Raw genomic sequence first — 72,089 nt, forward strand, 5'->3', positions numbered from 1 at the left:
GACCGATTAGCTGTACTACGGAGATATCATCACGAGTACTTCGCGAGGTGTCACCCACGGTACCTGATAGTATCTCTATAGCGTCGCACAACTAAGGGGGTGTAAGTGTTGTGTCGGTTTTGGCTCGTCGATCACGGATCGAGACTCGACAATAAAGCGAGGCAACTTGACTAAGGGGTCAGAGGGGATGACTACTCCACCTATGCGAAGCAGATTAAAAGTACAGTACTGAAAGTAGCAGTTCATCAAAAATTGGCTATGCATCAGAAATAGGAGCTAACTACAATAGTAGCAAAATTCTAATGCAAGCAGCAGGAAGAAAGACATAGGCGATATAGGAATGATCAAGGGGGGTTTGCTTGCCTTGTTGCTCTGCGGCAAAGGGTTGGTGGACAGGAGGGTATATGTACCCGGCAGCAGCGTCAGTCTCGGGGTCTACTGGAAGAAGAGGGGGGAGAAACAGTAAATAATAGCAACAGGTGCAACACTAAGCATGACATGGCAATACGCAGGCTAGGCATGAGCTAACGCAGTAACATCTATCATAGACGGGTCGGGAGAATATCAGATGATATTTCCCGGGTCTCTCGCTACTACCGGTCAGACGAAAAACGATGGAAAAGTTCCATGTTTGCTATGCTAGGGACGCGTGACACACGAATGAACCACGTATCCGGGTTCGTCTCATTTTGCTGATCAACTTTCATGTTGAAAATATTTTGATCTGACTTACGGTTTGTTTTATATTAATTTTTAAAGTTTTATCAATATTTAGGAAATAAAAAGAGATTTAATTAATTATTAAATACTATTATGACATCAGCATGATGTCATGCTGACATCAACAGTTGACTGGTCAACTGACCAGTGGGTCCTACGTGTCATTGACACAATTTATTAATTAAGGTTAAATATTAATTAATCAGATTAATTAAATAGGGGACCCACGTGTCATACTCTAATAGGATAATTTCATTATTTAATTAACAAATTTACTTAACTATACTAATTATTCATAATCATATATTAACTAATAAATTCATTAATTAATTAATTCTCCAATTAATTATTTAATTAATTAAAATATTATTAAATATATTTTTATTTCCATTTTTTTAACAGTTTAGAGGGGGGTTCCTGGGCCCCCTCTGTCATTGGGAGTGGGGGGTTGGTCCCACTTGACACACGCCCACCGGTCATACACACACACAAACACATCTCACAAACTCGCCTCTACACAAAAAGACACATATGCATATCTGCGCATACATATCCATTATATTCACATATAGAGCATATACACACACATCTGCAACTATACATACATACATACATATCCATCTTCTATCTTTTTTTATTCCTCTCTATTAACTCTCTCTCTTAACAGGAGGCAACTCCTCCTGGACCAACAGCCCGAAGGGGGCGCGATGGAGATTGCCGGAGGCCGCGGGGCAGGGCGTCGGAACGGAACCGAAACGGGGGAACGGAGAAGGAGGTGTTCTCATCCACGGTTGTAGTTGAGCTGAGGCTCGATGAAGGTCCGGCGGAGAGGAGGTTGAGGAGGAGGATGCCGGCGGATCCGGCGAGGAGGCGCACGGGCGTCGAATCCGGTGCGGGACGACTCTGGTGCGGCCCCGGGAGGCGCGAGACGCCGCGGGGGCGGCGGCCCAAGACGGCGGGGCGTAGGGAGCGCGGGGTGAGGGTGCCAGTGGGGGGGCTCGGGTCGGCCGGAGTCTGAGGCGACGCGGGACAAGCGCGAGGAAGCGGAGGCGCGGTGGCGCCGGGGTTTCGGGCAAGGAGAGAGTACCTCCTGGCGCTGGGGATGGGGAGGGCCGGTGCGGCCGCTGGGGGAGGAGCTACGGGCCGAGCGGGGGCGACTGGAGGGCCTCGCGATGAGGGAGTCACGAGGGAGAGACACTCGGGCGACGGGAGCCAGAGAGAGGGAGGGTAGCGACGGGTCCAGGGGAAAAGCCATGAGGCGCATGCGCTCGCGAGGGGGCTTGGGGATCGAGCGGGAGGTGGGGCTCGAGCGGGATTGGGAGACCCTCGCGGCGGGTTGGGGGGAGAGTGAGGGAGGGAGGCGCTTAGGGTTTCCGTGGGGGTATAACCCCAGGTGGAGTGGGTCGGTTGGGTTCAGCCCAGTGGGGTGGGAATGTTTTGATTTTCTCTTCTTCTTTTTTAATTTCAGATTCATTTTTATTTTACCCTTTTGTTTATTTCATTTTTTTAATATATTTTCTGCATTTTAGTTTTAGAAAATACTAACCATTATTTATCTACTACAACTCAAACATTTTTACTTTTACATTTGAAAATTATATTCATTTGACTTTATTCTAAACTTGAATTTGAATCATTTTGAACTAACGCGAGATTAACAATAGAAATCAAGGTGACGTGGCACCATCAGCATAGGTTTACTTCGTTTAATTACGGAGGTTACTATAGCAACAGCTGAGGATGTCACATGGACCTGCTTGCACCTGCAACTAGCAATTCTGTAACATGGAGCAATCACTAACTTAGCCAAACAATATTTCCTAGGAGGTGAATAGTTAGAGGTTTCATGATAATATTTGGAGGCTTAATGATGGAAATGATTAAACTAGGCATACCAAAGCTAAAAACGGTGTCAAGGTCACGATCATCTTGCCCGTGAGATCTTCAAATTGGAAGTGCTCTTGATCTTCCTGAACGTACTCAACAGAATCCTCGAACTCGTCCTCAGCACCCAATGTCATTCAAAAGAAATAAACATCCAATAAACACCAGAAAGTGATAATGCAACAAACAATATGATGCAAGTGTGGCACAAACTTCAAAGCATGCACATAAATAATCCTACACAACTCACAAAATGCCACCTCATCACAAAATGGCAGTTTTGCAAACTTGCTCAAAAGTAAAATCTAATGCCACCATTGGATTCCTTGGGATTTTATACCCCAAATCCATATATCACACTCACAAACTTGCATGCATAAAACTACTACAAAACAGAAAAGAGAAACTACTCTAAATCCTAATTCACTTATATGTCAAATCAGTGCCAGATTTGGCATATGCCAGATTTGGCATATTTCAATTCTGGATATATACCAAATAGGAAATACCACACAACCAACAACAACATGAACATAGATTAATATGATAGGGGGGTCCCACTAGTCATAGACACCACGAGACCCCTTGTGCATGACAGGTGGGCCCTGTGGCGCACTATTATTGGCACACTACGACAAACAACAATATGCAAGAGACAATAAAAATGGGAGAAGTGGGGGTCGAACCCACCACCTCCTGCTGTAACCATAGTGCCCCCACCACCTAGCTAGAATAGTGTAGTTGCACTAACAGGGGATGTAAACTACCTATACTCGCCATGCACGCAGCGCAACACAGGAAAAACCAAAATAAAAGGGGCATGTGAGGGGCTCGAACCCGCGACCTACTAGCGCTGATGTGGCTCGGTTGCCACTGCAGTAGTGAAGTGCTACTGCTTGAATAGGGGCATCAAACAAGGTAAACAGGTAATACAACACTCGCACACCGAAGGAAAATGCAGAGAAATAAAAAGGGGCGCTAGGTTTCGAACCCGTGTGCAGAGAACAAACTAGTCGGGCTAGGTGTGGTGGATCTTCCCAAGGAGGGGATCCACCCTAGCTGACTTGAATAACGGGGGCGCCTTCCCTGCTTAGCAGAGAGGCGCCGGCGACGAACTCACCAATGCAACCATTCGCACACAACGGCGCTACGGGCTCTACCACTATGCAACGCGCGGCTACGATGCAGAGCAACTGCAAGGCCGTGCATGCATACATGTGACCGTGCATGCGCGTGCAAACGAGCGCTGCGCTCTGCTCACCAGTTCAACCACGGCGGTGCTACGCCTAGCGCGGGACAACTAGCAGAGAGACGAAGGGGAAGTGGGGCGTTGCTCACCCAAGGGCGAAGAAGAGAGGGGCTTTAGTGAAGGAGGGGTACGACGGCGACGACGTCGTGGTACTGTTGCGGAAGAGGTTGTAACGTGGATCCCTGTTGGCGTACGATCTCTTCGGGAATTGATTTCTGTTGGCGTCCGCGTCCTCCAGTGCAGCTGGGGAGGAAGAGGCGTCGATTTCCGCCGACGTCGAGCTGTTGTAGGAGCCAGCCATGGCGCGGTGGTGCTGGGGGGATGTCCCGACGGCGCTAGGAGGGATAGGAGGAGGGAAACAGCGAGGGTTAGGGTTATAGAGGCTGGGGTGGAGCTAAATAGGTCTAGCACGATCTCTTGGCCATTTGATACGAGCTGGAGAGCGATCGGTGGTGGTGCTAGCGTTCGTACACTGCTCACGCACACGATATGGAAGAAGGGCGTTGCCAGCTAGGCCTTGGGCTGAAAGCAACGGTAGTTGGTCCGGCTAAGCTCCCTTTCTGCATCAAACGTTTTACAAAATAAAAATTAAAGGGATTTTCAATAATTTGAGAGGCTAGAAGGAAAATGTTTTGAAGAAATAAAAATACATTTGGTCTCCTAAGAACATGCCACAATTTATATAAATACATTGGCATTTTTACGAGAGCAAAAAATAAATCCATTCTGTTTTAAATAAGCTTTGTTTTAATTAAAACCAAAGGGGAAAATAAAACCAAACGAGAGGGGGTTGCACTCCACAAATAATAAGAAGATTTTTGAAGGGGAGGGACATTTTATTGGGACCAAAGAGGAACTTTTAAACCTGCCTCTAAATGAAATGAAAAGAAGGGGTTGTAGGGCTATGGTGCAACAAGGGGTTTTTGAGAGGTATCTTGTTGCACCCAAATCACAACAACAATCACATGCCACTATCACACATTGCACTCACACTACCAAACATCAAGGTGCAAGACAAGCAAAAGATGAATGATGATATGCATGATGCCATGATGCAACAGAAATGAAATCAAGATCCAACTAATTCCACTTAACATTAACATAGCAAGGTTGCCATACAAGGAAAGATATACAAAAGGGGGAAGGTATTGCATTGAGGCTATTACAACTCTCCCACACTACAAGAGGATCTCGACCCGAGATCTATGAGTGGAAGAACTCTGGGTACTCGAAACAAAGGAGGTCCTCGCATTCCCAAGTGCCTTCTTTGTCGGAATGATAAGACAACTGAACTTTGAGGAACTTGATGGACTTAATGCGGGTCTTGCGCTCAATCTCTTCAAGAATTGTTATAGGATGCTCATGGTAGGATAGGTAGGGTTGGAGATCAATATCATGCAGATCAACTGTGCGCTCGGGAGTCTTGAAGAATCTCCAGAGCTGAGAGAGTTGAAACACATCATGCACATTGGAGAAATTGGATGGAAGCTGCAACTGATATGCATAATCACCTCTCTTGCCAACAACTTTGAAAGGGCGAACAAAGCGAGGAGAAAGCTTTCCTTTGATGCCGAAGCGCTGAGTGCCCTTCATAGGAAACACTTTGAGATACATTAAATCATCGAGCTGAAACGTCATGTCATGATGCTTGCTATAGTATTAGCTCTTCTGACGGGACTGGCTTCTATGAGATTATCCGGAATGACACAGCCAATTTCTTCTACTTGAGCGATCCTGTCATTCCCAAGAATCTGACGCTCACCAGTCTCAGACCAATTGAGCAAGGTACGACACTTCCTGCCATATAGAATCTCGAATGGAGCCTTGCCTCAGCTTGCTTGAAAGTTGTTGTTGTATGAGAACTCGGCAAACGAGAGGCAATCTTCCCACTTCATGCCAAAAGAAATCACACAAGCTCTTAGCATATCTTCAAGGATTTGATTGACTCTCTCCACTTGACCACTTGTCCGAGGATGGAAAGTTGTACTGAAACCGATCTTAGTACCCATCGCAGTATGAAAGGAATGCGAGAACTTGCAAGTGAAGATGTTTCCACGGTCTGAAGAAATGAGCATAGGAACACTGTGCAAAGAGACTATCCTTGATGTATACAACTCTGCAAGCTGAGCTGTCGAGATAGATTCTTTGACCGGAAGGAAATGAGCAACTTTGGTCAACTTGTCGATGACGACGAAGATGGCATCGTTCCCTCTCTTGGACTTTGGAAACCTAGTGACAAAATCTGTCTCCACATGATCAAATTTCCACTCGGGTATGGGCAAAGGATGAAAGAGGCCTACTGGACTTTGATGCTCCGCCTTCACTCTGTGACACACATCACACTCGTTCACGAACTGAGCAATTTCATGTTTCATGCGAGTCCAGCAGAAGGTCTGCTTTAGATCTTGATACATTTTGGAGCTACATGGATGTATCAAGAGGAGGGAATTATGGGCTTCATCCATGATGACTTTCCTCAGGTATCCTTTCAGAACGACAAGGAGGTCCTCGAAGAACAGGGTATCTCTGTCATCAACGTGGAAGCACTTATATTTCGGAATGCTCTTTGCCAAGCCAATCTTCATATTCTTCACCATAGAATCAAGAAGTTGAGTTTGGCGGACTTGGTCTTCCAAGGTAGGAGAAATCTGGAGATTAGGAAGAAATCCCTGAGGTACTATCTGAAGGTTGAGTTTCCGAAAGATTCACAAATATCAGGCCGAAGAGGCTTCAGAATGAGACTGTTCTAGTAAGCTTTTCCGCTCAAAGCATTTGCAATCACATTTGCTTTGCCCGGAGTAAAGTTAATGCTTGGATTATAATCTTGGATAATTTCCACCCAACGAGTTTGACGAAGATTGAGATTAGGTTAGGTGAAGATGTATTTGAGACTCTTGTGATCGGTGTAGACTTCAACCTGTCTTTCCACCTAGAGGTGTCTCCAAGTAAACAAATCATGGACCACTGCCGCCAACTCGATATCATGAGTGGGGTAGTTTGTCTCACCCGGCTTCAACTGCCTCGAGGTATAAGCAACCACTTTCTTCTCTTGCATCACGACTACACCAAGACCTTGGAGAGAGGCATCATAGCACACTTGGAAAGGCTTGGAGTCATCAGGAGGAGTCAAGACTGGAGTTGAAGTGAGCTTCTCCTTGAGTGTATCGAAAGCCAATTGACACTTGGAGACCAGACACACTTCACACTCTTCTGAAGAAGGTTGGAAAGAGGCTTGGAAATCTTGGACAAGTTCCCAATGAACCTTCTGTAATAACTTGCAAGTCCAAGAAAGTTTCGAAGCTGCTTCACATTCTGAGGAGGCTCCCACTGAATAATGGCCTTGACTTTCTCACGGTCAACCTTATTTCCCTCGGCGGAGATGATTTTCCCAAGGTACACAACTTCCTTCAACCAGAATTCACATTTGGAACACTTAGCATAGAACTTATGCTCTCTTAGCTTATCAAGCACAAGCCGGAGATGTTCTTCACGCTCTTCCTCGATTTCAGAAAAGACCATAATGTCATCTGGATACATGATGACGAGTTGATGGATATACTTCTCGCCCCTCGTTGGTTACCCCAAGTGGAAGGTGGAGATGTAGTCAGCAGCAGATTTCCCTTACACGGGGACTATAAGGTTTATCGAACCAGGAGAACTCCGAGGATAACAAGTAGGTGTCCGCTACTCTGGCGCTAGCAGAAGACATGGACCTGCACACACAACAAATAACTTTACTCCCAACGAGTACAGAGAGGTTGTCAATCTCTCCGGCCTTGTAGTTTGCAAAGCATCAAAACACAAGCGGGAATAGTGATAGTGATTGCAACGGAAATGTAAATGAAAGCAGTAAATGATGGAGGTGTAAGCAACGGTGGTAATATGGACCTGAGTCACATGATGTTCACTAGTGATGTCCCTCTCCGAAAATACGATAAATAACTATGCATGGGTAAACAAATTACAGCTGGGCAATTGACAGAATTATAAACGCACCACAATGCTAATTATGCTACTTGAAAGTTAGAGGATCAATAGTAATGGGCAGTACGCCAAGACAAGTAGACCGTTTATTTATCAGCATCTACTGACTAATCATCCACCTTGAGATATCTATCCAGAACATCTCGCTGGTACTAAGTTGCAAACCCCACCCAAAGTGTAAACTCAAAGCAACGGACAACTGCATTAACGAACTTTGCATAAGGTAAACAATCCTTGCAACCGCGGTCACAAGCACCGTTGTTTTCTCCCTGGTGGCAACAGCTCATCCCCTAGTCTCAATTTTCTGTCACTCAAGCTAGACATCAGGGGGCATGAACCCACAATCATGCATAACGCTCCCTCTTGGATTTACAATCTACTACTCGGACAAAGCAATAAAGAGCAACGGAGAACATGCATGAATCACTAAATAACATAATATAAAACGAAAATCAACTATATAACTCATCACAATCTGAACATAATCTCATAATCCATCGGATCCCAACAAACCAAGCATAGCAATAGCAGGAAAATTACATAGGTGCCTTGATCATGTAGGGCAGCTCACAAGGGCTAATCATTGAAGCACAAGATTGGAGAGAAGACATCACATAGCTACTGCTCCTGGACTCCTGGTCCAAGGAGGACTACTCACCGCACGTCCGAGAAGCGTCCATGGAGGTGGAGGAGCTCCCGAAGGTCAATCCTCCCTCCGACAGTGTGCCGGGAAGAGGTCTCCTGACGTTCCCGATCTCGGAAGCGCTGCGGAAGTGGAACGATGTAGAAATTCGCGATTCTGGATATGATGGAAGGGCTTCCTATCAGAGGGGTAAATATAGGCCAAAGGAGGGCGTCAGAGGAGGTGGGCCCCACCCAGTCGACCTGTGGGCACGACCAGGGGCCAGGTTGCGCAGGGAGGCCGCATAGGCAGCCCCTGGCTCCCCTCTGGCTCATCTTTGGTGCTCCGTAAGCTTCCATCACGCTGATTTTTATATATTTTTCTCGGGATTTTGGGGACTCTGGAAATTTGGGTAAAAGTCCCTGCAAAAAAGACATAAGCAGACAGAAATTGTAACTGGGTGCACTGAGTTAGTAGGTTAGACCAAATATGTGTAAAAAGATATAAAAGTGTAGCAAAACATATAACAATGTCACCCAAAAGATCATGGAACAAGCAGAAATTGTATATACGTTTCGGACGTATCAACATCCCCAAGCTTAATTCCTGCTCGTCCTCGAGTAGGTAAATGATAACACAAATAATTTTTGTGGTGACGTGCTAACACACATATAAGAACTTCAAAGTAAAGCAAGTAAGATATGCAATTCAAGTCAAGACAAATAAAAAGCCAGAGTCTATATTTAGTATTGAAATTAGCAAAGTAAGAACATAAAGGTGCAAGAGCTCTCGCTGTCCGTGACTCGAATGTCTCCAAATGGTGTTTGCGTGCAAGAAGTGGGAGATGGGTTTAGAGAATAAAAATATTTTTTTCAATTGAGAACTCAATCTACTAAACTTCACACTTGGTCTCCTTCAGAGTCTTATTTTGACTCATCCCCACACCACTAGTCAGGCACAAGTCAAAATGATCCTCTCCCTTTCGAATTTGAGCACTCATGCAATGGATGAGCGCAAGCAAGATATGTTGGCACTTAGGATGGAAAAAATAATGACGGGGAAGGAAGACAAAAAAGGTGTGAAAGGCTCACGTCAATGAGGACAGCTATAGGTGAGAGAAAGCCAAATGATAGATATGATGTGAGGAGTAGGGATTGCCATGCAACAGATGCACATATGAGCTAAGGTAAGCCCTCCAATGGAACTAGTGGGGGTGCATCCAACTTGCTTGCTCATGAATACCTAGAGCTCATCATAGGAATATACAAGCCAAGTTCTATAGTGTAAGGTTCCCCACATAGTTATGCATGAATGATAATCTCTATGTAGTACAAATATAACAATGGAGTATGAGTGTGGATCTTTCAAAAGGAATAGAAGTGTTGCCCTTCTCTCTTTTTCTTTCTTTATTTCTATTTTTTGGTGGAACTCCGCCTATGTTGTCTTAGCATAGCCGGTCCCAAGCCCGGGTAAAGGAGGAGGGTTGTGATAGGCGTGGCGAGCCAACGTGAAAAACCCAGCCACTCTTATGGAGATGAAACCCAAAGGAAACTCGTTGGGGCGTAACCCTCTTAGCGACGCGCCACATCGGAACCCGGGTGTGGTGTCAAATGGGCAAGGGCCGGGCCGTCACCCCCTTGGTGGTGCGCCGTATCTTGATCAGGATACGGTGATAAGTGAGCAAGGGTCGGGTCGCCGCATCCTTAGTGGCGCGCTGCACCGACGCCCCGGTGTAGTGAAAAATGAGCAAGGGTCTTTGCATTTGACTCGACGAGTGCGGAAGGTAAGGAAGTTAGCCGAGCCTAGGAGGATACGCTTAGGTAGCTGGAACGTAGGGTCCCTGACGGGTAAGTTACGAGAGCTAGTTGATACGGCGGTGAGGAGGCGTGTTGATGTCCTATGTGTCCAAGAGACCAAATGGAAGGGACAAAAGGCGAAGGAGGTGGAGGATGCCGGCTTCAAGTTGTGGTACACGGGGACAACTTCAAACAAGAATGGAGTAGGCATCTTGGTCAACAAGAGCCTTAGGGATGGAGTTGTGGACGTTAAGAGGCAAGGGGACCGGATGATCCTTGTCAAGTTGGTAGTTGGGGACTTAGTCCTCAATGTTATCAGCGCGTATGCCCCGCAAGTAGGCCACAATGAGAGCACCAAGAGGGAGTTCTGGGAAGGCCTGGAGGACTTAGTTAGGAGGGTACTTATTGGTGAGAAGCTCTTCATAGGAGGAGACCTCAATGGCCATGTGGGTACATCTAACACAGGTTTTGAAAAGGTGCATGGGGGCTTTGGCTATGGCATCAGGAACCAAGAAGGAGAAGATGTCCTGAGCTTCGCTCTAGCCTACGACATGGTTGTAGCTAACACCCTCTTTAGAAAGAGAGAATCCCATCTAGTGACGTTCAGTAGTGGTCTACACTCTAGCCAGATTGATTTTGTCCTCTCTAGAAGAGAAGACAGACGTGCGTGCATTGATTGTAAAGCGATACCTGGAGAGAGTGTTGTCCCTCAACATAAGCTTGTGGTTGCTGACTTCCGCTTTAGGATTCGTGTCCAACGGGATAAGCGTGCCAAAGTCGCTAGAACGAAGTGGTGGAAGCTCAAGGGGGAGGCATCCCAGGCTTTCAGGGAGAGGGTCATTAAGGAGGGCCCTTGGGAGGAAGGAGGCGATGCAAACTTGATGTGGACGAGTATGGCGACCTTCTTGCGGAAGGTCGCTGTAGAGGAGTTTGGAGTGACCAAGGGAAGTAGAAGGGAAGCTAAGGATACCTGGTGGTGGAACGATGAGGTCCAGAAGGTTATTAGGGAGAAGAAGGACTGTTTCAGATGCCTATATCTGGACAGGAGTGCAGCTAACATGGAGAAGTATAAGGTGGCAAAGAAGGCAGCAAAGCGGGCGGTGAGTGAAGCGAGAGGTCGGGCGTATGAGGACCTCTACCAACGTTTAAACACTAAGGAAGGCGAAAGGGACATCTATAAGATGGCCAAGATTAGGGAGAGGAAGACGAGGGATGTCGGCGAAGTCAAATGCATCAAGGATGGAGATGATCAGCTTCTTGTGAAGGATGAGGCGATCAAGCGTAGATGGCGGGAGTACGTTGACAACCTTTACAATGGAGAGGTTGATAGCTCTACCATTGAGCTAGATGACTCCTTTGATGATACCAGCATGTGTTTTGTGCGACGTATCCAGGAGTGTGAGGTTAAGGAGGCGTTAAAAAGGATGAAAGTAGGCAAAGCGATGGGTCCTGATGGTATCCCCATCGAGGTGTGGAGAGGCCTTGGAGACATAGCGATAGTATGGCTAACTAGGCTTTTCAACCTCATTTTTCGGTCAAACAAGATGCCCGAAGAATGGAGGCGGAGTATTTTAGTACCAATCTTTAAGAACAAGGGGGATGTTCAAAGTTGTACTAATTACCGTGGAATCAAGATGATGAGCCATACTATGAAGCTATGGAAGAGAGTCATTGAACACCGCTTAAGAAGGTTAACAAGCGTGACCAAAAACCAATTTGGTTTCATGCCTGGGAGGTCTACCATGGAAGCCATCTTCTTGGTACGACAGCTGATGGAGAGATACATGGAGCAAAAGAAGGACCTTCATATGGTGTTCATTGATTTGGAGAAGGCCTATGATAAGATACCTCAGAATGTCATGTGGTGGGCCTTGGAGAAACACAAAGTCCCAATAAAGTACATTACCCTCATCAAGGATATGTATGATAATGTTGTGACAAGTGTTCGAACAAGTGATGGCGACACCGATGACTTTCCGATTAGAATAGGGCTACATCAAGGGTCAGCTTTGAGACCTTATCTTTTTGATTTGGTGATGGATGAGGTCACAAGGGATATACAAGGAGATATCCCATGGTGTATGCTCTTTGCGGATGATGTGGTGCTAGTCGATGATAGCCGAACGGGGGTTAATAGAAAGTTAGAGTTATGGAGGCGGACTCTAGAATCGAAAGGTTTTAGGCTTAGTAGAACTAAAACTAAATACATGAGGTGCGGTTTTAGTGCTACTAGGCACGAGGATGGAGACGTTAGCCTTGGTGGGCAGGTGGTACCGGAGAGAGCCATGTTTCGATATTTGGGGTCCATGTTGCAGAAGGATGGCGATATCGATGAAGACGTGGGCCACCGAATCAAGGTTGGGTGGATGAAGTGGCGCCAAGCTTCTGGCGTACTCTCTGACAAGAGAGTGCCACAAAAGCTAAAAGGCAGGTTTTATAAGACAGTTGTCCGACCTGCGATGTTGTATGGCGCGGAGTGTTGGCCAACCAAGAGACGACATATCCAACAGTTAGGTGTAGCAGAGATGCGCATGTTGAGATGGATATGTGGCCACACAAGGAAGGATCGGGTACGGAATGACGATATACGAGAGAGACTTGGGGTAGCACCGATTGAAGAGAAGCTGGTCCAGCATCGTCTCAGATGGTTTGGACATATTCAACGGATGCCATCGAAAGCGCCGGTGCATAGCGGACGGATAAAGCGTGATGGTAATGTTAAGAGGGGTCGTGGTAGACCAAACTTGACATGGGAGGAGTCCGTTAATAGAGACCTGAAGGTTTGGAATATCGAGAAAGACTTAGCCATGGACAGGGGTGCGTGGAAGTTAGCTATCCACGTTCCAGAGCCATGACTTGGTTTCGAGATCTTATGGGTTTCAACTCTAGCCTACCCCAACTTGTTTGGGACTGAAAGGCTTGGTTGTTGTTGTTGTTGTTATTTCTATTTTTTGGTGGCCTCCTTGGCTCTTTCTATTTATCTCGCATTTGTCCTCTTTGGGATCTTTTCATTTGTCCTCTTTGGGATCTTTTAATTTGTCCTCTTTGGGATCTTTTCCTCACTTAAGGGCAACACTCTATGTTTTACAAGAATAAAAAGAAGATCATCAAACTTTACAAGAAGTACTCACATAAAGACAAATGAAAACTATCATGATGTATGCAAATGTATGCCTCTGCCAGTGTAGCAGGATATGCAATGAAACTAGTGCGTCATGTAGCAATAATAAGGGAAGACCCAACTAGCATGCGACTCCTCGACCAAGCAAAAGCATGTATGACATGAATATCAAGTCATGAGATGGTGGATGTTGCATGGGAATGTATCTCGGAAAGGCTATGGAAATGCCTTAATAGGTAGGTATGGTGGCTGTTTTGAGGAAAGCTATAACGAGGCTTATGATGACAGAGCATATCATGCCAAGGGTTTGGATGCACCGGCGAAGTTTGCACCAAATCTCAAGGTGTGAAAGGGCAATGCACGGTACAGAAGAGGCTAGCAAAATATGGATAGTGGAAGTGCCAACAATCGAATACTCACATTAGTCCGAAGAACTCATACACTTATTATCGGTAACTCTCTATCTAGTTAGGAGATTCACAAAGAGACAAGTACCCCGAGGAGGATTGTTTGGGGGTTTGGTTATCCTTGCGCATCCTCGAACAATTGTAACATGCGGGTACTCTATATATTCCAACCCCTCCAGAGGTTAGCGATCAATCTAGTAGCTAAAGTTATCAACTAATTTTTAGTTTTTGAAACACACACGGATTTCCCAAAATACGACACCTAACACTAATAGGCTCTAGCTCTTGGCACAAATAGTCCAAACATTACTCAAATCAATTACTCAAAACTATGCAAGTTACTACTATACTTAAATAGCAACCTCAATTACCTACTCATGCAAGAGACACAACTCAGTGCAACGAGCCAACTCTCTAAAAAAATAAGCATGATAACTCAAGATAGTTACAAAATAAACCTAAATAAAATCTCTTAAAAATATAAAGCATGAAAAAAATAAGAGCTAAGCATGACAGCAGCTATGAAAAGATAAAGAACACACATAAAAGATAAGCATGAAAACCTATGTTGTGTTCTAGGGTGGAATGGAGCGTGTTTCTCTCCCAAACAAGGAAGGCTAGGTTCCGAATTGTTATGAACAACAAGAAAAACTAAAACAAACTCAAAAGTAAAGAGCGGGACGCTCCAAGCATAGCACATAACATATGTAGTGATAAAAATATATCATGGAGATGGACGAACTGATGATTGTTGATAGAGAAGGGGATGCACGGGGGCATCCCCAAGCTTAGAAGCCTAAGTTTCCTTGAATATTTCTTGGGGTGCATTGGGGCATCCCCAAGCTTGAGCGCTTGACACTCCTGGATCTTCTTTCATCATCTTCCATCCTATACTTGAAAACTCCCTTCATACGAACTCATCATAAGCTGATTAGAGTGGTTAGTACCCATGATAAAATAATTCATTATCTACTGGAAATAAAGATTTTCATGAAAAGCTACTGTTTCTCATGATTTCCAAAAGGTTTTTGCAAAGGAAAAGCAAGCTTAAGATTCGCAAAATGATCAAAACGCAAAACGTGGCAGAATCTGTGAAAAACAGAACAACAGGTAGTAAATAATTTTTTCGGGGCACTTCTGCAACTCAAATAAAAAAAACTCAAAACAGATGCCAGAAAGACAATTATATAGAGAATCTGTAAAACAACATTCAGATCAAAAAGATTATCTCGTGATTTTTGGCGAATTTTTTCGTCAAGCAGACAGAATCTGTTTCTAGACAGCATGTCACAACTTTTGAACTTTCTTGCAATCGGAGGCTAAAACTTGGCACAAAGCTTGAAAATAAAGATACAATGATGTTGCTACAGTAGTAACAAGCGTCAAGACCACTAAAACTGAAAGTAAAAACAAATTGGGTTGCCTCCCAACAAGTGCTTTCTTTTATGCCTTTGAGCTAGGCATGATGCAAAAAGATCAAGTGTTATGAACTCCATAAGAATAACTTGCCCGAATAACGGACTCATATGGTAACTTAATCTTCTTTCGAGGGAAGTGTTCTGTTCCCTTTTTAAGGGGAAATTGGAATATAATAGTCCCTTCTTTCATGTCAATGATAGTACCAACAGTGCGGAGAAAAGGACGTCCCGAAATAATTGGACATGAGGGATCACACTCAATGTCCATAATAAGAAAATTAACGGGCACATAATTATCATTGACAACAATAAGAACATCATTAGTTCTCCCTAAATGTTTCTTTATGGAAGAATCAACAAGACGAACACCAAAATAACATTGATCAAAAGGTTTCAAATCAAGCATATCATACATTCTTTTGGGCATAACGGAGGCACTAGCTCCAACATTACATAAAGAAAAACAATAGATATTATTCAATTTAGTCTTGACCATAGGATCCCAACCATCTTCTTGTTTTCTAGGAATAGAAGTCTCTAGCTTGAGATTCTCCTCCCTAGCTTTGATAAGAGCATTGGTAATATGCTCGGTGAAGGCAATATTGAGTGTACTAGTGTGGTGGTCTTTAGCCATTCTTTGCAAAAAAAAGTGATAACTTCGGAAAGACTACAGTTGTCAAAATAAAGATTACTACCATTAATTAAAGTGGTAGTGATGTCATCTAAGCTCATTCTTTTGGTAGTCTCTAAGTTTAAAGGACCTTCTTGTCCTATAGTTGAGGTATTAGCATCACCATTAATAGGTCCACTGGGACTAGGGGTGTGATGGGTGCTAAAAGTTTTGAGATCCTCAACAACTTGTATAGTAGCAAGGGTAGTGTGTGTAGGAAGGCTCTTAATCCTATCTTCCTCTTCTTGAGATACAACCACTTCGGGTTTGACCGCCATTTGATTTACCAAAGTGGCATGTGTGTCAGACATATTGGAGACTTGGGTCTCCATGGTGGTGAGTCTAGTTTGGAGATTGGAAATCTCACTGTTCAGGCTCTCAAGTTGTCTTCCAATGTTTTGCAAAATAGAAGAATGCTCATCTAATTGTCTAGAGAAGGCCTTGTTTTGTTCATATTGAGTGTGCATATAATTCTTTGTAGCCTTCTCTATCTCCAAAAGTTTTTCATAACTAGGCATTCTTCTATCATTAGGAGTGTAACTATAGGTGTTGTTGTTCCCATAGTTGTTGGATGGGAAAGGTCTAGGATTGCTACCAAAATTACTCCTATAAGCATTATTATTAAACTTGTTCCTAGAGATAAAATTAACATCAACTTTCTCTCTTTCTTGAGCAACAAAATAAATTAATGGAACATCATGAGGATCAATAGGAGCTTGCTTAGTGAGTAAAGTCATGATCATGACAACCTTATCATTAAGGGAGGAGATCTCCTCAACAGAGTTTACCTTCCTACCTGTTGGAACTCTCTTGGTGTGCCGTTGAGAATAATTTGTCATCATCTCATCCAATAGTATCGTGGCAACACCAAGTGTAGTTGACATAAAGGTTCCTCCCGCGGCCGAGTCTAACAGATTCCGCGAGGTAAAGTTCAATCCTGCATAGAAAGTTTGTATGACCATCCAAGTAGTCAAACCATGTGTAGGGCAATTCTTAACAAGAGATTTCATACGTTCCCAAGCTTGAGCAACGTGTCCATTATCCACTTGCCTAAAATTCATAATGTTACTTCTTAACTAGGTAATCTTAGGAGGCGGGTAATACTTTCCAATAAAAGCATCTTTGCACCCGAAAGATCATTGAAAAACCGAAAAACTGAATAAAACCGAAAAAACATTCTAAAAGCCAAAAACCCGTGTGAAAAAAAAATACTCAAAACCCGACATGTGGCGGCGGCTGAAAACGCGTCAAATGACGGCGCGTGAGAGTGACTGCTCCGCATATAATTGCTCTTTCGTCAAGTTCAGTTCACTTCCCCTTGCCTCCGTTTTAAAAAGGCCGATTGTGACAAAAGGTTAACCCTGGGCCCCAACCCATTCTGCGGGCTACGAAAGTTCAGATGTTATGGGCTTGGTATGGGCCATTGGAATCTTGTATGGAGATATATGTGTCTTTCGCTGCTGGGCTACAGCGCTCACGAGAAATCGCTTGTTAGGATGATGCCCGCTCAAAACGGATAAACTTGTTGGATGATGCTCAGCGAACGTTCCGAGGAGAACACTGTTCTGTTTTAAATGGCAACAGCTTCGGCAGGAAGTAATGCATGTGCCAGTGACTGACGTGATTAGCGAGAAACAGACATGCAGACTGTTGGGCTACACAACAGTTCGTCAACGGATGTATCGTGTATGCAACAGCAAGTGTTCTGGTGGTCACGAGGTTAACTGTTTCCATATATGAGACGGTAAAATACAACTGCAACGCGTTAGGAAATCCGACAGAAAAACACATCCATATATCTTATACACCTAGACAAGCCTCGCTATAAGTTGTTAAATATCTATTTTTCCACGCACACGTGCTTCAACCTCATTAAAGCTGTTGTAGCCGTTAAATTTGCTACGTAGCTTCAAGCTTTTCACAGCAATCGGCCGGTATCATCTACTTTTACGTCAGACATGCAAGACTAACGCTATATTTGGTACTCCCTCCGTCTCGGTTTATAAGTCATCTTAGGTTGTGCACCACGATCAAGATGAATAGAAAAACGAGAGAAATTAATGTTAATTTGCTAATCAATACCATTGCATGCAATGAATTAACCAATGCATTTCGTGCTAGTTAGTCTTAAGTCATTAAAAACATACACGCCCCATGGTTATTATTGGTTGATTCCTTTATTCATGTAAAAAAACAAGAAACGAGATGGAATTTAATGCACCGCGCTTTAGTGTTTTGAAATTATTTGGTTTTTGTAAGATGACTTATAAACCGGGACAGAGGGAGTAGCTTACATTTCTTTAGAGTTTTCTAGGAGAACATTGCGGTTAATTTATGAAAACTGATTTAAATACCTTGATGTGAGGATGCGAATTAGGTGAGCATCGTTCCATCTGCACCCTTTATGAATTATAAATTTAAAAAATGCTATAAAAAATTTAAATTTATTTTTTCTAATATCCTACGCAAGAGGAAACTACATGCACCAGGCTGTTTTTTTATACATAATCAACTTGTATAGTCAGGTATGAAGTTTCACGAAGAAATCACATCCGTGATACTCTCGACAGAAAGGACAAAACCAAAGCTATATTAAAAAAACACAATTTGATTAATAGTATGATAACAATTATATTTTCTCCATTAAGAATAGAGAGAATACCATGAGTGTCAATACATCATGAAACTTCATACGTGAGTAGAATGGTTGACTAAGTTTCATACTGCAAAATTTTAGACTTTTTTAAACATTCTAGTACTTTTTATGAATTTACTATTTTTTGGATGCACGTGAACCCATGTTTACCTTTGTATTTTTGTTGATGTGTGGACTAACTAGAAGTTGGATGATAGAAAGGTGTTGGTACTACCCCAGTGGCAGAGCTTGGCCAAATTTGGGAGGGGCAATGGGCTAAAAAGGGCAAAACTATGTGATTTAACCTGTTTTTACTGAATATATTACATAAAAACTATGTGGTTTGATTGATTTTTTCTTGGGCTGGGGGCCACCGCCCACGATGGCCCCCATGAAGCTACGCCACTGCCCTTAACCGATGAAGGAACAAAAGCTCCGCGACACTGCCCTTAACCGATGAAGGAACAAAAGCTCCGCGACACTGCCCTTAACCGATGAAGGAACAAAAGCTGCGCGACACTGCCCTTAACCGATGAAGGAACAAAAGCTGCGCGACACTCATATGGTCTTAGATTTTTTTGTCTAAAAGGACCACCTGCTCAATGAGATTGTTAAAAAGGACATTTTCGGTTAAAGTTGACGGAAAAGACTCTCAAATCGTGACAGCGGGTGCGTGAGCTAACACGTGGCACCTGCCGCCACGGTTGGAGGCAGCAGCACTGTTCACATCATTGTTCACGCGAGAATGGTTTACTAGGAATGAACAGTATTCTTGGAAAAAATTCAAAAAATAGCAGAAAAATAAAATAAAAAACTGAATTTTTTGGCAGCAAAGATGATCGAGTGTTCTAGCTGGGTATAAAGTTTCAGATTTTCTTGTGTTTTTCTAATTTTTTTCAAAAATATTATTCATCCATATCCGAATGAACAGTGCTGCCGCCTCTAGGCATGGCGGTAGTTGCCATGTGTCTGTTCACGCGCCTACAGCCATTGTCGAGGGGCTCTTTTTTGTTAATCTCATGTAGAAGGGGTCTTTTCTAGCAATTCGATTGTGCATGTGGTCTTTTTGGACAAAAACTCCCGATCTTCAAGGCGACGCGTGTGCGCAGTGGCGGAGACAGGGGGTGCCAACGATGACCCTCCCTAACATTAAGGATTTAAGCCTAAAATAAATATTAATGAATAGTAATAGTTACTTTTTATGTGTTAAAATGGTGTTTTTTGATGAATTGACCCTTCCTAATAAGGTTTTACTATACTTGGCTCCTTTGTCCTAACTTTCTGGCTCAGCCACTGACTGTGTGTGTGGGGTGGTAGAAGTGTGTGCGTCTACACTGTAATGAGTGTTGATGCGCTTTACATTAACAAATACCACCCTTTTATAAACTGTAGTAGTTTAAGTATCGTGGTCTTTTTAGTACTCCCTCCGTCACAGTTTATAAGGCATGTACGTATACCTAGGTCGTTAGTTTGACCAACTTAATGAGAGGCATATATTATAAAAAATATATCATTAGAAACTTTAGATGTTCTATTTTCTAATTATATAATTTTTATACTAAATAATATATTTTATATATGTTAAATTGATGACCTAGGTATACGTGCACGCCTTATAAACTGTGACGGAGGGAGTACTTAAATTCTAAAAATGAAGTACCAACTCTTTTCTCTAACTGACCAGAAAAACAATAATACTACATCCATCACGGTTTAGAAGGCACGATTAAATTTACGTGCATTTTTACAATAGACAAGGTTTAAGACGCGTTGCATTTACTCCTAGCAATTAATTAATACTCCGTTATACTACTTCCTCCTTGACAGTTTATAAGGCATGCATGTTTATCTAGTTCGTCAATTTAACTTATATAAAATATATTGTTTAACATAAAAATTATATTATTAAAAAATATAACATCTAAAGTTTTTAATGATATATTTTTTGTAATATATGTTTCTCATTGAGTTGGTCCAATTAACGACCTAGATACACGTGTCGGACTTATAAACTGAAACAGAGAGAGTACTTCTATATACACGTGTAGTGTGAATGTTTTTTTTAACTTATTTTACAGCCAATCAAAAACCATTTAGGTTCTAGAGATTTTTCATGCATACATTTTAAACCGTGACGTAGGGAGTATCAGAAATGGGAGCATTCATTGTCTAGGCATGGGAACACTGAGCTTTTGGAGAACTAGTGTGTTTGAAAAACCTGTGCTGTGTTAGACAAACTAGAGAGTACGTATCTTAAAAGATTTTAAAAAAAGTTCTAAAGAGAATATGCATATACAGCCGGGGCAGAATTGATAAATCAATCGAATCGAAACGCAGATGAGAGATGACTCGCCCATATACTCTACCAGTACGTACGTATGATGCTCGACGGAAATCATGGCGCGGGGGCTCACGAGTCAGGAGAGGATCCCTGGACCCGATCTCCACGAGCACGTAGTTTAATGCATGGAAGAAGCGTCCCTGTCAATGAGATACTCCACATACTGTATGGGGAAGCCCATCGAAGCCGACGTTGATGCTGCCGACAATTATTGCGCCGTGGCTTGAACAAAAAACGTTGTCACCTTGTGAGTTTATCCCATCCGGTGCACGGCCGGCGGGGCAGCTCACCAGTCTCAGGTGGGCATTGAATGCACGGAGCACCCCACGATCCTCACCCACTGTAGCCGCAGATCCGCCGTGCATATGCCCCGACGACCCACCGGTGCGTGCTCCGCTCCTCCTGCCTGCGAGCACGTACGGCGACGACTGTAGCACCCACACTGGGAGGAGGAGTAAGGGAATGCGTCTCTGCGTTCTGGAAGCGTCTTTCTTAAATGGAGACCCTCTGCCGTTCCTTCCTCGTGTCGTCACCGCCCATTCAATGGTGCAATCAGTGCCACCTTGTTCACGGACACGAGGCCCAATCCGTTTGCCCCGGCCGAAGACGTGCATGCTGATACTATGATGATGATAAACCGTGGAAAAGAAATCAGTGCACAAACCTAATGTTTCATGCGATATGATCATGCCGAAGCAAATCAAGAGGAAGCCACGCATGCAAGCGATCTGATGAGCAGGAGGAGTGGTACTACTCCAGTGTTTCTGAGCCTGCTGGCCAGAGTTGCCACAGTGATCCATGCCCCCCATCCCATGCGCCTGCTTCTGCAGCTGCATGCGCGCTCTCTCTCTCTCTCCTCCTGCTGCTGCCTTGCTACGTGCTGTTGCAGCTAGAGGCCAAGGGCAAAGGGCCTAGAGCGGCAGGGAAAGAGACGTAAGAAATGAGAAAGGGTGGCCAGAGTGACAACGGGGTACAGACGTAGTACAGTAGTGCGATGGAATCTGGGCATGATGATTAGATTAATGTCTGAGGAGGGGAGATATGAGGCAGAGGCTTTTATCAACTCTGGGGCCGTAGATCACCTCTCAGATATTACAGACACGGATACTGATGAACCTCCCTTGGCTTCTCTCTCTCTCCCCCCGTTTCTCTCCCTATCCGCGTCCCCTTTCTTGCAAACTACCATCTGTTCCCCCTGTCTCTGCCGGCCTCTCTTTCTCTCTCTACAGGATGGACCTGCACAGCTAGCTCCGCGTGCACGCTCGCGCTCTGAGCAGCCCTGCCAGGCCGGCCTGCCTGCTCTCTTCGCATGTCACACAACCTTACAAGGCGCCCAGCTCACCGTCATCATTAAAAGGGAAAAGTTTATTTTCAACCTAGAACTTGTAGAAGTCACGAAATGAACTGGATACCCATGGTGGGCCGGCATGTTTTAGTTTTTTGTTAAAAAACAAAAATTCTAAAGGACGTACACCTTGCGCCCGAGAGCAACTAGCAAGCGTTCCTTTTCGAGCCTTCTAGCGAGCATCCCACACGTTGTCATTTGATACGTTCTCAACCGCGGTTATTTGTCGCGTTCTGAGCGTTTTCTGCAGATTTTATTTTTTATTTTTTCAAACACGTTTTCGGTTTTCTAGGTTTTTTTTTTGTTTTTTTGGTATTTCGGATGTTCACCGGTCTTTCTTAGCTTTTTAATGAAAAAAACATTTTTTTTGTGAAAAAACACGTTCTCTGTATTTTTTTCGTGAGAGGCACAATTTTATATTTGCGGTAGGCACGGCCGTGCCTCTCGGCCGTTTTCCGATTTCTCTTCAAGAGGCATGACCGTGCCTCCCGAAAAGGAAAAAATACATTTTTTATTTTTTTCATAAGAGACATGGTTTTGTCTTCGTGAGAGGCACGTCCATGCCTCTCGAAAAGGGAAAAACCTTGTTTTTTGTTTCACAAGAGGCACGATTTTGCTTCCGCAAGTGGTACGATTTTGCCTTCGTGAGAGGCACGGCCGCGCCTCTCGGAAAACAAAAACATGCTTTGTTTTTTTCCTATCGCTACATATACGGGTTTTTGTATTTTTTTCATATTTTTCTCATCAAAACCATCTAGTTTTGAAGATCTCGACGCGAGAAATCTAACGGTGAAAACTGTTCGAGATTCGGACGCACGGTTTAGGAGATAGAACATTTTAAAATTACGAATCTACGAAAAAAGAGAAACTTCCATGTTGCGGCAAGTGACACGCATACCGTGCGCTACTTGTCGCAACCTGGGGAGGTGAGAGTGATCTTTGAAAGGTGTACTCTTCAATTCGTGATTTCGCTTGCTCCCTATCGGACTGACCCGCTTTAGTTTATTCTTTCAAAAACAAAAATATAACTCAGACCGGCCTGCTCTTTTCACTTGCTCTCTTTTTCGTCGTTTTGTTCATTTCTTTATTTTCCTTTTATTTTTATTTTTATTTTTCCTTTTCTGTTTTTTCTTAAATTCATTAACCTTTTTTAATCAACAAACTTTTTTCAAGTTTGGGCAATTTTTGAAAACTTTTAAACTCGTGAACCAGATTTTCAAAAGAAAAAATTCAACAATTTTGCTAAAAGGGTTAACAGATTTAGTAAAGTTCTATGATTTTGAAAAGAAGTTCATGAATTTTCAAAAAAAAGTCCACGGATTTCAATGTAAGTTCACGAGCCTTCGCTGAAGATAGACAGGAATTGGCCGGCCCACTTCGAGCTATTGAATTTTAGGCGCGCAAAAAAATTACAAAAAAAGTTTTGCGGGAGCGACTCGAAGTAGCAACCTCCTTTTCGTTACTAGACGATGCCCTGCGCGTTGCTGCGGAAAACTTGTTAAAAAATATATGAATAAATGTTAGAAATTTGATGTTAATGGAAAAACCATTATAAAATGTCTTGCTTAATTACCTAGAAAAACTCATGCATGAGGGTATGTTTTGCATGAAGAGATTAATGAAAAAAAATAACTTATGGCTACATGTATGACTTGATGATGTGGTATTGTTGTATGGAGAGGAAAATTGGGTAGTGGGTTCTAGCTATTTATGAATAGAAGATTAGCTGGTGGAACTTTCCAACCGAAATAATGAGTTCAACTCATAGATTCACGACGCAAAACATTAAGTATCAAACTTCTTTTCAAACATTTTCAAATATTACGCATTTAAGATTTTTAATATTCATTGAATATTTTCTTAATATATGATGAACATTTTAAATTGTGCACAATGAACATTTTTAAATATATGATTAACATTTCGAAAAAAACTATAAATATATGTATTGAACAATTTTCGAATATGTATTGAACATTTGTACTATATGTTGAACAATTTTCGAATACACATTTCACATTTGTGTAATATAGCACTGTACAAATTACAAAAACATAGGAAACACTTTATATTCATTTAACAATTTCTAATATATGATGAATATTTCATAATGCATGATAAACTTTTTTGTAATATATAGTTAGTATAAATAGAAGCCTAAATAAAATAAAATAATAACGAACGAAAAACTGAAGCAACGACGCGCAACACGCGATGTCGTGAACCGGGCCGGCCTAATCCTGGCCGTCCTTTGTTACGTCGACAATCCTCATGTGGAAAATGACCCGAAGGTCGGATTTAGATTGAAATTACATAATTCAGGTGCAATCGACCGACATTTCGACTTGGGGTTCGTTCCGTCCGACCTCTACGAGTTCAATGGTTAAAATGAACCTTTTCCTCATTAAAACTCCTCTCACCTCCGGACAGAGATTAGGTGACTTGGCAAGTCATGCTACACCATGTGGCTATGCACCAGCCATTCAAACGCCATCCAATGGATAATAGCCATCGAAAGAAGAAAGCTCCTATGCTTGACGGTGACTCTAGGTCCATCCAACGCGGCACAACACAAACAAACAACAGTTTTTCGATTCATTTTCCATCACTCGAGCATCTACAACCGGAGCCACCGGACAGCCGACCGGTCGAGCTCGAACACGAAATTGCCATCTAATCACACATCATAGATATTTTTCAAACGTCTGAACAGACCAATAACTCATGTACTTAGTCTATATATGGAGCAGATATAAAGACGTCCGGACGCGTGTGTTACATAGTCATGGTTGCTAGGTCCCATACGCCCAACAACGTAAATCAACGGTCCGACGGAGGCCTCCTTCATTCATTTGTGAGGACACATTTATGTTTTCTCCTAGCGCCACTCCGACATGCCGCCTAAGAAACATAGCCATGGTACTTAAGACGAACGACGTCTAGCCCACCCTATCCCACCCCATGTCTTTCCCTTAACCCCGTCCGCCGCTGGGACTTTAAATCCATCTGTCGCTAGTCATGTCGAAGCACCGGATCACCACTGAAAGGATCGATATGGTTGACTAGAGGGGGGGGGGGGTTGAATAGGCAACTACCAATTTTTAGCTCTTCTTAACAAATTAGGGTTAGCAACAAAAGGTTCTCTAGATGAACAACTAGGTGAGCAACCTATATGATGTTAACAACAATGACAACAAGTGCAAGCAAGGAATACACCACAACAATAATAAGTACAAAGTAAAGGTAAGAGATAACCGCAAGTGAAACCGGTGGAGACGAGGATGTGTTACCGAAGTTCATTCCCTTTAAGAGGAAGTGCGTCTCCGTTGGAGCGGTGTGGAGACACAATGCTCCCAAGAAGCCACTAAGGCCACCATATTATCCTCACGCCCTCACACAATGCAAGATGCCGTGATTCCACTATTGGTGCCCTTGAAGGCGGCAACCGGACCTTTACAAACAAGGTTGGGGCAATCTCCACACAAAGCTTGGAGGATCCCAACAAGACCACGAAGCTTCACCAGAATGGAATGTGGCTCCGAGGTGACCTCAACCGTCCAGGGTGCTCAAACACCCAAGAGTAACAAGATCCGCAAGGGATTAGTGGGGGAATCAAATATCTCTTGGTGGAAGTGTATATCAAGGCCTTCTCAACCAATCCCTAGGAAATCAACAAGTTTGATTGACTAGGGAGAGAGATCGGGCGGAAATGAGCTTTGGAGCAACAATGGAGCTTAGGGAGGTGAGAGGTAAGCTTTGAGAGGAAGAAGACCCCTTTATATAGTGGGGAAAAAATCCAACCGTTACATCCACTCACTGCCCGAGTAGAACGGTACTACCACTGCTACGAGCGGTACTACCGCATAGTAGGTTCACCAACCACGGTAGTAAAAATTACTACCATGCCTACTACTGCTGAGGCTGTGGATGCGCAAAAAATCAGACAGAGCGGTACTATCGTCCAGAGAGCGGTAGTAAAAAAACTACTACCGCCCAGAGAGCGGTACTACCACCCACAGAGCAGTAGCAAAAAACTACTACCGCCCAGAGAGCGGTACTACCGCTCGCCCTTTTGCACACACAGGGAAGAACAAGCTGGAACTCCATTGAAGCAAAGGAAATTTGGTGCAATAGAATTGTGTACATGTTGATTCCACCCAAACCTTTCCGAATTGGACCCTCTCTTAATAGTACGGCTTTCCTACGACTCAAATCCACTAAAGAGAAATGTATAAAGCAACCATCTTTGAAAGACTCCGAGGGGCACCGAATCGTCTTGTGCCTAGTCATGCATTATCTGAAATGCTCAATGCACACGATTAGTCCGCACATGCATTTTCATCAATCACCAAAACCACTAAGGCGAAAATATACTCTAACAATCTCCCCCTTTTTGGTGGACTGATGACAATACAAGATTTGCACTAAAGGATATAAAAATAACATATGCAAACCCAAAATATATAAAATCCCCCTGGATGTGTGCATACTTTAGAGAAAGGTCATGGTATGTACAACACACAACCAAGGAATAGCACTCCCCGTAGATTTTATATACGAGGCATTCCTTGCAACAAACTGGATGAATACTATGCATGGAAGTAAGGCATAACATGTGAGCATGAAGATTGATACGTCTCCAACGTATCTATAATTTTTGATGGTTCAATGCTATTATCTTGTCAACTTTGGATGTTTTGTATGCATTTTATATCTTTTTTGGGACTAACCTATTAACTCAGTGCCAAGTGCCAGTTCTTGTTTTTTCCGTGTTTTTGACCCTTTTTAGAGAAGAATATTAAACGGAGTCCAAACGGAATAAAACCTCCGGAAAGATTATTTTTTCCGGAACAGAAGATACGTAGGGAACTTGAGAACCAAGGCAAAGGGTCCCGGGGGAGGGCACAAGCCCCCTAGCCGCGGCCGGGGGGGGGGGCCTAGCACGCTTGTGGACCCCCCGTGGCTCCTTTGCCCTACCTCTTCCGCCTATAAATTCCCTAAAAATCTGAAACCACGGGAGAGAGCCACGAAAATACTTTTCCGCCGCCGCAAGCTTCTGTCTCCGCAAGATCCCATCTGGGGACCATTCTGGTGCCCTGCCGAAGGGGGATTCGGACACGGAGGGCTTCTTCATCAACACCATTGCTTCTCTGATGATGCGTGAGTAGTTTAACACAGACCTTCGGGGTCCATAGCTAGTATCTAGATGGCTTCTTCTCTCTCTTGGATCTTCAATACAAAGTTGTCCATGATCTTCATGGAGATCTATCTGATGTAATCTTCTTTTGCGGTGTGTTTGTCGAGATCCGATGAATTGTGGATTTATGATCAGATTATCTATGAATCTTATTTGAGTCTCCTCTGATCTCTTATATGCATAATTTCGTATCCTTGTAATTCTCTTCGAGTTGTGGGTTTCGTTTGGCCAACTTGATCTATAATTCTTGCAATGGGAGAAGTGCTTGGTTTTGGGTTCATACCGTGCAGTGTCCTCACCCAGTGACAGAAGGGGTAGCGAGGCACACATCGTGTTGTTGCCATCAAGAGTAAAAAGATGGGGTTTATATCTATTGCATGAATTTATCCCTCTACATCATGTCATCTTGCTTAAGGCGTTACTCTATTTGTTATGAACTCAATACACTAGATGCATGCTGGATAGCGGTCGATGTGTGGAGTAATAGTAGTAGATGCAGAAAGTATCGGTATACTTGTCTCGGACGTGATGCCTATACGTATGATCATTGCCTTAGATATCATCATGACTTTGCGCGGTTCTATCAATTGCTCGATAGTAATTCGTGCACCCACCGTAATGTTTGTTATCATGAGAGAAGGCTCTAGTGAAAACTATGGCCCCCGGGTCTACTTCACATCATATTTTCAGCTCTACACTTTTACTATGTTGCACTTTCCACCTTCAGATCTCACCTTGCAATCAATCGTGAAGGGATTGACAACCCCTTTGTAGCATTGGATGCAAGTTTGTTGTTTTTGCGCAGGTACTTTGGAGACTTGCCTTGATACTCCTATTGGATTGATACCTTGGTTCTCAAACAGAGGGAAATACTTACTTCTACTGTGCTGCATCACCCTTTCCTCTTCAAGGGAAAAACCAACGCAAGCTCAAGAGGTAGCAAGAAGAATTTCTGGCACCGTTGCCGGGGAGTATCAAGTCAAGAATAGTCTCCCTTCAACGTGTCAATTTCTGGCACCGGGGATTATTCTAAGTGAAGCTTATCCAAGTAACTGTCGCAAACTCATCTCTTGCATTTACTTTTTTGCCTCTCGTTTTCCTCTCCCCCAATTCTGAAAAACAAAAATTTGCAAAAATATTTGCCTTTTTCGTTCGCCCTTTTCTTTCGCTTGCTTTCTGTTCGCTTGTGTGCTTGTCTTGCTTGCTCAAGTCACCATGACTGAAAACACCAAACTTTATGACTTCTCGAATACTAATAATAATGATTTTATTAGTACTCCCATTGCTCCCGCCACTAGTGCGGAATCATGTGAAGTCAATGCTGCGTTGACGAATCTTGTTATGAAAGAGCAATTCTCCGGCCTTCCTAGTGAAGATGCCGCATCCCATCTTAATACCTTCATTGAGTTATGTGATATGCAAAAGAAGAAAGATGTGGATAATGATGTGATTAAATTGAAGCTATTTCCGTTCTCATTGCGAGATCGAGCAAAAACTTGGTTTTCATCTTTGCCCAAAAATAGTATTGATTCTTGGAACAAGTGCAAAGATGCTTATATATCCAAGTATTTTTCCACCGACTAAGATTATCTCTCTCCGTAATGATATCATGAATTTTAAGCAACTAGATCTTGAACATGTTGCACAACCTTGGGAGAGAATGAAATTGATGATTAGAAATTGTCCCGCTCATGGCTTGAGTCTTTGGATGATTATAGAAATCTTCTATGCTGGTTTGAATTTTTCTTCTAGAAATATCCTGGATTCCGCCTCCAGTGGAACTTTCATGGACATCACATTAGGAGAAGCCACAAAACTCCTAGACAACATCATGAAAAACTATTCTCAATGACCTACTAATAAAAAAGTGCACGCTATAGAAGAAGTTAACTCTTTGAGTGCTAAGATGGATGAGTTAATGAAATTGTTTGCTAGTAAAGGTGCTCCTCTAGATCCAAATGATATGCCTTTGTCTTCCTTGATTGAGAGTAGCAATGAAAGCTTGGATGTTAATTTTGTTGGTAGGAATAATTTTGGCAACAACAATGCTTTTAGAGGTAACTATATTCCTAGGCCTTTTCCTAGTAATTCCTCTAATAACTTTGGCAATTTGTACAACAATGCTCATGGAAATTACAATAAATTACCCTCTGATCTAGAGAGTAATATTAAAGAGTTTATCAACTCGCAAAAGATTTTCAATGCATCCATAGAAGAAAAACTGCTCAAAATTGATGACTTGGCTAGGACCGTTGATAGAATGTCTCTTGATATTGATGCTTTGAAATTGAGATGTGCTCCTCCCAAGATCAATATGGATGAAACTTTGAAAGCTATGCGTGTTTCTATGAATGAGAGTAAAGAAAGAACCGCCCAAATTCGTGCTAGACATGAATGGCTTAAAAAGGCGTGTTCTCGTGATGAAAATCACGAAGATCTTAAAGTGCTTGGTGTGAATTCTATTGAATCCTTGTTTTCTAATGTCAAACCTAATGATGATGGGGCTGGATATGAATCCACTTTGGTTGAGAAACGCCCCAATGATTCAGAGTCTATCTATCTTGATGCTAAAAGCATTGAAAGTGGAGTAGAGGATATCAAAACTTTGAGTAGTAATGAAATTACTACTTTGGATTTCAAGGAATTCAATTATGATACTTGCTCTTTGATTGAATGTATTTCCTTGATGCAATCCATGCTAAACTCTCCATACGCTTATAGCCAAAACAAGGCCTTTACCGATCATATCATCAATGCTATGATGAAATCTCTTGAAGAGAAACTTGAGTTGGAAGTTTCGATCCCTAGAAAACTTCATGATGAGTGGGAACCTACTATCAAAATCAAGATCAAAAACTATGAATTCAATGCTTTGTGTGATTTGGGTGCTAGTGTTTCCGCTATTCCAAAGTCTTTATATGATGTTCTAGGCTTCAATGAGATTGCTGAGTGCTCTCTTAATTTGCATCTTGCGGATTCTACTGTTAAGAAACCCATGGGAGGGATCAATTATGCTCTTATTATTGCAAATAGGAACTATGTACCCGTGGATTTCATTGTGCTTGATATTGATTGCAATCCGACATGTCCCATCATTCTTGGTAGACCTTTCCTAAGGACTATTGGTGCTATCATCGATATGAAGGAAGGGAATATTAGATTTCAATTTCCATTAAAGAAGGGCATGAAACATTTTCCTATAAAGAAAATAAGATTGCCTTATGAATCCATGATGAGGGCTACTTATGGTTTGAGCACCAAAGACGACGATACGTGATTCTATCGCCTTATGCCTAGCTAAGGGCATTAAACAATAGTGCTTGTTGGGAAGCAACCCAATGAATTTATCTTTGCTTTTTTTATTTTTGTTTTGTTGTGTCCACACCATCATAATTCTGTTATGATTGTGTTTTTTGTGTTTCTTTTTACATTTGAGCCAAGTAAAACCTTTATGACTAGTTTTGGTGATGGTTGTTTGATCTTGCTGAAAAAGACAGAAACTTTTCTCTCACGAAATTATTTTTCATTCCTATCCAGAAAGAGATTTTGAGTTGATTCTTTTTGTTGCTGGTTGATATTCCAATTGCCCTAATTTTCATAATGTTTCAGAAGTTTTGAGATACCAGAAGTATAAGAAGTATACAGATTGCTACAGACTGGTCTGTTTTTGAAAGATTCTGTGTTTGTTGTGTTGATTGCTTATTTTGATGAAACTATGGATAGTATCGGGGGTAATAGCTATGGAAAAGTGAGAATACAGTAATATAACACCAATATAAATATAAATCAAGTTGCTACAGTACCTAAAGAGGTGGTGGTTTGTTTTCTTGTGCTAATGATATCACGAGTTTCTGTTTATGTTTTGTGTTGTGAAGTTTTCATGTTTCGGGTGATGTTCTCATGGACAATGGGATAAAGAGTGGAAATAGCTCAAGCTTGGGGATGCCCAAGGCATCCCAAGCCAAATTCAAGGACACCAAAAATCCTAAGCTTGGGGATGCCCCGGGAAGGCATCCCCTCTTTCGTCTTCAATCCATCGGTAACGTTACTTGGAGCTATATTTTTATTCACCACATGATATGTGTTTTACTTGGTGCGTCGTGTATTATAGGAGTATTTTATTTTTGTTGTGTCACAATCATCCTTGCTGCAAACCTTTTTGAGAGAGACATGCACTCATCATGAATTTGCTAGAATACTCTTTGAGCTTCGCTTATATCTTATGAGTTAGGCAATTTAGCTCGCATGTGCTTCACTTATATCTTTTGAGCTAGATAACTTTGCTCTAGTGCTTCACTTAGATATTTTTAGAGCACGGCGGTGTCATATTTTGGAGAAATAAAAACTCTCGATCTTCACATGTATCTTTTTGAGAGTGCTCTCTCTGAGTAACTTGGTAGTTGGCGTGTGCCATGAAAGAGTCCTAAAGATGATAGACATCCAAAGAGGATATAATAAAACTTCCATATTCATGTGCATTGATTAGTAAAGAGAAGTTTGATTCGTCTCAATTAGTTTTGAGACATGGATATGGTAATATTAGAGTTATGTTAGTAGGGTGTTGTGAATCTGGATATACTTGTGTTGAAGTTAGTGATTCCCGTAACATGCACATATTGTGAACCGCTATGTTAGGAAGTCAGAGCATAATTGATTTTTTGATTGTCATCCTTTGTGTGGCGGTCGGGATTGCGCGATGGTTAAACACCTACCAACCCTTCCCCTAGGAGTATGCGCTTAGCACTTTGTTTCGATTACTAATAAAACTGTCGCAATAAGTATATGAATTTTTCATGACTAATGTGAGTCCATGGTATAGATGCACTTTCACCTTCCACCATTGCTAACCTCTCTAGTGCCACGCAACTTTCGCCGGTACACAAAACCACCATATACCTTCCTCAAAACAGCCACAATACCTACCTATCATGGCCTCTTCATAGCCATTCCGAGATATATTGCCATGCAACTCCCACGGTTCCGTCTCATGACTTGTGCCACCACTTTCATATTGCCATTGCATGATCGTAAGATAGCTAGCGAGATGTTTCAACGTCATACGCTAAGCTAGATCGTTGCACATCCTGGTACACTACCGAAGGAATTTCCTATAGAGTCATCATTGCTCTAAGTATTGAGTTGTGAGTAAATAAAAGTGTGATGATCATCATTATTAGAGTATTGTCCCATGTGAGGAAATAAAAAAAGAGGCCAAAGATGCCCACCAAAAAAAATGAAAAGAGGGCAAAGAGCCCAAATAAAAAAAAGAGAGAGAAAAAGAGAGAAGGGACAATGCTACTATCTTTTTCCACACTTGTGCTTCAAAATAGCACCATGTTCTTCATGATTGAGAGTCTCTTGTTTTGACACTTTCTTATACTAGTGGGAATCTTCATTATATAACTTGGCTTGTATATTCCAATGATGGGCTTCCTCAAAATTGCCCTAGGTCTTCGTGAGCAAGCAAGTTGGATGCACACCCACTAGTTCTCCTTTTGAGCTTTCACACACTTATAGCTCTAAGTGCATCCATTGCATGGTAATCCCTACTCATTCACATTGATATCTATTGATGGGCATCTCCATAGCCCGTTGATACACCGAGTCAATGTGATCATCTCCTCCTTTTTGCCTCACAACCTCCACCACACTCTATTCCACCTATAGTGCTATATCCATGGCTCACGCTCATACATTGCGTGAGAGTTGAAAAAGGTTTGAGAAAGTAAGAGTGCGAAAACAATTACTTGGCCAATACCGGGGTTGTGCATGATTGAAATTTGTTGTGTGGGGATGATGGAGCATAGCGAGACTATATGATTTTGTAGGGATAACTTTCTTTGTCCTTGTTATTTCGAAAGTTCATGATTACCTTGTTAGTTTGCTTGAAGTATTATTGTTTTCATGTGAATATCAAACTATTGTTTAGACTCTTATAGATCTGAACATTCATGTCACATGAAAAGAAGTTACAAAGGACAAATATGCTAGGTAGCATTCCACATCAAAAATTCAGTCTTTATCACTTCCCTACTCGAGGACGAGCAGGAGTTAAGCTTGGGGATGCTTGATACGCCTCCAACGTATCTATAATTTTTTATGGTTCCATGCTATTATCTTGTCAACTTTGGATGTTTTGTATGCATTTTATATCTTTTTTGGGACTAACCTATTAACTCAGTGCCAAGTGCAAGTTCCTATTTTTTCCGTGTTTTTGACCCTTTTCAGAGAAGAATATTAAACGGAGTCCAAACGGAATAAAACTTCCGGAAAGATTTTTTTTCCGGAACAGAAGATACGCAGGGAACTTGAGAACCAAGGCAAAGGGTCCCGGGGGAGGCCACAAGCCCCCTAGCCACGGCCTGGGGGGGGGCGCCTAGCAGGCTTGTGGGCCCCCCGTGGATCGTTTTTCCTACCTCTTCTGCCTATAAATTCCCTAAAAATCTGGAACCACGGGAGAGAGCTACGAAAATACTTTTCCGCCGCCGCAAGCTTCTGTCTCCGCAAGATCCCATCTGGGGACCGTTCTGGTGCCCTGCCGGAGGGGGGATTCGGACACGAAGGGCTTCTTGATCAAAACCATTGCCTCTCCGATGATGCGTGAGTAGTTCACCACAGACCTTTGGGTCCATAGCTAGTATCTAGATGGCTTCTTCTCTCTCTTGGATCTTCAATACAAAGTTCTCCATGATCTTCATGGAGATCTATCCGATGTAATCTTCTTTTGCGCTGTGTTTGTCGAGATCCGATGAATTGTGGATTTATGATCAGATTATCTATGAATCTTATTTGAGTCTCCTCTGATCTCTTATATGCATGATTTTATATCCTTGTAATTCTCTTCGAGTTGTGGATTTCGTTTGGCCAACTTGATCTATAATTCTTGCAATGGGAGAAGTGCTTGGTTTTGGGTTCATAGCGTCCGGTGTCCTCACCCAGTGACAGAAGGGGTAGCGAGGCACACATCGTGTTGTTGCCATCAAGGGTAAAAAGATGGAGTTTATATCTATTGCATGCATTTATCCCTGTACATCATGTCATCTTGCTTAAGGCGTTACTCTGTTGATAACCCACAAGTTTAGGGGATTGCACCAGTTTTCGAGGGTAGAGTATTCAACCCAAATTTATTGATTCGACTCAAGGGGAAGTGAAAGAATATTCTCAAGTATTAGCAGCTGAGTTGTCAATTCAACCACACCAGAAAGATTAGTGTCTGCAAGCAAAGTATCAGTAGCAAAGTGGTATGATAGCAACGGTGCCAGAAACAGGTCTGTTGACGGCAGACTATTCCTAACTTGCTGTATCAATGGCGCTAGACAAGTGTTGCAACAGGTAACATCAAAGTAACAAGTAACAACAGTAGTGACAACAGTAGCAAGGAACAACAGTAGTGATAGCAGTAGCAAGTAACAGCCGTAGTGACAACAGTAGCAACAAAGTAACGTAGCAAGGACCAGTAGTAAAAGACTCGTAGGCAGTGGATCGGTGATGGATGATTATGCCGGATGTGATTCATCATGTAACAGCTATAACACGGAGAGATATGTAACTAGCTCCCGTTCGTCAATCTAATGTAGGCATGTATTCCGTATGTAGTCATATGTGCTTAGGGAAAAGAACTTGCTTGACATCTATTGTCCACCCTCCCCCCCCCCCCCGTGGCAGTGGGGTCCTAATGGAAACTATGGGATATTAAGGTTCTCCTTTTAATAAAGGACCGGACCAAGGCATTAACACTTGGTGAATACATGAACTCCTTATACTATGGTCATTTCCAGGAGTGGTTCCGGCTATTGTCACTCCGGGGTTGCCGGGTCATAACACGTAGTAGGTGACTACAACTTGCAAGATAGGATCTAAAACACACATATATTGGCGACGACATAATAGGTTCAGATCTGAAATCATGGCACTCGGGCCCTAGTGACAAGCATTAAGCATGGCAAAGTAGTAGCAACATCAAACGAGGGACTTTCAATCATGAAGATCATGGTGCTTAATATGCACAAGTGTGGAAAAGTGGTAGCATTGTCCCTTCTCTCTTTTTCTCTTATTTTTATTTTATTTTTTGGTGGGCTCTTTGGCCTCTTTTTTTTGGTGGGCATCTTTGGCCTCTTTTATTTCCTCACATGGGACAATGCTCCATCAATGATGATCATCACACTTTCAACTCAAAACTTAGAGCAACGATGACTCTATATGGAATGCCTTTGGTAGTGTACCGTGACAATGATCTAGCATGGCATAGACATTAATGGGAACATCATGCTAGCTATCTTACGATCATGCAATGGCAATGTAGAAGTGGTGGCACATGTCATGGTGGTAGTTGCATGGCTATATATCTCGGAATGACTTTGAAAAAGCCATAGTAGGTAGGTATGGTGGCTGTTTTGAGGGAGGCTAATGGTGGGTTTTGTGCACCGGCGAAAGTTGCACGACACTAAGAAGATAGTAATGGTGGAAGGTGAAAGTGCATCTAAACCATGGACTCAACATTAGTCATGAAGAACTCATATACTTGTTGCAAAAGTTTTGTTAGTAATCAAAACAAAGCATTCAACGCATACTCCTCGGGGAAGGGTTGGTAGGTATAAACCATCGCGCGATCCCGACCGCCACGCAAAGGATGACAATCAATAGACTAATCATGCTCAGATTTCATCACATAGCGGTTCACCATACGTGCATGATACGGGAATCACTAACTTAAACACAAGTATTTCTAGATCCACAACACCTTACTAGCATGACTTCAATATTACCAAAACCATAACTCAAAACTAATTGAGATGAATCAAACTTCTCTAACTATTCAATGCACATGAAGGTGGAAGTTTTCGTATCCCTTTGGATAAATACCCCTTTTTAGACTACTTTCAAAGCATAGATCAACTACCAAGCCACGCACCGCTGTTCTCTAAAAGATATAAGCGAAGCACATAGAGCTAAAGCATCTAGCTCAAAAGATATAAGTGAAGCACATGTGAGCTGAATTGTCTACCAAAGGATATAAGTGAAGCTCGACAAAATCATGGTGAGTGCATGTCTCTCTCTCTAGGTGTGCAGCAAGGATGATTGTGACACAAAAAAAAAACTCTTACGATACAAGACGCTCCAAGCAAGAACACATAACATGTGGTGAATAAAAATATAGCCCCAAGTAACGTTACCGATGGATTGAAGACGACAGAGGGGATGCCTTCCCGGGGCATCCCCAAGCTTAGGCTTTTACGGCATCCTTGAATCTCTTGGGGTGCCTTGGGAATCCCCAAGCTTGAGCTCTTGCCACTCTTTATCTCTTTGTCCATAAGAACTTCACCCAAAACTTGAAAACTTCACAACACGAAACTTAAACAGAAACTCGTGATAACATTAATATGAGAAAGCAAACCACCACTTCCTTAGGTACTGTAGCAAACTTAAATTCTACTTATGCTGATGTTGGATTACTGTATTTTCAATCTTCCATGGCTAATACCCCCTGATACTATCCATAGTTTCATCAAAATAAGAAACCAACACAACAAAAACAGAATCTGTTAACAGCAGACCAGTCTGTAGCAATCTGTATATTTCGTATACTTGTGGTACTTCAAAAATTATGAAAAATTACGACAGTCTGAAGAATCTGCGTAGCAATCAGTAGCAAAAAGAATCAACTCAAAAACTCATACAGAAAAAATGAAAATTCTTTTCGTGAGCAGAAAGTTTCTGTCTTTTCCACCATGACCAAACGATCATCCCCAAGACTAATCATAACGGTTTTACTTGGCACAAACGCAAAAAGAAACACAAAGAACACAATCATAACTGAATTATGAAAGTGTGGAAAACACAAAACAGAAAGAAAAAGGATAGATTCATTGGGTTGCCTCCCAACAAGTGCTTTTGTTTAACGCCCTTAGCTAGGCATTCAATGATGCTCTCACAAAAGACAAGAATTGAAGCACAACGAGAGCATCATAAAGCATGTGAAAATCACATCTAAGTCTAACATACTTCCTATGCATAGGCATTTTATAGGAAAAAAATTGTCAAGACAACCAATAACTACCAAATGCAAGGAAGAAGAAAGAGACAAGAGCAATCTCAACACAACGAGAGGTGACTTAGTGATACGAAAGTTTCTACCACCATATTTTCCTCTCTCATAATAATTACATGTGGGATCATATTCGAATTCAACAATGTAACTATCACATAGGATATTCTTTTCATGATCCACATGCATGCAAAGTTGACGCTCTTCAAAAATAGTGGGATTATCATCAACTAAAGTCATGACTTCTCCAAACCCACTTTCAATATTATTGAAAATATCATATTCATCATGAGGTTTGAACAAATTTTCAAGATCATAAGAAAGATCATCACCCCAATCATGATTATTGCAACAAGTAGGGGACACAGAAAAACTAGCATCCCCAAGCTTAGGGTTTTGCATATTTTTAGCATGATTGTCACTAATAGGATTTATAGTGAAACCATTGCAATCATGCTTTTCATTCAAGGAGCCTTCGTGAATCACTTCATAGGTTTCTTCATCACGATTTTCAGATTCACGCATCTCAAGAAAAACTCCATAAAGATAGTCAAGTGCACTCAATTCACTAGCAATTGGTTCCACATAAGTGGATCTCTTAAAGAGATTAGCAAGTGGATGAGGATCCATATCACTAGATTTTCAGCAAGCAAAGATGCAAGCATATTGAAGGCACATGGCACACAAGCGAATAGAAAGCAAGCGAGAAAACTGGCAAAGGAAAGCGGAAAAAGGCAAATGAAAACGGCAAATGTGAAGTGGGGGAGAGGAAAACGAGAGGCAGCTGGCAAAAAAGGTAAATGCAAGAGATGAGTTTGTGAGACCTACTTGGATAGATCTCTCCTTCCTCGGCAATGACACCATAAATACTTCTGCTACTGCAACAAAAGACCTTCCAATGGCGCCAGAAATAAGCGTGTCGACGGCACTAGGAATCCTTCTGCTACGGCTACGCCTTAAGGGACTTCCTAGGCAAATATGCAAAGGATTTCCCCCGTGGCCTTGGAGCCTTGCGTTGGTGTTCCCTCGAAGCGGAAAGGGTGATGTAGCGCAACGGTGGTAAGTATTTCCCTCAGTTTGAGAACTAAGGTATCGATCCAGTGAAGGAGTATCACAAGTGCCTGCACAAACACAAAAAGCTTGCTCCCAACGCTATGAAGGGGTTGTCAATCCCTTATAGATTGTTTGCCAAGTGAGAACTGAAAGCAACAAAGTAACAAAGCAAAGTAAAAGCGAAAGTGGAAATGATAGGTGTGAATAGACCCGGGGGCCGTAGTGTTTACTAGTGGCTTCTCTCATGAAAGCAAGTAGATGGCGGGTGAACAAATTACTGTCGAGCAATTGATAGAACCGCGCAAAGTCGTGACGTCATCTATGGCAATGATTATATCTATAGGCATCACATCCAAAACAAGTAGACCGATACTTTCTGCGTCTACTACTACTACTCCACACGTCGACCGCCATCCAACATGCATCTAGTGTATTAAGTCCGAAAGAATAGAGTAACGCCTTAAGCAAGATGACATGATGTAGATGGACAATCTCATATCTACGACAAAGCCCACCTTGTTACCCTTGCTGGCAACTACACGATATTTGCCTTGCTGCCCCTACTGTCACTGGGAAAGGTCACCACACGGTAAGAACCCAAAACCAAGCACTTCTCCCATTGCAAGAATCATAGATCTAGTTGGCCAAACAAAACCCAAGACTCGGAGAGACTTACAAGGATATCAAATCATGCATAAAAGAAATCAGCAAAGACTCAAATATATATCATAGATAATCTGATCATAAATCCACAATTCATCGGATCTTGACAAACACACCGCCAAATAGGATTACATCGGATAGATCTCCATGAAGGTCATGGAGAACTTTGTATTGAAGATCCAAGAGAGAGAAGAAGCCATCTAGCTACTAACTACGGACCCGTAGGTCTGAAGTGAACTACTGACGAGTCATTGGAGGGGCGATGATGTTGATGTAGACGCCCTCCAACTCCAAAGTCCCCTCCGGCAGGGCACCGGGAAGGGTCTCCAGATGAGATCTCGCGGAAACGGAAGCTTGCGGCGGCGGAAAAGTATTTTCGTGGATCCCTTGATTTTTTTGTATTTTAGGGAATATATAGGCGAAGGATCTAGGTCAGTGGGGCGCTAGGGAGGCCAAAAGCCTGTCATCCGCCGCCCCCTGGTGGCGCATGGGGGGCTTGTGGGCTCCCTGTAGCCCTCGTGGCTTGGCCCACAAGCCCCCTGATCTTCTTCCGTTCGGGAAAAAAATATTTCGGGGATTTTATTCCATTTGGACTCCGTTCCAAAATCAGATCTGAAAAGAGCCAAAAACACAGAAAAAGAGGAACTGACACTGAATTAATAAGTTAGTCCAAAAAAGATATAAAAGGTACATAAAACATCCAAAGATGACAAGATAACAACATGAAACCATCAAAAATTATAGACACGTTTGAGACGTATCAAGCACCTTCAAAGACCAAGGGTTGACTAAACATTGTAATTCATGGCAATGAAGATCCAGTCACAATCATACTCAACACAGTTAAAAGCAAAGCATAAAAATGATAGAGGTGCTCTCTAATTGGTACTTTTATAAGAGGAGGATGACTCGACAGGAGCATAAATAGACAGGCACTTCGCAGAGGGAAGCATTGATTTGCAGAGGTGCCAGAGCTCAAGCTTTGAAAAAAGAGATAATAATTTTGGGTGGCATGCTTTCATTGTCAACGCAATGACTAAGAGTTCTCAACATCTTCCACGCTACACATGCTATAGGCGGTTCCCAAACAAAAAATTAAAGTTTTGACTCCCCCACCACCAATCAATCACACTCCACGGCTAGCCGAATCCTCGGGTACCGTCCATACCAACATCAATCCTGTGGGAGTTTTGTTTGCAATTATCTTTTCGATTTGAGCATGGAACTGGGAATTCCAATTACCGGCCCCTTTCTCGTGAACGATAGTGAATAAACACATATCGAGGATAACACGCCTAGCATGGAAGATACCAATAGCCCCCTGTCACCACATGAGAGGTTCGGCATGCAAAACAGATTATTTCTTGAAGGTTTAGAGAGTGGCACATGCAAATTTACTTGGAACGGCACATAGATACCGCACATAGGTAGGTATGGTGGACTCATATGGAACAACTTTGGGTTTATGGGAGTGGATGCACAAGCAGTATTCCCGCTTAGTACAAGTGAAGGCTAGCAAAAGACTGGGAAGCGACCAACTAGAGAGCGACAAGAGTCATCAAAATGCATTGAGATTAACTAACATTGAGTGCAAGCATGAGTAGGACATAAATCACCATGAACATGAACATCATAGAGGCTATGTTGATTTTGTTTCAACTACATGAGTGAACATGCGCCAAGTCAAGCCACTTGAATCATTCAAAGGAGGATACCATCCTATCATACTACAACACAGTCATCTCAACATTCATGTTGGCATCCAAGACAAACCATTATAAGCTACTAGCTAAGTAAGCATGGCATAAGCAACTATGATCTCTAAGTTGTCATTGCAAACATGTTTCCCTCACAACAAAGCTGAATCAGGCATGATGAGCTAGTCATATTTACAAAAACAAAATAGATCGAGTTCATACCAGCTTTTCCAGGCTCAGCCACTTCATCATATATCATCATTATTGCCTTTCACTTGCATGACCGAACGATGTGAACAATGATATGCGAGCTCGTGCATTGGACTAAAGCTAGAATCTGCAGGCAAACACAAAGGAGAAGACAAAGTAATATGGCTCTTTGAAAGCTAAACAGGTATGCATGCAAGAGCCACTAAACATTGTAGCCAATATCTTCTACCTTGACCCAAAGAAAAAGAAAACTATTTACACGAGAAAGCTCCCAACAAGCAAAAGAATAAAAATAAAATCTTTTTGGGTTTTCTCAAACTAGACAGACACACTAAACGAAAACGAGAAAAAGAAAATAAACTAGCATGGATGATATAATTGCAAAGTGTGAACACCGGCTAACGTGTTATCCTCTTTTCCAAACTAGCATGGATGATACAGTTGCAAAGCCTGAATAGCTTCCTGATACGTGTCCATCCTATCTACTTTTCCAAACTCTTTTGCCCTTGTTTTGGACTCTAATTTGCATGATTTGAATGGAACTAACCTCGACTAACGCTGTTTTCAGCAGAATTTCCTTGGTGTTAATTTTGTGCAGAAATGAAAGTTCTCAGAACATCCTGAAAATTTACGGAGAATATTTTTGGAAAATATGAAAAATACCCGCGCAAAGATCCACCGGAGGAGGTGGGCCAGTGGGCCACAAGACCTGTAGCCGCCACCCCCTGGTGGCGGATGGCAAGCTTGTGGGGCCCACGTGGCTCTGCCGCCCCCAATCTTAGCTCTATAAGTTCACTTTCGTCCCAGAAAAAATCAAGAGAGAAGATTTTGTCGCGTTTGCGATACGGAGGCGCCGCCACATCCTGTTCTTCATCTGGAGGGCATATCTGGAGTCCGTTTTGGGCTCCAGAGAGGGGAAATCGTCGCCATCGTCATCATCAAATTTCTTCCCTCTCCAATTCCATGAAGCTCTTCGTCGTTCGTGAGTAATCTATTCGTAGGCTCGCTGGGCGGTGATGAGTAGGATGAGATCTTTCATGTAATCGAGTTAGTTTTGACGGGGATTGATCCCTAGTATCCACTATGTTCTGAGATTGATGTTGCTACTACTTTGCCATGCTTAATGCTTGTCACTAGGGCCCGAGTGACATGATTTCAGATCTGATATTATTATGTTGTCACCAATATATGTGTGTTTTAGATCCGATCTTGCAAGTTGTAGTTACCTACTATGTGTTATGATCCGGCAACCCCGGAGTGACAATAACCGAAACCACTTCCGATGATGACCATAGTTTGAGGAGTTCATGTGTTCACCAAGTGCTAATGCGTTGGTCCGGTTCTTTATTAAAAGGAGAACCTTAATATCCCGTAGTTTCCTTTTGGACCCCGCTGCCACGGGAGGGATGGACAATAGATGTCATGCAAGTTCTCTTCACTAAGCACGTATGGCGACACACAGAATGCATGCCCACATCACATTGACGAACGGGAGCTAGCCCCATACTCTCCGTGTTATAACTGTTGCATGATGAATATCATCCAAACAAATCACCGACCCATTGCCTATGAGTTTGTCCTACTGCTGTTCTTACTTATCTTGCTCTGCTGCTGTTACGTGTCTTGCTCTGCTGCTACTGTTGCTACTACTGTCGCTTGCTACTGTTGCTACTTGCTACTGCTGTCACTACTACTGTTCCTTGCCACTGCTATTACTCGTTACACTGCTGCTACCTGCTACAATTTTGATTCACTCGGCGTTGACGGGAAAAGACAATTTCCGTCAACGGGCAACTTCTGGCGCCATTGATACGACAGTTAGGAATAGTCTGCCATCAACAAATCGTTTATGACAATGTTGTTATCATACTACTTTGCCGTTGACTCTTTGCTTACAGATACTAATCTTTCAGGAGTGGTTGAATCTGACACATTCAGCTACTAATATTCGAGAGTATTCTCTCACCTCCTGTTTGGCGGTCAACAAATTTGGGTGGAATACTCTACCCTCGAAAACTGCTGCCATCCCACGCGCTGGTGGGCCGTCAAGAACATTCTTCTAGTTTCATTACCGGGGAGTGCTAGCAGCATTCTTGTGGTGCCGTTGTAGGGGAAGGTCTGCTGTCACGGAATCAACATTTTTCTGGCGCCGTTGCCTGGGAGGTATTTCTATATTCTCCGAGTTACTTGGGATTTATATCTGCTGATCACTATGAAGAATCTGAAGGATCCAAAAACCAAAGTCTTGCCCTCAATCACGAGGGGAGGTAAGGAATTGCCATCTAGCTGTGCACTTGATTCACCTTCAGTTATGAGTAAGTTTGCGACATCACCTCCTGCTAGAAATCTTGATATGTCGCCTGTGCTTGATGATGCTTATGATGCTTTGCCTGATACTACTAGAGATGCTATGCCTGATACTGCTAGAGATGCTATGCCTGATGATGCTTACGATGCTATGCCTGATACTGCTTTGCCTGATGATGCTTATGATGCTATGCCTGATACTGCTTTGCTTGATACTGCTAGAGATGCTATTATGCCTGATGATGCTATGCTTGATACTTCTAGAGATACTACTTTACCTGATGTTCCACTAGGGGTATTCCTAGATGCTCATATTGCTAGAGTTACTGCCAATGCTCGTGATGCTTCTGAAACTACCGATACTCTTGAGATAGAACCTGCTTTTGCTCGTGCTAGATCTAGCTCTCCTAGATATGAATTGCCTGATATACCTGAGGGTTACGTTATGGAGGGAGAGATAGCTGAGGATTTTCTTGTGTGTAAGGATGCCTATGACGCTGAGAAATTACTTCTCAAGTGGAAGGAAAAATCTTTGAAAGCTAGGATGAAATACGACCCGAAGTTTGCCACTTCACCTATCTTTATCACCGATAAGGATTATGAATTCTCTGTCGATCCTGAGATAATCTCTCTAGTCGAATCTGATCCTTTTCACGGTTATGAGTCTGAGACGGTCGTAGCCCATCTTACCAAACTACACGATATAGCCACCCTTTTCACTAATGAGGAGAAGATCCGCCACTACTACATCCTTAAGCTATTTCCTTTCTCTCTAAAGGATGACGCTAAAACCTGGTTCACCTCTCTTGCCCCTGGATGTGTGAGCAGTCCCCAGGATATGGTCTATTACTTCTGTGAGAAAGATTTCCCTGCCCATAAGAAGCAAGCTGCCTTGCAGGAAATATACAACTTTGCTCAATTCCAAGAAGAGAGTCTCCCACAAGCTTGGGGGAGGCTCGTCCAGCTACAAAATGCTTTGCCTGATCACCCTCTTAAGAAGAACGAGATACTTGATATCTTCTATAACGGACTTACCGATGCTTCTACAGACCATCTAGATAGTTGTGCCGGTTGTGATTTTAGGGAATGAACTGTAGAACAAGCTAAGACCCTACTGAATAACATATTAATCAACGATACTGCTTGGACTATTCCCGAACCACCTCCTAAGCCAACTCCTAAGAATAGAGGTATTCTATTCCTTAGTCCCGAAGATATGCAAGAAGCCAAGAAATCTATGCAAGAGAAAGGCATTAGATCTGAAGATGTCAAAAATCTACCACCTACCGAAGAGATCCATGGTCTCGATAACCCGATACAAGTAGTAGAAGTGAATTCTCTGCGTAGGTTTGATGAGAGTGATATTCCTTTTGACAAACCTGCTAGCCTATGCTTTGATGAATTTGACAACTTTGCTGCCAAACAACAGAGTTTCAATGATTATGTTAGCAGACACTTGGAACAAAGTACTCGTATGCTTCGCCATTTAAGTGCTTGTGTAGACAGAAATGTCAATGATCTGAAGCTTCTGAGTAAACATGCCTCTATGATTACTACTCAGGTAGAACAAGTACTTAATGCTGAGAATGACTTGCTCAATGAATTAAATGACAACTCTATCAGAGTCATTACTAGAGGAGGCAAAATGACTCACTAACCTTTGTATCCTGAAGGTCATCCTAAGAGAATTGATCAAGATTCTCAAGGAATTAATGCTGGTACACCCAGTCATCCTAAGGAGAAGAAGGAGGATGATAGAAACCTACATGCGAGTTCGCGAAATACTATCACACCTGAAGAACCTATGATATTTCTGCGTCTGATGCAGAAACACAATCTGGTGATGAACATGAACCTGGTGACAATATGGACAGTGATGTTCATAATAATGCTCAACCTAGCAATGATGAGGATGTGGAGATTGAACCTACAGTTAATCCTGATAACCCACAACCTAAGAGATACGATAAGAATAACTTCACTGCTAGGAAGCATGGTAAAGAAAGGGAGCCATGGGTTCAGAGATCTATGCTCTTTCATCCTAAGCCATCCAAGAAAAAAGGATGATGAGGATTTTGAGCGCTTCGTTGAGATGATAAGACCCATCTTTCTGCAGATGCCGTTAACTGATATGCTCAAGATGTCTCCGTATGCCAAGTACATGAAAGATATTGTGACTAATAAACGGAAGATACCAAATCTTGAGATCTCCACCATGCTTGCCATCTACACTTTCAAAGGTGGAACTCCTAAGAAACTTGGTGATCCTGGAGTGCCCACTATACCTTTCTCCATTAAAGGAAACTATGTAAGAACTGCCTTATGTGACCTTGGAGCCGGTGTTAGTGTTATGCCGCTCTCTCTTTATCGTAGACTTGAATTGGATAAGTTGACACCCACTGAAATTTCTCTGCAAATGGCCGACAAATCAACTGCTTTCCCTATCGGCATTTGCGAGGATGTGCCTGTTGTGGTTGCTACTTAATAGACTTTGTTATCTTGGATATTCCCAAGGACGATGCCATGGCTGTCATCCTCGGAAGACCCATTTTAAACACTGCAGGGGCTGTTATAGTTTGCAACAAAGGCAATGTCACTTTCCATGTCAACGGTAATGAGCACACAGTGCACTTTCCAAAGAAACAATATCAAGTACATTGCATCAATGCTATCGAAAAGACTTCATCGATTCTTATTGGGAGCTTTGAATGCCCTGTTCCTCGTGTCAAGATGAAGTATGATTTGCTTGTTGGGGAGATACATATCCCCATTGAGGTGACTTAGTGGCTATTCGAAAATTCTTCGTTCTCTCTTGCGATTCGAGAAGGTTTTGTCATGAGGACTTGATCAACCCCATTGACGGATTTCTTTCGATGACCATGAAATGGATGAATCAAAGAGTCCCCTACCTCTGTTTTAAGCTTTCATTTTCCGTTGCTTAGAATAAAAATGATGGATTTAGTTTAGTTTTTCCTGTTTTCTGTTTTTGCGTCCCGGAGAAAAATACCTCGAAAATAGAAGTTCTCTGATGGTCCTGAAAATTTAGTATGATTTTTTCTGGAATATTTAAAAATTATTGGGCCTGAGAGCTGGCCTAGGGGCCAGACCAGTGGGCCACAAGCCCTGCCACCGCCACCCCCCTGGTGGCGTCTAGCAAGCTTGTGGGGCCCACATGGACCCCCTCCACTCATTCCATCTCCCATCCTCTTCTTCCACCTCCAGAAAAAATTGTTTCGCAACTCAAACTCGTGTTCTTGCTCATTTGTCTGTGATTTTCGATCTCCTTGCTCAAAGCACCATTCTCTGAACCGTTTTGGGGAAATTACTCCTTGGTAAGTGACTCCTCCATTGGTCTAATTAATTTTTGTTCTAGTGCTTTATCCTTCGCGTATTCTTGCTGCCTTGGTGACCCCGTTCTTGACCTAGAGATGTTGATTTAGCTGGTTCCAAGTAGTTTTAGCGCGTGATACGGTCTCTAGGCACTAGTAGGAGTAGTTGCTACGAGTTCGGTTAATCTTTATTCACTTTTCTTTCGAAGTCTCTAAAAATTTCAGAATTTTTTAGAGCTAGAAAAAGGAAGAGATGAGGAGGTTCTCGAGAGGCTCCTCAAGCCGTAACCCCAAGGAGGATGAGAAGAACCACCCCAAGTACGTAGTCCCTCGAGTCACAGAAGTTCGAGCGTGCGAATGGCCAAGTGATGAATTTTTGCGCGCCACTAGGCTTTATGAAGACTTTTATTACTTGGTGGAGAACGCAGGTCTTACTGCGTTCGTTGCAGATAAGTGCTCACAATACCTCCTCCTCACCAATATTTTCGTTCAAAGCTTCAACTTTTATCCGAGGAAGAATCCTCCCATGGTTGAGTTCATGATATACGATTTTCCCCAGTGCATGACACTACAAGATTTTTGCAATGTATGCAAATTACCTTATGTTGGGGATATCCGTGACACTCGTCCATGGGACTTGGAGGATTTCATTGGTACTATTGCTGTTGGAGAGGAGAGAGGAGTGTCTCACGCTAGAATTGCTAGCATAAATTTTCCTGTGCTTCAGTACTTCTCACTATTTGTGGGAAAATGATTGATTGGCCGTGGGGAGGCTGGATCACTTAGTTCTCCAGACCATGCGGTTTTGCGAGAAGGCCTTTATAACAATAAGACTTATAGCCTAGGTGCTATAGTAGCCCAGCGGTTGAACACCAACCGTTCCAAGGGTGTCGTCTATGGAGGTATCTACGCTACCCGTCTGGCCAGCCACTTTGAGATACCCATTAGACTAGGAGAGGAAGGATAGATGCTTTTCCCTGAGAAATATCTGTATTATGACAGCATGGTTTGCCATGATTTTATGGATAGAGATGCTAGTAGACGGATGATTTATAACCTGGTATTTAGTCAGGGTACTCGAGAGACTATTCCTTTGCCTGCTCCTTCTTTGTTCGATCTTCATGCAGGCAGGTACACTATTATGCCCTCGGACAACTACGCATATTGGGGCTTGGCCCAACCACAGGTGCCCGTGCCCGAGCCGCCAGTCGAGTACCAGACGCCAGTTTATCAGAGGGAGCCAGAGGAGCTCACACAGCAGTGGCATCCACAGTCTGCTCCGGAGTATCCTGGAGCTGGTTATTTCCCACCTTGGGAGTAGACCAAGCTAGTCCAAAAGCCTAAGCTTGGGGGAGTACGTGTTTATCACCGAGTTTATATTCATGCTTATGCTTTCACTTTGTTAGCCGGTGTTTACACTTCGCCACTGTATTATCCATGCTAGTTTATTTTCGTTTTCTTGTTTTGTGTCCTTTTGAGAAAACCCAAAAATATTTTTCTTTCTTCTTTGGCTTGTTGGGAGTTTTCCCGTGTAAATAGTTTTCTCTTTTTCTTTGGGTCAAGGTAGAAGATATTGGTTACAATGTTTAGTGGTTCTTGCATGCATACCTGTTTAACTTTCAAAGAGCCATATTACTTTGTCTTCTCCTTTGTGTTTGCCTGCAGATTCAGCTTAGTCCAATGCACGAGCACTCTTATTATTGTTCACACCGTTCGATCATGCAAATGAAAGGCAATAATGATGATATATGATGAAGTGATTGAGAGTGAAAAGTTGGTATGAACTCTATCTATTTTGTTTTTGTAAATATGACTAGCTTGTCAACCCAGATTCAGCTTTGTTGTGAGAGAACCATGTTTGCAATGACAACTTGGAGATCATAATTTCTGATGCCATGCTTAATTAGCTGAGAGTTTATAATGGTTTGTCTTGAATGCCAACATAGATTTTGAGATGACTATGATGTAGTATGATAGGATGGTATTCTCCTTTGAATGATTCAAGTGGCTTGACTTGGCACATGTTCATGCATGTAGTTGAAACAAAATCAACATAGCCTTTATGACGTTCGTGTTCATGGTGATTTATATCCTGCTCATGCTTGCATTCAATGTTAGTCAAACTCATTGCATCTTGATGACTGTTGTCGCTCTCTAGTTGGTCGCTTCCCAGTCTTTTGCTAGCCTTCACTTGTACTAAGCGGAATAATTCTTGTGCATCCACTTCCATAAACCCAAAAGATTTTCCATGAGAGTCCACCATACCTACCTATTTGCGGTACCTACCTGCCGTTCCAAGTTAATTTGCATGTGCCACTCTCTAAACCTTCAAGAGATAATCTGTTTTGCTTGCGCGAACCGCTCATGTAGTAACAGGGGGCTATTGGTGTGTTCCATGCTAGGAGTGTTATCCTCGACATGTGTTTATTCACTGTCATTCACGAGAAAGCGGCCGGTAATTGGAATGCCCAGTTCCACGCTTAAATCGAAAACATAACTGTAAAACAAGACTCCCCCGGATTGATGTTAGTATCGACGGTACCCAAGGATTCGGCTAGCCGTGGAGTGTGATTGATTGGTGGTGGGGGATTTAAAACTTTACTTTTCTATTTGGGAACCGCCTATAGCATGAGTAGCATGGAAGATATTGAGAACTCTTGGTCATTGTGTTGACAATGAAAGCATGCCACCCAAAATTATTATCTCTGTTTTCAAAGCATGAGCTCTGGCACCTCTGCAAATCAATGCTTCGCTCTGCGAAGGGTCTGTCTATTTATTTTCCTGTTGAGTCATCCTCTTCTTATATAAGCACCAATTAGAGAGCACCTCTGTCATTTTTATGCTTTGCTTTTGATTGATATTGAGTATTACTATGACTGGATCTTCGTTTCTATGAATTACAATGTTTAGTCAGCCCTTGATCTTTGAAAGTGCTGTGCATTTATGTTTTGCGGTCTCAGAAAGAGCTAGCGAGATACCACCTATTCATATTGCTTCATGCTTGTTTTGATTGAAGTGTTGGTATTTGAAACTCATTATTATTTGCTCGTTAGCTGATTATTCCATTGATATTAGTTTACTGTGAGACCTTTGTGTTACTTGCTTATGTGGTTAACTTGTGATCTTGCTGAAATTCTGGTTATGAGTTAGACATAGTTGCAACAACAAGATCAAACAGAGTTTGTCAAATTTTTTCTTTCTCTCTCAGTTTGTCAACTGAGTTGCTTGAGGACAAGGAAGGTTTTAAGCTTGGGGGAGTTGATACGTCTCCATCGTGTCTACTTTTCCAGACTCTTTTGCCCTTGTTTTGGACTCTAATTTGCATGATTTGAATGGAACTAACCTGGACTAACGCTGTTTTCAGCAGAATTGCCTTGGTGTTATTTTTGTGCAGAAATGAAAGTTCTCAGAAAGTCCTGAAAATTTAGGGAGAATATTTTTGGAAAATATGAAAAATACGTGCGCAAAGATCCACCGGAGGAGGTGGGCCAGTGGGCCACAAGCCGTGTAGCCGCCACCCCCTAGTGGCGGATGGTAAGCTTGTGGGGCCCATGTGGCTCTGCCGCCCCCAATCTCAGCTCTATAAGTTCACTTTCATCCCAGAAAAAATCAAGAGAGAAGATTTCGTCGCGTTTGCGATACGGAGGCGCCGCCACATCCCGTTCTTCATCTGGAGGGCAGATCTGGAGTCCGTTTTGGGCTCCGGAGAGGGGAAATCGTCGCCATCGTCATCATCAACCTTCTTCCCTCTCCAATTCCATGAAGCTCTTCGTCGTTCGTGAGTAATCTATTCCTAGGCTCGCTGGGCGGTGATGAGTAGGATGAGATCTATCATGTAATCGAGTTAGTTTTGACGGGGATTGATCCCTAGTATCCACTATGTTTTGAGATTGACGTTGCTACTACTTTGCCATGCTTAATGCTTGTCACTAGGACCCGAGTGCCATGATTTCAGATCTGAAATTATTATGTTGTCACCAATATATGTGTGTTTTAGATCCGATCTTGCAAGTTGTAGTTACCTACTATGTGTTATAATCCGGCAACCCCGGAGTGACAATAACCGGAACCACTCCCGATGATGACCATAGTTTGAGGAGTTCATGTGTTCATCAAGTGCTAATGCGTTGGTCCAGTTCTTTATTAAAAGGAGAACCTTAATATCCCGTAGTTTCCTTTTGGAGCCCGCTGCCACGGGAGGGATGGACAATAGATGTCATGCAAGTTCTTTTCCCTAAGCACGTATGACGACACACGGAATGCATGCCAACATCACATTGACGAACGGGAGCTAGCCACATATCTCTCCGTGCTATAACTGTTGCATGATGAATATCATCCAAACAAATCACCGACCCATTGCCTACGAGTTTGTCCTATTGCTGCTGTTACTTGTCTTGCTCTGCTGCTGTTACTTGTCTTGCCGTGCTGCTACTGTTGCTACTTGCTACTGTTGTCACTACTGCTGTTCCTTGCCACTGCTATTACTCGTTACACTTCTGCTACCTGCTACAATTTTGATTCGCTCGGAGTTGACGGGAAAAGACAATTTCCGTCAACAGGCAACTTCTGGCGCCATTGATACGACAGTTAGGAATAGTCTGCCATAAACAGATCGTTTCTGACAATGTTGTTATCATACTACTTTGCTGCTGACTCTTTGCTTGCAGATACTAATCTTTCAGGTATGGTTGAATCTGACATGTTCAGCTGCTAATACTCGAGAGTATTCTCTCACCTCCTGTTTGGCGATCAACAAATTTGGGTCGAATACTCTACCCTCGAAAACTGCTGCGATCCCACGCGTTGGTGGTCCGTTAACAACATTCTTCTAGTTTCGTTACCGGGGAGTTCTAGCAGCATTCTTCTCGTGCCGTTGCAGGGGAAGGTCTGCTGTCACGGAATCACCGCCTCACGGAGACGAGCAACCTTTGCCTCCCTCTCATACTCCTCCGCCTCTCCTCTGGTTATGTAATATCTCCGTTTTACCTGAAAGTCAAAGAAGGCAGGAGCAGGAAGGGTAATATGGAAAACACGCTGCCGGTTAAATATCAAACGGTATAGGTGGGATTCGTCATCCCTCTCAAGGAACTGGTAGCGTGTCAAAGCGACGCGGTCAAGGGAAGCTGTATGAAGCGGGGGATCTCCTTCGCGGATGGGTACTCCAAGAAAATTTGCTATGCGAGTGGCATAGATCCCACCAAACAAATCCCCTTCATTAGCATTCTTATTCAGCCTCCTTGCTATTATAGCTCCCATGTTGAAACTTTTATCACCCGTTACTGCGCTCTTAAGGATACTAAGGTCGGATCCGCAGAGGTGACAATGCTCAGTCTTGCCATTAATGCATCTGCCTATGAAGAGGGCAAAGTAATGCAAGGCAGGAAAATTAACACTCCCCATGGTAGCTTGCGTAATGTCTCTAGTTTCTCCAACAGTAATACCAGAGCAAAAATCTCTAACCGAAGATCTAGGAGGATCATTGAGGCTACCCCAAATAGGTATTTTGCAAATTCTATTAAAATCCTCTAAATCCATGGTATACGATTTGTCATAGAGATCAAACAGTACCGATGTGTCACGACCAACTGAAATTTGAATCTATGAACAAAAGATGAAGTGAGAGCAACATACTGTTCACATTTATCGGAGATGAATTCTTCGAGTCCGACGTTGCGAACAAGTGCATCAAACTCATCTTTGAAACCTGCCTCAATCATAAATTCATCAGAAGGCCATTCACATGGTTGTACCCACGCGTCCCTTGGTTGGTAAGGATCAGGCTCCCGAATCGCAGGACGGGGACCTCTCTTGCTTGAGGAACCACCATGAAAGTTTCTCCTGAACATCTTCCTTTTTTGAAATTTTCAGTGACCCAAAGGAAAAGTGAAAAAGGCTCAACTAAACTAGTAGCAACTACTCCCACAAGTGCCTAGAGGCCATATTACACATCAAAACTACTTGGGACCAGCTAAAATTAGCATGCAAAGCTCAAGAACACGGTCACCAAGGCAGCAAAAATACGCGGAGTATAAGGCACTAGAGAAAAAACTAATTGGACAAATGGAGGAGTCACTTACCAAGGATTAATTTCCCCAAAATAGTTCGGAGAATGGTGATTTGAGCAAAGAGATCGAAAATCCCAGCAAGAGGAGCAAGAAGACGGGTTTGAGATGCGAAACGATTTTTTCTGGAGGTAGGATAACCAGATGAGAGCTAGAATGAGTGGAGAGGGTGCCTGTGGGCCCCACAAGCCTGGGTGGCGCGGCCAGGGGGTGCCCGCGCCATCAGGGCTTGTGGCCCACTGGTACATCCCCCACACAAGCTCTTCGTCTCAGTATTTTTCAAAAATTCCAGAAAAAAACATACTTGATTTTCAGGACGTTCGGAGAACTTTTATTTTCGGGGTACTTTTCTACCGGACGCTAAAACAGAAAACAGGGAAAACTAAACTAAATCTATCATTTTTCTTCTAAGCAACCTAAAGTGAAAGCTTGGACAGAGGTTTGTGACTCCTCGATTCATCCATCTCATGGTCATCGAAAGAAAGTCTGCCAATGAGGTTGATCAAGTCTCCTCGACAAACCTTTTCGAATCGCAAAAGAGAACGGAGAATTTTCGAATAGTCACTAGGTCAGCTCAGTGGGGATGTGTATCTCCCCAACAAGCAAATCATACTTCATCTTGACACGAGGAATAGGGCATTCAAAGCTCCCAATAAGAATGGATGAAGTTTTTTCGATAGCATTGATGCAGTGTACTCGATATTGTTTTTTCGGAAAGTGCACCGTATGCTCATTACCGTTGACATGGAAAGTGACATTTCCTTTGTTGCAATCTATAACAGCCCATGTAGTGTTTAAAAAGGGTCTTCCGACGATGACCGCCATGGCATCGTCCTCGGGAATATCCAGAATAACAAAGTCTGTTAAGATAGTGACGTTGGCAACCACAACATGCACATCCTCGCAAATGCCAATAGGGAAGCAGTTGATTTGTCGGCCATTTGCAGAGAGATTTCAGTGGGTGTCAACTTGTCCAGTTGAAGTCTATGATAAAGAGAGAGAGGCATAACACTAACACCGGCTCCAAGGTCGCATAACGCAGTTCTAACGTAGTTGCCTTTAATGGACAAGTCTGATCATTTCAACGAATTGCTCAAAATCCTCATCATCCTTTTTCTTGGATGGTTTGGGAGGAAAGGGCATGGGTTTCTGAACCCATGGTTCCCTTTCTTTACCATGCTTCCTAGCAGCAAAGTCATTCTTATCGTATCTTTTATTCTTAGGCTGTGGTTATCAAGATCAACAGGTTCAATCTCCACATCCTTATCATTGCTAGGTTGAGCATCAACATGAACATCACTATTGATATCATCAGTAGGCTCATGTTCATCACCAGATTGTGTTTCAGCATCACAGAGAGAGACATCGTTTGGACTCTGAGGTGTAGCAGCAACAGGGTTGCTAGCGTGCAGGTTCCTATCATCTTTCTTATTCTTTCTAGGATGATTAGGTGCAACAACGCCAACTCCTTGAGAATATTGTTCAATTCTCTTAGGATGACCCTCAGGATACAAAGGTTCCTGGGTCATTCTACCACCTCTAGTGACGACTCTAACATGATTGTCATTCAACTCATTGAGCAAATCAATCTGAGCTTTAAGTACTTGTTCTACCTCAGTAGTAACCATAGAGGCATGTTTACTCAGAAGCTTAAGATCATTGACATTTCTGTCCACACAAGCACTTAAATGACTAAGCATACGAGCATTTTGTTCCAATTGTCTACTAACATAATCATTGGAACTCTGTTGTTTGGCAACAAAGTTATCAAATTCATCCAGGCATAAGCTAGCAGGTTTATCAAAAGGTATATCACTCTCATCAAACCTACACAGAGAATTTACTTCTACTACCTGTATCGGGTTATCAAGACCGTGGATCTCTTCGATAGGTGGTAGATTTTTGACATCTTCAGATTTAATGCCTTTCTCTCGCATAGATTTCTTAGCTTCTTGCATATCTTCAGGACTGAGGAATAGAATACCTCTTTTCTTTGGAGTTGGCTTAGGAGGTGGTTCGGGAATAGTCCAAGCATTCTCATTGGACAAGATGTTATTAAGTAGAATCTCAGCTTGTTCTATGGTTCATTCCCTAAAAACACAACTCACACAACTATCTAGGTGGTCTTTGGAAGCATCGGTAAGTCCATTATAGAAGATAACAAGTATTTCATTCTTCTCAAGAGGGTGACCAGGCAAAGCATTCAGTAGCTGGACGAGCCTCCCCCAAGCCTGTGGGAGACTCTCTTCCTCAGCTTGAGCAAAGTTGTATATTTCCTGCAAGGCAGCTTGCTTCTTATGGGTAGGGAAATATTTTTCAGAGAAGTAGTAGACCATATCCTGGGGGCTACGCACACAACCAGGAGCAAGAGAAGTGAACCAAGTCGTAGCATCATCCTTTAGCGAGAAAGGAAACAACTTGAGGATATAGTACTGGTGGATCTTTTCCTCACTAGTGAATAGGGTGGCTATATCGTGCAGTTTGGTAAGATGGCTACAACCGTTTCAGAGTCATAACCATGAAAAGGATCTGATTTGACCAGAGTGATTAACTCAGGGTCGACAGAGAATTCATAATCCTTATCGGTCACAAAGATAGGTGAAGTAGCAAACTTCGGGTTATATTTCATCCTAGGGTTTAGAGATTTTTCTTTCCACTTGAGCAGTAGTTTCTCAACATCATAGCTATCCTTACACGCAAGAAAATCCTCAGCTATCTCTCCCTCCATAACATAATGTTCAGGTATAACAGGCAATTCAGGCATAGTAGCAGGTTCTACTTCAATAGTATTAGCAGTTTTAGAAGTATCATCACGTCCAGCAGCAACTCTAGCAATTTGTGCAGCCAGGAATGTAACTAGTAGCAAAGTAGTATCAGGCATAGCATCATCAGGAAAAGTAGTATCAAGCATAGTATCATCAGGCAAAGGAGTAGTAGCATCATAAGGCAAAGCAGTATCAGGCATAGCATCATCTGGCAAAGTAGTATCAAGCACAACATCATCAGGCATAGTATCAAGCATAGCATCATCATAAGCATCAAGGGCAGCTGAAGTAGCATCATCAAGAACATGCGACATATCAAGATTTCTAGCAGGAGGAAATGCCGCAAACTTACTCATAACTTAAGGTGAATCAAGTGCAGAGCTAGATGGCAGTTCCTTACCTGTCCTCGTAGTAGAAGGCAAGACTTTAATTCTTGGATCTTTCGGATTCCTCACAGTGACCAGCAAAAGAAAATCCCAAGTGACTCAGAGAATATAGCTGTGCTTCCCCGACAATGGCACCAGAAAATAGTCTTGATAACCCACAAGTGTAGGGGATTGCAACAGATTTCGAGGGTAGAGTATTCAACCAAAATTTATTGATTCGACTCATGGGGAAGCGAAAGAATATTGTCAAGTATTAGCAATTGAGTTGTCAATTCCACCACACCTGAAAGATTAGTGTCTGCAAGCAAAGTATCAGTAGCAAAGTGGTATGATAGCAACGGTGCCAGGAACAGGTCTGTTGACGGCAAACTATTCCTAACTTGTTGTATCAATTGCGCTAGAAAAGTGTTGCAACAGGTAACAACAAAGTAACAAGTAACAACAGTAGTGACAGCAGTAGCAAGGAACAACAGTAGTGATAGCAGTAGCAAGTAGCAGCAGTAGTGAAAGCAGTAGTAGCAAAGTAACGTAGCCAGGACCATTAGTAAAAGACTCGTAGGAAGTGGATCGGTGATGGATGATTATGCCGGATGTGATTCATCATGTAACAACTATAACACGGAGAGATATGTAACTAGCCCCCATTCGTCAATCTAACGTAGGCATGTATTCCGTATGTAGTCATACGTGCTTAGGGAAAAGAACTTGCATGGCATCTATTGTCCATCCCTCCCGTGGCAGCGGGGTCCTAATGGAAACCTACGGGATATTAAGGTTCTTCTTTTAATAAAGAACCGGACCAACGCATTAACACTTGGTGAATACATGAACTCCTCATAATATGGTCATCTCTAGGAGTGGTTCCGCTTATTGTCACTCCGGGGTTGCCGGGTCATAACACATAGTAGGTGACTACAACTTGCAAGATAGGATCTAAAACACACATATAATGGCGACAACATAATAGGTTCAGATCTGAAATCATGGCACTCGGGCCCTAGGGACAAGCATTAAGCATGGCAAAGTAGTAGCAACATCAATCTCAGAACATAATGGATACTAGGGATCAATCCCCGTCAAAACTAACTCGATTACATGATAGATCTCATCCAACTCATCACCGTCCAGCAAGCCTACGATGAGATTACTCACGAATGGTGAAGAGCATCATGGAATTGTCGATGGAGGAAGGTTGATGATGACGATGGCAACGATCTCCCCTCTCCGGAGCCCAGAACGGACTCCAGATCTGCCCTCCAGATGAAAACCGGAGGTGGCGGCACCTCCGTATCGTAAAACGCGACGGATCCTTCTCCCTGATTTTTTTCCGAGCGAAACGGAATATATAGAGCTGAGTTTGGAGGCGGTGGAGTCCTGTGGGCCCCACAAGCCTGGTTCGTGCGGCCTTGGGGGGGTGGCCGCGCCGTCTGGGCTTGTGGCCCACTGGCTCACCCCCTCCGGTGGATCTTTGCGCAGGTATTTTTCATTAATTCCAGAAAAATTCTCCATAAATTTTTAGGTCATTCCAAGAACTTTTATTTCTGCACAAAAACAACACCATGGCAATTCTGCTTAAAACAGCGTTAGTCCGAGTTAGTTCCATTCAAATCATGCAAATTAGAGTCCAAAACAAGGGCAAAAGAGTTTGGAAAAGTAGATACGACGGAGACGTATCATCTGTTTGTTATGAACTCAATACACTAGATGCATGCTGGATAGCGGTCGATGTGTGGAGTAATAGTAGTAGATGCGGAAAGTATCGGTCTACTTGTCTCGGACGTGATGCCTATACGTATGATCATTGCCTTAGATATCATCATGACTTTGCGCGGTTCTATTAATTGCTCAACAGTAATTCGTTCACCCACCGTAATATTTGCTATCATGAGAGAAGCCTCTAGTGAACACTATGGCCCCCGGGTCTACTTCACATCATATTTTCAGCTCTACACTTTTACTTTGTTGCACTTTCCACCTTCAGATCTCACGTTGCAATCAGCCGTGAAGGGATTGACAACCCCTTTATAGCGTTGGGTGCAAGTTTGTTCTTTTTGCGCAGGTACTTTGGAGACTTGCCTTGATACTCCTACTGGATTGATACCTTGGTTCTCAAACTGAGGGAAATACTTGCTGCTACTGTGCTGCATCACCCTTTCCTCTTCAAGGGAAAAACCAACGCAAGCTCAAGAGGTAGCAAAGATAAGGGCACATGATAATTAGACTCACAAGCTACTAACATAGTGGATAATAATGAGACAATAAAGATAGAGGAGTGATAGCATATGTCTCACACCATATGATAGAGTACGACGTCTCCTGGTGTCACAGACAAATCAAAAACAACCAAAGTAGAAACGAAAGTTCAACGAACAAAGCGACACAGAAAACAAAGAGTCTCGCAAATCCTACACTCTCTCCCTCTTTGGCATCAAGACACCAAAAAGGCAGAGAGGACACCTAAGACATAGGTGGTAGCTCGAAATATAGAGGAATCAGCCATCAGACTCCTCATCAGACACCTCATTAGTCTGTTCTTCTATCTCCTACCAGACTCCTTATCAGACTCAGCCCACTGAAGATTCTTATTTTCCATCCAAGTAGCTTCAGGAGTAATATCTTGCTCAGACCCACTGGAGATGTGCACGTTGAGCTTCCTTAGAATCTGCTTGTCACGCTGACGGCTCTCCTTCTGAGCAACATGAGTCATGTACTGGCCCTTCGCCTGCATGCAAACAAAGTCTTCATCCGGTCTTTGAGCTTCTTGGCCCAAGATGGCTCGGTAGAGGAAGGCACTTGAGTCTATGGAATGCCCTTATCCTCAGTCACATCCTCATCCTCATCGGTATCCACGGTGGTAGCAGCAGGTGTAGTGGTGGTGTTGGCCCACTTGTTCTTCTATCGCAGCTTAATACGCTCATGGCGGATCCAACCGGGAGCATGGAACTCTATATCTGGAAAGGCCACTGACCACTTCTCCCGTATCAAGTAAAACAAATAAGGGCCATAGATGGGAACCTTACAGTGAAAAAATGCCGACTGAAGCTCACTCCACATGACGTGAGACACAACAAGTGGTCCAGAGGCACGAGCGCGCCCTTTTTGACACATCAAAAGCATATCCACCAGGCATGAATGCACCGGGTCCTTGTTGCCAACACGCGGAAAAAGACTGTTGCGAAAGATACGGTGCATGACATCAAGGAATGGGTTCAGCACGTGAGGGATCTCACCAGATGGGGACACCTTCTCAATAAAGTAGGGCAACAACTTCTCCTTAGTTGTAGTAGATGGCTTTGTGTGTGGGCGCAAACCAACTCAGTTCTCAAGTCCCTCATCATGAATGTTCAGAAGATCCATAAACTCCTTCCAAGTAGCAAACAACCTCTCCCCATTGGTCATCCAAGTCATAGTGCACTCCGCATCAGTGTGGAAGTGGACTGTAACAAAGAACTGAGCCACATCTCAGGATCAAAGTCAAGGTGAAACGTGATGAGCTCCGCAATCCCAAGCTGTTCCACCATGTTCAGAGGTTCACCAAAGTACGTTGGGTCCTTCTTGAGGTGGTCCATGTCAATCCACTGAACTGGTACATAGATATTCTTCTTGGTCTTGATCACATCTTCATAAATGAGAGCTTGCTGCTTAGACCAAAACATTACACAACCCTAGAGATGAACCCTATCGTTGACATAGGGGTTGATCTTCCAGCGAATCTGAAACTCAGCTTGCGGCATAGAATCCCAATCGACACTGTTCTCCTTGTTCTTCTGAGCGGGCCTCTTGAAGTTGCGCTTCGGAGCCTTGTATCCCTTGGGTGCATCTGGATTGCGAACGCGCTTGGAACCGGTATCTCGAAAAGGGTTCGAGCGCCTGGAGCCACCACCTATGTCACGCAACGCAAACACAAGAAAACGACAAAAGAAGTCAAGGCAAAGACGAAAGAAAACCAGAAAACCCCAGAGAAATGAGAGCTACGAGGACAGAACATGTGAGTTCATGGAACAGCGGTAGTACCGCACGTCAAGCGGTAGTAAAAATTTACTACCGCCCTGACAGCGGTAGTACCGCTCCTGGGAGCGGTAGTACCGTAGATCAGGCGGTAGTAAAATTTTACTACCACACCCACTGCGGTAGTACCGCTCCAGGAGGAGCGGTAGTACCGCACAGGTGAAAGCTGCAAGAACTGATAGAGAAAACTTTAGATCCGGTACTACCGGAGACCCAAGCTCACATGTCGTATCCTACTAAGTAAAATTTCTACCACACAAGCACTCTCCAACCATCCATGCATGAAAAGATTGTGCCATGAAATGATGAACTAACTCATATGCCTCCAACCCTAGATTCAACAAGAACGAAGCAAAGAGAAGGGCACTAGGGGAAATACCGAGGTCCATGGAAGGAGGGAGAGAAGGGAGATGATCCCACCAAATGGAATGTGAGGAGAGTGGCCGGAGAAGGAGATCCAACGAGTCCCTCTGGCACCGTTTCTTGAGAAGGGAGAGAAAGAAAGAGAGAGAGAGAGAGCCATGAGATGAATGGGTATGGGGGTGAGAAGGAGCTGCCCCCTGCCCTAATATAACTCCCCGTGGCCCTGGCGGCGCGGTAGTACCATGGTCATCACGGTAGTACCGCTTGGCCAGCGATAGTAAAATTTTACTACCGCTTGCTGAGCAGTAGTACCGCTCGTCTAGCGGCAGTAAAATTTTAATGCCGTGCCTGGAGTGGTAGTACCGTGCCCTCTTCAAAAAATACAGTTTGAACTTTGCCCGAACCAAAGAGAAAAAAATGCAGGAAAACCCAAGCAAAGATAAGAAAAGTGAAACAAGCAAGAGACACGAACACTGAACCAAATCTTTTGACGAAGAGAGGGCGGTGGCCGCAGCCACCAATGTTTGAGAAAACATTTATGACACCGCGAAGAATTATCCTTGGGTTCGTGACCAAAGCTCGTCTTTGAAGCACAAGTGCCATCAACAATGGATAATGTGAAAGACATGATCAATTTATGCATAATGGGGGGAGGGCAAGTTCATTGAGAGAACAACACTCCCCCCTATGTCCATACCTACACCTAGAGCAAAATATAATGATGAGTGAGGTGTGGTGTGCCTAGTTTCAATCCACATTGCTTGAATCAATGACATTTAGCTCAGGCCTTAATTCGCGAAACCTTTCTTCATGTAGAGGTTTCGTGAAAATAACCGCAAGTTGCTCTTGAGTGTTGATGAAGAGGACCTCAATATCTCCTTGCTTGATATGATCTCGAATGAAATGATGGCCAATATCAATATGCTTTGTTTTGCTATGTTGCACCGGATTGAGAGGTATCTTGATGGCACTTTCATTGTCACATAGAAGAGGCACTTTGTCACAAGTGACACCGTAACCCTTTAAAGTTATCATAGATCATACTCATCGTTAAGTGCAAAATGGGGTTAGCATTTTTCGATTAAGCTTTTTAATGTCTTCATATCACTTGAGTTGCTTTACCTCATGACTTGATGCAAAGCTTTATCAAGGATATAAGTACATACCTTCGAATGATGTTGATGACATGGCATGTAGGTGAACTTGTCGTGGATGCTCAAAGTTGATTAAGATCATCTTGAATTGGGAGCTATCCATGTCGTTTTGGTTCACTTTTCACCTACATTATATAGTCAAGAAAGGAAGAACATAATATATCCAAATGACATGAGTGAAATTCAATATCATATAATTGTCAAGGATATGATTTTGTTGTCTTCTTCCTTCATATCCGAAGAAGGGGTTGTTGATACTTGTCCATGACAAGATTGCTTTCGATGTGAGTTGATGGCAATCTTGTGGAGTGTTATTCTTCCAAGTACCTACAAAAGGTTAGATGCAATACAAGGGAGCATAGTTTTCCAAGATATAAGATAGTGACATATCATAAGCATCATGGAATAGACAATCAAGTTCATGCCCTTGCATTCATCCCAGTGAGTTTAGCTCATGTTTGAAGCATCAGTGATGTTAAACTCACTCCTCAAATGACAAAAAACTTTCTCATCAAGTGGTTTGGTAAAGATATTAGCTAATTGTTTGTTGGTATGAACATGCTAGAGATCTATATCTTCTTTATCAATATGATCATGAATGAAATGATGTCACACTTGAATATGGTTAGTTCGAGAATGTTGCCCATGATTATAGTCAATTTTAATAGAACTTTCATTGTCACACAATAATGGAACATGTCTCACGTGAATGCCATAATCCTTCAGAGTTTGAGTCATCCATATTAATTGCTCACATCATGATCCGGCGGCAATGTATTCCACTTCGGTAGTAGATAAAGATACCGAGTTTTGTTTCTTGGATGACCAAGACACAAGAGATTTCCCAAGAAATTGACATGTACCCGAGGTGGATTTTCTATCAACCCTATCTCCGACGTAGTCCGATTTGGAATAGCCAACAAGATTAAAAGAAGACCCCTTGGGATACCATATGCCAAAGTTCGGTGTATGTATCAAGTACCTCACGATTCTTTTCACAGCCAATATATGACACTCTTTGGGTGTTGCTTGATATCGTTCACATATGCAAACACTCAACATGATATCAGGACTGGAGGCACATAGATATAGCAATGAAAAAATCATTGATCGGTAAACCTTTTGATCAACATGATTGTCCTCCTTAGTGAGGTCAACATGTGCACTTGTAGGCGTGGGGGTTCTCATACCTTTGCATTCTTGCATGTCGAACTTCCTGATTAAGTCCTTGGTGTACTTGGTTTGAGAGATAAAAGTACCTTCTCTTGATTGTTTAATTTGTAAACCAAGGAAGAATTTTAGTTCATATATCATAGAGATCTCATACTTCTCTCACATCAACCTTCCAAATTTCTCACTAAAATGTGGGCTAGTAGAACCAAAGATAATACCATCCACATATATTTGGCACACAAATAGTTCTCCATTAACTATTTTAGTGAATAAGGTTGTGTCAATTTTACCAATCCCAAAACCCTTTTCAATGAGAAACTTCATTAGGCATTTGTACCAAACTCTAGAAACATCATTAAGCTTTACAAAGTTTGTAAACATGATTAGGTTTCTTGGGTTCACAAAACCGGGAGATTGTTTGACATAAACCTCCTCCACGATTTCACCATTTAGAAAAACAATTTTGATATCCATTTGGTAAATAGTAATATCACGGTGATTGGCATAAGAGAGAAGAATGCTAATGGCTTCAAGTCTAGCAACGGGGGCATAGGTCTCACCGTAGTCCATACCTTCGACTTGTGTTAATCCTTGGGCTACGAGACACACCTTGTTGCGTACAACTTGACCATCTTCATCTTGCTTATTCTGAAACACCCATTTTGTACCAATGATGTTGTGCTCGTCCTTGGGCTTTTCAACAAGTGTCCACACTTGATTCCTCTCGAAGTTGTGTAGCTCTTCGTGCATGGCATTCGCCCAATCTGGGTCTTGAAGAGCATCTTCTACCTTCATAGGCTTAATGCTAGAGATAAAGGAAGAATGCTCACAAAAGTTAGCTAAACGAGATTCAAAGCGAGTGATTCTACCGGTTTGTATGTCACCGAAGATTTTATTCAGCGGATGATCTTTGTTCATTCTTGCTTGAACTCGTGATAGCTTATTCTTGTTAGATGGTGGACCTTCCTCCTCATCATCATCTTGCTTGTTGTTGTTGATGGTTTCATCTCCTTGAGGTGGTGGTGAGGATGGTTGAGGTGGATCATCATGATGTACTTCTTCCTCTTCTTCATCATGTCGTTGTGTCGCTTGTGGATGCCTCCATGTCGTTTTGTGGTTTGCCTTGACGCGAAGTAGGAGCTTCCACTTGGGTTTATGAAGTACTTTCCTTCACCTCCATGGGACGAATCTTGCCGATAGGCAGATCTTGGATGGCTTCTGAAGGTTTCTTATCTCCTACTTCATTTGGCAATTATTCGACTTGCGGACCATTAGATTCATCAAACTTCACATCTACTGTCTCTTCAACTTTTCGACTGAACCTATTGTAGACATGGTAGGTGTGAGAATTTGATTCGTAACCAAGTAGGAAACCTTCATGAGATTTAGGGAAAATTTAGAGCGATGATGGTTATCGAGAATGTAGCACTTTGAGGTGAATAATCGAAAGTATCCAACTTGGGGTTTGTTACCGGTGAGTAGCTTGTATGCCGTTTTATCGTGAATCTTGTGTAAGTAGAGTTGGTTTATGGCGTGACAAGCTGTTTCCAAGGCTTCTGCCCAAAAGTGTCTTGGCATCTTGTATTCGTCAAGCATTGTTCTGTCCATCTCTATGAGAGTTCGGTTCTTCCTCTCAACAACTCCATTTTGCTGAGGTGTGTATGTGTCGAGAAGCCATGTGAGATACCTTCATCGTCAAGAAAATTATGCACATTTGTGTTCTTGAAATCCGTTCCATTGTTCCTCCAAACTTTCTTGATCTTCACTTCAAATTGATTTTGAGCTTTCTGAGCAAAGTTCTTGAAGAACTTTTGTACCTGGGACTTATCATCCAGAAAGAATACCCACATAAATCTAAAAAAATCATCAACAATGACTAAACCATAAGAATTTCCACCGAGGCTCTTGTAAGCATTGGGACCAAAGAGATCCATGCGAAGTAGCTCGAGTGGCCTTCTTGTAGTCATGATGTTCTTCATGGGATGACTTCCACCGACTTGATTTCCTGATTGACAAGAACTACAAAGTCTATCTTTTTCAAAAGTAACATCTTTAACACCAAGAATATGATCACCTTTGATAAGCCTATCAAGGTTACGCATACTAACATGTCTTAGCCTTCTATGCCATAACCAACCTTTAGAAGATTTTGCAATACCCCATGTATAGGGTTTGGATTTTTAGTGAAATTGACAATGTATAGATCACCTTTGCGAAAACCAGTAAGGACCATGTTATGATTGTCACTACGAAACACTTGGAAATCAAATTTCATAAATATCACATTGAAACCGAAGTGTGCTAGTCTAGATACGAAAAAAAGATTGTAGCCAAGGGATTCAACAAGCATGACATTTTGAATGGAACGATCATGAGATATGGCTACCATACCAAGACCAAGTACCTTATCCTTGGAGTTGTCCCCGAAAGTCAGATACCTTCGAGGTCCACGGTTTGGTCTGATCTCATGGAACATGTCTTTATCTCAGGTAATGGGATCGGTGCATCGAGTGTCAAGTATCCACTCTTTTCCTCCGGCCATGTAGTCTCTAAGGTTCGCCATAAGACTAAGGTTCCTCATGGTCTTCCCATACTCGATGTCAAACTCCTCGTCTTCATCGTAGTAGACATGCTCCACATTGTCATCGTTAGACGGAATATCCTCGTCATAAGAATCAAGAATTTCATCAGAATTTTGACTATGACAATGTTCATGTTTACGCATGTGAATGGCTTCAAAAATGACATTGTTAATGGTAATGAAATCTCCTTTAGCATGCATGAGGTCACGAAGCTCAAATAGACATTTATAAAAATTAGGATCACTTGCCTTCATTTTGTGAAAGGCAATGCATTTATGGAAAATGATATCAAGATATTCTAGGGAATAGTCAGGATATCTTTTCTCTAAGTTTTTCCACAAGGTATGAGCACACTCTAAATTTTGCAATTGATTAAGAACATTTCTTGGCAGTCCTCTAATAATCAGATTTACAGTTTTAAGATTACCAAGCATACCAAGTTCTTCGTCATGAGATGGATGTAAAGGATCAACGGGACGCTCATAGGGATATTCAACATACTTGCGCAAATGGAATTCATCAAATATATCAAGCATTTCATATTTCCATTGTCTATAATATTCCCCATCAAGAGTAGGCACTCTACAACTAATATTCCCCAAACTAGGCACATCCTTCCTCCAATGGTGTTTAAGCCAAGGCCATGGAAAGCTTGCTCTGATAGCAATAGTTGAATCGATAGAAGGGGTGTCTAGAGGGGGGGGTGAATAGATTACTTGCCTAAATTAAAATCCTAGCCTTTTCCTAATGTTAATGGTTCGCAGATTTTAGCGATTCTAACAAGTCTAGTGCACCCTACACATGCTAGTCAACAAATATGGCTACAGAAAGTAAAGGCTTTGTGCATGTAAGTAAGGAGTAGAGTTTAGGAAGATCAAACACAAAGATTGACACGTCGATTTTTGCTGTGGTTCCCATAGGTGGTGCTATCGCACGTCCACATTAGTGGAGACTTCAACCCACAAAGGGTAACGAGCGAGAAAGTCCACGAAGGGCTCCACCCACAAGGGGTCCATGAAGAAGCTGCCCGACAATAATTTGTTTACCCACTGTTTGCTATTTTCCATGAAAGATGGTGATAACCCACAAGTATAGGGGATCGCAACAGTTTTCGAGGGTAGAGTATTCAACCCAAATTTATTGATTCGACTCAAGGGGAAGCCAAAGAATATTCTCAAGTATTAGCAGTTGAGTTGTCAATTAAACCACACCTGAAAGATTTTGTATCTCCAACAAAGTATCAGTAGCAGAGTAGTATGATAGCAGAAATAGCAACACTAACCAGTAGTAGCAGAGTAACAGCAGTAGCAACAGAGTAACAGTAGCAGCAGTGACAACAGTAGCGGCAAAGTAACATAGCAAGGACCAGTAGTAAAAGACTCGTAGGCATTGGATCGGTGATGGATGATTATGCCGGATGCTATTCATCGTGCAACATTTATAACACGGAGAGATAAGTAACTAGCTCCAGCTCGTTAATTTAATGTAGGCATGTTTTCCGTATGTAGTCATACGTGCTTAGGGTAAAGAACTTGCATGACATCTATTGTCCATCCCTCCCATGGCAGCGGGGTCCTAATGGAAAATACGAGATATGAAGGTTCTCCTTTTAATAAAGAACCGGACCAACGCATTAACACTTGGTGAATACATGAACTCCTCATACTATGATCATCTCCGGGAGTGGTTCCGGCTATTGTCACACCGGGGTTGCCGGGCATAACACATAGTAGGTGACTACAACTCGCAAGATAGGATCAAGAACACACATATATTGGCAACAACATAGTAGGTTCAGATCTGAAATCATGGCACTCGGGCCCAAGTGACAAGCATTAAGCATGGCAAAGTAGTAGCAACATCAATCTCAGAACATAGTGGATACTAGGGATCAATCCCCGTCAAAACTAACTCGATTACATGATAGATCTCATCCAACCCATCACCGTCCAGCAAGCCTACGATGAGATTACTCACGAACGGTGAAGTGAATCATGGAATTGGCGATGAAGGAAGGTTGATGATGACGATGGCAACGATCTCCCCTCTCCGGAGCCCAAAACGGACTCCAGATCTGCCCTCCAGATGAAGAACAGGAGGTGGCGGCGCCTCCGTATCGTAAAACGCGATGAACTCTTCTCCTTGATTTTTTTCCGGGTGAGACGGACTAAATAGAGCTGGATTTGGAGGCGGTGGAGTTTTGTGGGCCCCACAAACCTTCAGCCGTGGCCAGGGGGGGCCGCGCCTTGTGGGCTTGTGGGCTCACAGCTCCACCCCTCCGGTTGATTCTTGCGCCAGTATTTTTTATATATTCCACAAACATTCTCCGTATATTTTCACGTCATTCCAAGAACTTTTATTTCTGCGCAAAAACAACACCATCGCAATTCTGCTGAAAACAGTGTTAGTCCGGGTTAGTTCCATTCAAATCATGCAAATTAGAGTACAAAACAAGGGCAAAAGAGTTTGGAAAATTAGATACGACGGAGACGTATCAACTCCCCCAAGCTTAAAGCCTTGCTTGTCCTCAAGCAATTCAGTTGACAAACTGAAAGAGACAAAAGAAAAACTTTTACGAACTCCGTTTGATCTTGTTGTTGCAACTATGTCTAACTCATAACCAGAATTTCAGCAAGATCACAAGCTAACCACATAAGCAAATGACATCTAGGTCTCACGGTAAACTAATATCAATGGCATAATCAACTAGCAAGCAAATAATAATAAGTCTCAAACGTCAACACTTCAATCCAAACAATCATGAAGCAGTACGAACAGATGGTATCTCGCTAGATCTTTCTGAGACCGCAAAACATAAATGCAGAGCACCTTCAAAGACCAAGGGCTGACTAAACATTGTAATTCATGGCAAAGAAGATCCAGTCACAGTCATACTCAATCACAGTTAAAAGCAAAGCATAAAAATGACAGAGGTGCTCTCTAATTGGTGCTTTTGTAAGAAGAGGATGACTCAACAGGAATATAAATAGACAGGCCCTTCACAGAGGGAAGCATTGATTTGCAGAGGTGCCAGAGCTCAAGCTTTTAAAACAGAGATAATAATTTTGGGTGGCATGCTTTCATTGTCAACGCAATGACCATGAGTTTTCACCATCTTCCACGCTACACATGCTATAGGCGATTGCCAAACAGAAAAGTAAAGTTTTGACTCCCCCACCACCGATCAATCACACTCCACGACTAGCCGAATACTCGGGTGCGATCCATACCGACATCAATCCAGGGGGAGTTTTGTTTGCAATTATCTTTTCGATTTGAGTATGGAACTGGGCATTCCAATTACCGGCCCCTTTCTTATGAATGATAGTGAATAAATACATATCGAGGATAACACGCCTAGCATGGAAGATACCGATAGCCCCCTGTCACCACATGAGCGGTTCGGGCATGCAAAACAGATTATTTCTTGAAGGTTTGGAGAGTGGCACATGCAAATTTACTTGGAACGGCAGGTAGATACCGCATATAGGTAGGTATGGTGGACTCATATGGAACAACTTTGGGTTTATGGAAGTGGATGCACAAGTAGTATTCCCGCTTAGTACAAGTGAAGGCTAGCAAAAGACTGGGAAGCGACCAACTAGAGAGCGACAACAGTCATCAAAATGCATTGAGATTAACCAATAATGAGTGCAAGCATGAGTAGGACATAAATGACATGAACATGAACATCATAGAGGCTATGTTGATTTTGTTTCAACTACATGCGTGAACATGTGCCAAGTCAAGCCACTTGAATCATTCAAAGGAGGATACCATCCTATCATACTACATCATAGTCGTCTCAAAATTCATGTTGGCATCCAAGGCAAACCATTATAAGCTCCTAGATAATTAAGCATGGCATTAGAAACTATGACCTCTAAGTTGTCATTGCAAACATGTTTCTCTCACAACAAAGCTGAATCAGGAACGATGAGCTAGTCATATTTACAAAAACAAAATAGATCGAGTTCATACCAGCTTTTCCAGGCTAAGTCACTTCATCATATATCGTCATTATTGCCTTTCACTTGCATGACTGAACAATGTGAACAATAATAAGAGTGCTCGTGCATTGTACTAAAGCTGGAATCTGCACGCAAACACAAAGGAGAAGACAAAGTAATATGGCTCTAAAATAGATAAACAAGTATGCATGCAAGAGCCACTAAACATTCTAACCATGGTCTTCTACCTTGACCCAAAGAAAAGGAAAACTATTTACACGGGAGAACTCCCAACAAGCAAAAGAATAAAAAGAAAATCTTTTTGGGTTTTCTCAAACTAGACAGACACACGAAAAGAAAACGAGAAAAAGAAAATAAACTAGCATGGATGATAAAGTGGCAAAGTGTGAACACCGACAAACAAAGTGAAAGCATAAGCAAGAATGTAAAGTCGGTGAGAAACACGTACTCCCCCAAGCTTAGGCTTTTGGCCTAAGTTGGTCTACTCCCAAGGAGGGAAATAACTAGCTCCGGGGTACTCTGGAGTGGACTGAGAATGCCACTGCTGTGTGAGCTCCTCTGGCTCTCACTGATAAACTGGCGTCTGGTACTCGACTGGTGGCTCGGGCACGGGCACCTGTGGTTGGGCTAAGCCCCAATATGCGTAGATGTCCGAGGGCATAATAATGTACCTGCCTGCATGAAGATTGAACAAAGAAGGAGAAGGCAAAGTAATAGTCTCAAGAGTACCCTGACTAAATACCAGGTTATAAATCATCCTTCTATTTATATCTCTATCAAGAAAGTCATGGCGAACCATGCTATCATAATCCAGATATCTCTCAGGAAGAAGAATCTCTTCTTCCTCATCGAGTCTAATAGGTATCTCAAAATGTCTAGCAAGACGGGTAGCATAGATACCTCCATAGACAACGCCTTTAGAATGGTTCGTGTTCAACCGTTGAGCTACTATAGCGCCCAAGCTATAAGTTTTATCATTATAAAGGGCTTCGCGCAAGACCGCAAGATATGGGGAGCTAAGTGACCCAGCTTTCCCACGGCCAATCAAACATTTTACCACAAATAATGAGAAGTACCGAAGCACGAGAAAATGAATGCTAGCAGCTCTAGCGCAAGACACTCCTCTCTCCTCTCCTACAACAATAGTGTCGATGAAAGCTTCCAAGTCCCGAGGACGAGGTTCATGAATATCTCCAACGTAAGGTAATTTCCAAACATTGCAAAAATCCTGGAGTGACATGCGCTCGGGGATATCATAAAGTTTGAACTGAACCATAGGAGGATTCTTCCTCGGATAGAAGTTAAAGCTTTGTACAAAGATATTAGTGACGAGGAGGTATTGCAGACACTTATCTTCAACGAAGGCGGTAAGGCCTGCGTTCTCCACCAAGTAATAGAAGTCCTCATAAAGTCTGGCGGCACGTAAGAACACATCGCTTGGCCATTCGCACGCTCGAACTTCTGCAACTCGAGGAACTGGATACTTGGGCTTCTTCTCACTTCCATCATCCTTGGGGTCACGGCTTGAAGAGCCTCTTAAGAACCTCCTCATCTTTTCCCTTTTTTATCTCTGAAAATTTCTTAAATTTTTAGTGACTCTAAGGAAAAGTGAACAAGGCTCAACAAAACTCATAGCAACTACTCCCACAAGTGCCTAGAGGCCATATTACGCATCAAAACTACTTGGGACCAGCTAAAATTAGCATGCAAAGCTCAAGAACAGGGTCACCAAGGCAACAAAAATACGCGAAGTATAAGGTACTAGAGAAAAAACTAATTGGACCAATGGAGGAGTCACTTACCAAGGAGTAATTTCCCCAAATCAGTTCGGAGAATGGTGCTTTGAGCAAGGAGATCGAAAATCACAGCAAGAAGAGAAAGAACACGGGTTTGAGCTGCGAAACGATTTTTTCTGGAGGTAGGAGAAGGAGATGGGAGCTAGAATGAGTGGAGGGGGTGCACGTGGGCCCCACAAGCCTGGTAGGCGTGGCCAGGGGGGGTGCCCGCGCCTCCAGGGCTTGTGGCACACTGGTGCAGCCCCCAGACTAGCTCTTCATCTCAGTATTTTTCAAAAATTCTAGAAAAAATCATACTTGATTTTCACGGCATTCGGAGAACTTTTATTTTCGGGCTACTTTTCCACGGGACGCTAAAAGCAGAAAACAGGGAAAACTAAACTAAATCTATCATTTTTCTTCTAAGCAACCGAAGGTGAAAGCTTGGAACAGAGGTTTGTGACTCCTCGATTCATCCATCTCATGGTCATCGAAAGAAATCCGTCAATGAGGTTGATCAAGTCTCCTTGACAAACTTTTCGAATCGCAAAAGAAGACGGAGAATTTTCGAATAGTCACTAGGTTACCTCAATGGGGATGTGTATCTCCCCAACAAGCAAATCATACTTCATCTTAACAGGAGGAATAGGGCATTCAAATCTCCGAATAAGAATCGATGAAGTTTTTTCGATAGCATTGATGCAATGTACTCGATATTGTTTCTTTGGAAAGTGCACCGAATGCTCATTACCGTTGACATGGAAAGTGACATTGCCTTTGTTGCAACCTATAACAGCCCCTGCAGTGTTTAAAAAGGGTCTTCCGAGGATGACCGCCATGGCATCATTCTCGGGAATATCTAGAATAACAAAGTCTGTTAAGATAGTGACGTTAGCAACCACAACAGGCACATCGTCGCAAATGCCGATAGGGAAAGCAGTTGATTTGTCGGTCATTTGCACAGAGATTTCAGTGGGTGTCAACTTATCCAGTGCAATCCTACGATAAAGAGAGAGAGGCATAACACTAACACCAGCTCCAAGGTCTCATAAAGCAGTTCTAACGTAGTTGCCTTTAATGGAGCAAGGTATAGTGGGCACACCGGGATCACCTAGTTTCTTAGGAGTTCCACCCTTGAAGGTATAATTAGCGAG

Source organism: Hordeum vulgare, chromosome 7H, assembly GCF_904849725.1.
Source record: "Hordeum vulgare subsp. vulgare chromosome 7H, MorexV3_pseudomolecules_assembly, whole genome shotgun sequence".
NCBI lineage: Eukaryota > Viridiplantae > Streptophyta > Magnoliopsida > Poales > Poaceae > Hordeum > Hordeum vulgare.